The 72089-nt window shown below is 41.2% G+C and overlaps 2 protein-coding genes and 1 non-coding gene across 3 annotated transcripts; 2 read left to right on the plus strand and 1 right to left on the minus strand.

Annotated features, from left to right (window-relative positions):
- The first annotated feature begins 1049 nt into the window (after positions 1–1049).
- On the plus strand, positions 1050–29352 carry LOC131245866 (NADH dehydrogenase [ubiquinone] 1 alpha subcomplex subunit 13-B). The gene is made up of 3 exons (XM_058245606.1): positions 1050–1426; positions 28766–28837; positions 29027–29352. Exons 1-3 carry the CDS (start codon positions 1212–1214, stop codon positions 29169–29171), a joined length of 432 nt encoding a protein of 143 aa, XP_058101589.1. The 5' UTR covers positions 1050–1211; the 3' UTR covers positions 29172–29352.
- A 13653-nt stretch (positions 29353–43005) lies between these two features.
- LOC131247004 (inorganic pyrophosphatase 2-like) lies at positions 43006–46912 on the minus strand. Its single transcript, XM_058247451.1, has 5 exons — positions 46842–46912; positions 45533–45593; positions 44320–44327; positions 43460–43539; positions 43006–43332 (listed from the first exon to the last, which is right to left on the minus strand). The coding sequence occupies exons 1-5, from the start codon at positions 46910–46912 to the stop codon at positions 43094–43096; spliced, it is 459 nt and encodes a 152-aa protein (XP_058103434.1). The 3' UTR covers positions 43006–43093.
- Positions 46913–67473: 20561 nt separating this feature from the next.
- Positions 67474–67580, plus strand: LOC131247436 (small nucleolar RNA R71). Its single transcript, XR_009171733.1, has one exon. It is a non-coding gene; the product is annotated as a small nucleolar RNA R71 (small nucleolar RNA).
- The last annotated feature ends 4509 nt before the right edge of the window (positions 67581–72089 follow it).

The following is a 72089-nucleotide window of genomic DNA, read 5'->3' on the forward strand; positions in this document are numbered from 1 at the left end:
GACCCTCAACATGTTATTCACTTGTACACATATATAACTAAAATGTCACATGTAAATGGTATATATGGATGAACGACATAAATAAATGCACACATTAATGTGGGGCCCACATTTGTAATGGATTTCAAAATCCACAAAAATCCTACATGGACCAAATGCATGCATCAGTTTGCCCCGCTCAATTTCTAGTTTGTCCCACTCAATTTTCAGTCTGCCCCGCTCAATTTCTAGTTTGCCCTGCTTAATTTCTGATTTGCCCCACTCAATTTTCGGTTTGCCCCGCTCAATTTCTAGTTTGCCCTGCTCAATTTGTAGTGTCTCGCTCAATTTTCAGTTTGCCACGCTCAATTTCTAGTTTGCCCACTCAATTTCTAATTTGCCTCGCTAAATTTTCAGTTTGCCCTGCTTATTTTCTAGTACTTAATTTCTAGTTTGCCCCACTCAATTTCTAGTTTGCCTCGCTCAATTTATAGTTTGCCTTGCTCAATCTCTGGTTTACCCCGCTCAATTCCTGCAATGGGAACCCAGGTGGGGCCCACTGTAATGTTTGTGAGAAATCCTTACCTTCCATCCGTTTTTGCGAGTTAATTTCAAAACACGATGCGAAAAATGAACCATATCCAAAGCTCAGGTGGGCCGTACTAAAGGAAGATGTGGTTAGGGAAACTCCTACCGTTGCTACCTACCTGGTCAACAATGATGTTTACATGCCATCCATACTGTTAATAACTTCATTCCTATTAGGATGAACTGAAGTCACAAATATTAGCATGATTCAAAACACTTGTGGGCTATGAATATTTCAATTGTAGACATTCAATTATGACATTTTCAGCTCACTTGAGCTTTGGAAACGGTTCATTTTTAGCATCATGTCCTAAAATGAACTTACAAAATGGGTCCTCAAATGCTTTGGCCATACAGGCAAAGTCTAAGTGGGGAAGTTAAGGTTTGTATTCTTTGTAAAAGATGCTGGATAAAAGGTGGAGTCTACAGTAATAATTTTCTCTTTTCATCACGATTATTGCGCATAAAGCGTATGCTAGCAACGACCCTTCCACAGAGCGTATGTTCGTATTTTACTCCGCTGACAACCTCTGCTGCTGCTCAAGAGGCCATTACGGAAAGCCCCTCTCTGCCTTGGGAGCTCGATCCCGAACCGCCCCTGAAAAAGCAACGAACCGGACCGGTTTTCTTGAAAGCCGGAAAAGATGACGGAGGCCATGATCAGGAAGAAGCCCGGGATGGTGAGCGTGAAGGAGATGCCGGTTCTCCAAGACGGCCCCCCGCCCGGCGGTTTTCCTCCGGTCCGATACGCTCGCCGCATCCCAACGAAAGGCCCGAGCGCCGTTGCCATCTTCCTTACCGCATTCGGCGCCTTCTCATGGGGCATGTACCAGGTCGGCAAGGGGAACAAGATCCGACGGTCAGCATCTCATCTCTCTCTATTTCAGATTCCTTCTGTCATGCTTAAAGCTAGGGTTTTGATCCTTGTACGGATATGATTATGTTGTTTGAGGAGACATGGATTTGATTGATACTTGCATTATTGTCAAATGTAGAACCCGACTCTTGGCTCTTCTTGTAATGATCCGGTCACCGTGCGTTGCTGCCTCGTGGCACATGTGATTGCACGGTTGGTGATTCTGAACCGTCCACCTGGTGGGCCCAGCTTTGTATGAAACATGGTCATCAGACAATGCAGTCCTAGCTCTCAATTCATGACTTCAAATGGAGGGGTAAAAATAAATAATTGGTTCAAACCAAAAGGGAGAAGTCTACTAATCAGATACTAGTGTTATTCAATCAGAGTGCTTATTCAATTAGAGTGGTTTATGTATCATGGGCTGTCCACATACCATAGGAAGATCCACCAGTTAGACGGTCAGTACATACGGGCAGTGACTATGATAGATCATTGCATGGCAAACAGGAAAGGTCCTCTTGAGATTATATTCCCATTGTATTAAAAACTGGTTGTGTATGGGCCAATACATAAAGAAACCGGTCACCCCTGTCACGGGATATAGGGGTGAATCGGGTCGATACACACTTTGTCAGTATCATAAAGGGTACATTTTGAAAATTTCTTGCCTAAACTCTTGCTTTGGCAGGTTTGTTAATAAAATTTTGTTATCCTTCATTTTTTGTTGCTCTTGTTTTTCCACTTCTTTCTTCATTTCAACCGTGACGGAAGCTTAGAAACTAATTTTAAACTAGATCTAGGCCTATTCTGAGGATTAAAACACAATTTGAGTGGGATTTTGTGGATCAATCGAAGTATGGTGGAATAGTTTGAGAAATATCAGAAGAAAGGTTAAACTATTAACTTTTTTTTTTTTTTTCCCATTTTTTCTTCCTCCTGTTGTATTTATATGTTATGGGGCCTAATCCACCAAATCATGCTTGTTTTGTATTCAATTAGAGCCTATTTGGTCAACTTTGAGCAGGCCAAGTTGACACTACATGATAAACAACATTCTTACCAAAGAATGGCCGTTATTCCATCAAATACTTGTGTCAAAAATAAAAAATAAAAAAATTGGGATGCTTGCATTTTTTAGAATTTTACCAATAGCTTTTTATTTTTTGGGCGTTACATGGCAGGGGGACATGGTGCTGGAGTTGATAGTTGAGGATTTGTTTACAACATTGTTATTACCAGAAACTCCACTTTTATGTTGATCAGGCTTTGTGAATGATAGCTCTGTATGAAATCCCCATTTTCATGTTGTAGAATACAATATAGCGTAGAGATGAATCCAAAAAATGTTCATTGCCATTTCTGGTTTCAGATTCATTTCTGTGTTATCCTGATTCCCCACGAATACAATTTTATTTTATTTTGATAATGAACAATATTTGTTTTTGAATGGAAAAGAAATTTTTTGACGCAACCAAAGAAAAATGGCTATAGGGCAAAAGCTACAAAGAGAGGATGATGAGAGATCATCCAGCCCCATTCTACTCCTAGGCTACACCCCAAGAGGCATACTGCAAAGATTTCAATTCACAATGCCCAATCTATCATCCTATCCTCTGTGCTTGGAATACCTTGGCAAATCTTCATCTGTCTTACTTTTAAACGTTCTTTCCAGATTGATCAAATCCCCATAAGTAAAACCAACCTCTACAAGACTCCTTTTCTTTCTGCTCTCTCCCACCACCAAGCTTGCAACATTGTTGTAATCATTCCAGACATTGTCAAATCCATCTCAAATAATGTCAAAAACCTCCTCCATATCTATGTCACAAACACATTTAGAGTACAAAAATATTCCCTCCAAATGCCAAGTTTAGCCAATGTGTTGGCAGTATCATTCCCCTTTTTAAATACAGAGCCTGTCCCTGAGAGAACTTGGATAATTAATATTCAGAGAGAAAGAGGACTTTTGATAGATGATAATTTAGTATCCTTGGGATTGGCCCTGAGTTATTAACTTGGATAGTTTTTTTCAAATATCAATTATAATGCCTCAATAGTTTCACGATCTTCAGGGTTAACCTTCAAGCACAAGCTAAAGAAAAGAAAAGATTTCACTCATCCTTTCTTTGCACTTCATTTTTTCTCATTCTTGTTGGAAATCAGTTTACATCTGGAACTAGATAGAGAGTGGAGAGTGGGAATGGGTGCAAAATCAAAATTTGGGAGGAAACTCATTGACCGCCTGTTGTCTTTTGTTGTTTGAAGCGGTCTTGATTCCAACCGGTTGGACTATAATTTACAGTCCACCTAGTGGATAAGTTCCAATCATTCATGTTTGTGCAAACATCCAACCTGTCTAATAGGTTGGCCCATCATGAGGATCACCTTGTGCAAACATTTGCCATATCCACTCATATCGTGGACCACACTTGTATTTTTCTATTTATCTATGGCTGCACACTGTTTTCAAGGTGTGGCCCACTTGATGAGTAGATAGGGATGATTTTTACCCTAGATGATCCTCATGGTGGGGCCAACCTATTGGAAGGGTTGGATTTCACAAGCACTTAACAGGTTGGAAGTTACCGGCTGGTGGACTGTAACTTGTAGTCCAACCAATTGGACTTGAGAACTTTTTTTTGGACAGTATCAGCTTTTTATCAAAGGGAAAGATATATACAAATGCTCAACAAAACTAGCCACAGAAGCTAACTTAACACCAACTGAGATATGTCCCAATAGGGCCCAAACTGAACAGGAAAAATGCATTATGCATACCAATGATGAATTAGAGGAACTAAGAATATTAACGAAAATCAAAATACCAACTCTAGAGGTTCCCTCTTTCGCCAATCAATTTGCATCAGAATTAGTGTATCCAATTCCACTTCAATTGCTAGGGGTAACAACTGGGAATCCTGAGTAATTGCGACCTCTTGTAGAACTGCCACCGTTTTGGCCATATTAAAGTTACAATGACCCAGTGGACTTGCAAATTCCAACAGGCGTGCCCCTAAATGACCAGGTGGTTTCAACCTGCAGAAGCTGGTGGAGAGTGGCTGGGATGATTTGATAAGTGCTCCATCAGTGCATGAGTGTTCCTATCTCCTTTAAGCAGATAAGGACAGAAGCTAATGCCTACACTGACTGTCTAGTGAAGGAAGCAGTGTCTTGGAGTGCTTTAAGGGTTTGGGATAATGGACAATTGCAATAGGTAGGGGTCCCATCACGTGTTTCGCTCAGATAAGGTTGCCAGCTTTTGGTTTTTTGATCTATCATTCTTTTCGTTTCTGCTTTCTTAATAAAATCTTTATAACTTCAAAGATAGCCCCCCAACAGCCCCTTGCTCAGGTTGCAAATTGAGCTGCTATCAAAGTTTAGCTTAATCCATCTGACAACAGGCATCCCCCATCTTTCTCTGTGGACAATCGCCCAATAACTGCAACAAATTACCTCTCTCCAGCTATATCTGATGAATTGGAGTGGGATTCCAGGGTATTTTCTGTGTGCTTTTTCTCCAATCTAGAATTAAAATGCAAGCTTTATTGTAGACTTTTGCCTTATTACAAATTTTCCCTTTAAAAAAATCTCTAATTACGTTATAACCAAACAAATCACAAAACTGCTTGCACCACCATCTTCCAAAGAAAAGATCCAAACACTTGGTTTCCATTTGGTTTGTAGGTGTAACCAACCCGCAATTAAGGATATGGCAGAAAGAAGTAATAGAAAAAGAGCTCCAGTATAAAGATCTTCATTAGTGGGTAAGCTGATTGCATACCACCACTGATAAACACCGGAATAAGCGATATTCATTGGGCCGAGAGCACCTCCTCGAGTAAAGGCTTCTACAGCTGGTTGACCAAAATCCTTTCCCGGTAAAGAGGGAAGCAAGCTTGGGACGGATGGGTGTGACTACCCCCCTTCCCCCAAATGGAGGGACCCATGCCCAGCAGTTTGTTTCACTAGGCTGTAATTGCATCTCAATTGAACTTGGCATGATCCAAAGAATCCCAAACTTTTCAAGCATCTCTGACCAGACCTTCTGTGCAAAGTTGCAAAGCAATAAAAGTTGAGGATCTGCTGCTTCTTGCTTAACACATCCACCGATGATTCAGCGGGCCTTATTCCAGCAGAAACCGTTGATTTTTTTAGGCAACTGCCACAAACCAGATTAGGGATTTTGCCAAGGGAGATGCGACTACCGCCTCATGGAAAGATCGAACCAAGAAAATACCATCAGATGCTGCTTTCCCAGATCCTTTTTATCCTCACTAGATCTATTCCAGCAAACCCTTCAACAATTCTTCCATCAACAATAGTTCTTCCTGATGAAAATTTCTTCTAAACTGAGGAGAGGAGGCTTCTTCAGCAATCCAAGATAGAAAGTTTTGCATCACCTCTGTAAATTGAGTCGAGTTCCTCAAAAGACACTCAAACAGATTGGCTAAGTAGCTGGACCCACACCACTTATCTTCCTAAGATCGCTTTTTGTTCCCTTTTCCAACTGTGAATGTAATGAACTTCATAAACTGACTTTTGATTGACGATATGGCTCTCCATATTGAAGACCTCTTCCTTCCATTTCCACTATTCTCCTAGTCCAAATTGTTTGTTATCTTCTGCTTGCAAGTCTTTATAGGTAGGTACTTGGCCCTTACAAGGGAAACTTTGGTTAATCAATGCTTCACTCACATCATTGAGCTTGTTTTTTATTAGACTTTTTAAAGTAATTTAAGAGATGAAGGGGCTCTTTTCTGCAACCCTTGAATAACTTGGAGGGAGAGTTCATTTTGAGGGTGGGCATTAATGTATTCAATGATGGTAATGATGGCCGTAACGGTCACTGCCATTACCATTATGACACTGGCCAGCCTTTTTTTTTTTGGGATAAAGCTTGTATTGGACCTGTAATGGGCGCTACTCTTCATAACACGCCATTTTTTCCTTAATGGCCGTTACGGCCTTGTAATGCATAATGGTCCCCATCGTCACTATTATGTAAAGGTTGTTTACTAACTGCTTTTTAATACCTTAGTGGGTGTCAACAGAATGATTACAACTACAAAGTTGTGCCCATCACTTCCCCCAACACAAAAAAAAAAAAAAAAAGAAAAAAAAAGAAGAAAAAAGAGGAAAAAAGAAAAAAGAAGAAGAAGAAGATGCCACCTCTTGGTTGACATCAATAGCGGTATCCAGACCCTTCCTAGCCCCTTGCTTCTCCTTATCCCTACTCTTAACCAAAACTCCACTTCCTTTTTTCGGATTCTTGCGTAGCCTTATCCCTTCCCCCTTAAGGCTCTTTCCACTCCTTTGATTATAGCTTCCTTTTCCTTCATGAATCATCTCCCTGCCCTCTCAAATCTCCTTCCTCCCCGCTCCCCTCATTCTTTGGAGTGGGCCTTGGTGCCCATCTCTTCTTCTCCGTGAGTTGTTCTTTTCGTTGACTCCCCTTCGGTCATCCTCGATGTTTCCCCCATTCAAGATAAGTTGAATGGTTCCAAATAAATTATAAAAAAAAAATTGCAAGAACCCCCATTGGGTTGAGAATGCTTTCATTGAGTTTGGGAAAATGGTCAGGGTCTCTTTTAGTGAACAAGATGACGACTATTTAGCTCTCTTCCAATTTATTGAAGCCAAAGGGACATTGGTGATTTAGGAAGTCAAGAAACTCCAGAAATCCCCCAAAGGTTGGAGAGAGTCAACCAACCTTGAGTTATCCATTAACTATGAGTCTAGTTTTAGCTTAAGAAGTTTGAAGAAAGGCAGAAGGTTGTATTGTTTCCTCAATGAAGATTCTATCTAAGAACAATCGTGGCCTCGGCTGTGAGCAGAAAAGGGCTTAAGTCAAAGACATGTGCCGTAGGCATAAAGCACAGATCATCACCCTTCAGGAGGCCAAGCTACAGTTCGTCAATAGTCGATGTTAGACTCCCTCTAGGGTGTTCCTCATAAGGAGTGACTTTTCCTTGATGCAGTTGGTATCATGGTGTCTTGGGACTCCTTAGAGTGTGTCAAAGATGACGCTCGGAGCTTTCTCGGTCTCTGTGGTCCTTAAAAACCTCTCTTTTGGGTTTAAATGGGTTTTCTTGGTGGTTTATGATCTTTGTAAAGCCTCCTCTAAGCACCTATCTAGAACAACCTAAATACAATAAAAAATTCTTGGTCCCTTGGTGCCTCAGAGGTGTTTTACTATCGTTGGTTTCCTGATGGGGACATCACGTGCACACTCGCGCTCATGCTGCCCCCCCTACGCACGTACGTACGTAGAAGGAAGACCCCACCATCGATCTGGCTCGATGACGACGTCCAGAGAGGGCCTTCTAGCTAGAAGTCAAGTTTTGGTTCAGAAAAGTGGCCCGATAGTCAAGAAAAGCCCACCATGGGATCTCATGATCGTGGCCCACTCGTCGGATTGGTTTTATATTTTAGGTTTTACTTATTGTTATTATTTAGAACATCGTGAACGCTTTAGATTTTCTTGTTTGGTTTTTATTTTAGTTTACTTCATCGCCAAGTAATAGGTGTCGCACATGGTGCGAGTTTTTGGGTATAGGGTTCTCCCTATAAATAGGCACCCCTTGTAGTTCTTTTCATTCATTGAAGTTAATAAAAAATTCCTGCTTTATTTTTCTGCTCTCTTCGTGAGTTGTGGAAGAATTCAAAAGTGGGTGCGAAGCCCTCCCTTTTTGAAGGGCTAACTACCGTGGTGCGAAGCCACATCGATCCCAATTCACCCCCATCTTCCATCATCTTCTTTTTCCATCTTCCCCCATCATCCGTACTTCGAATTTGTCCTTTTGTTGCATCAGATTTCTTCATTCCAGATTTCGGCCCGTAGGCGAGCTGAAACTTCGGCGGAGCACCACGCACAAACCATACATTGGATCGAGCTGAGATTTGGATGTTTTGGAGTCCATCCCTGGCCGACCAGGGCCAAGGTGGCCTTTTTTCTGAATAGTGGGCCCCGCACATGTGCGGTCGGGATCACACACACGTCCGTCTGGGCCATTGTTGTTGTCCACAAGCGGGATTATCTTTTGGCTCAGGTTTTTATCCTCTTTTATCCTCTCATAGCCATTTTTTTATGAATCCTAACCCTATATTACATGATCCCTAATTGATTTGCCCCTTTTTAACACCTTAGGGTTCCTTGAATTGAAATTAGAGAATCCCTTGGATTAGGGACTGATTTTTATGCATGAGTAGTTGATTTTATTTCCCTTTGACATTGTTTGGCTTATAATTTTATTGGTCCAGTCCTAGCCTGTGTCGGCTTGGACCCGCATAGATTCCCCTTTAATTGAATGTTTGGATTTTCATGTGGGATGTGGAATTTGTGTGATTGTTTCTGAATTGGTGTGATCTAAGCCTGCAATCTTGCATATCATATTTAAGTTTCCACGTCCTGCGTCAAATTTGGTATCAGAGCCAGGTTCTTGTAGGGGAATTCATTACATGTTTAGGGTTTGGTTGTTTATGTCCATTACACATCAATTCTCATCATATATGGCTGTTTAGAAGTCCATAAACCCTGACATAAGCTGCTGAAATTTTTTTGTTATCCCCTTATTTGAATTATTTTAGAAATTAGCTTAGCTTTCTATTTCTAGATTTAGAAACTTTCCTTTTCTATTTTTAGAAACTAATTTTTTAAAAACTTTCTTAATCTGTTTTTAGAAACTATTTTCCTTTCCTTTTTCTTTTTTAGAAACTAGTTCACTTTCCTTTTTCTTTTTAGAAACTAGCTTACTTTCTATTTTTAGAAACTTTTTTTTTTCTTTTTTTAGAAACTAAGTTGCTTTTTAGAAACTTTCTTTTTTCGTTTTTAGAAACTAGGTTACTTTTTTTTAGAAATTTTCCTAATTTGTTTTTTAGAAACTTTTTTTTTTATTTACGTTTTTAAAAACTAGGTTGCTTTTTTTGAAACTTTTCTAATTTGTTTTCAGAAACTTTCCTTTTTCGTTTTTAGAAACTAGGTTGTTTCTTTAAAAAAAAAAAAAAAAAAAAAAAAAACTCTTATATTTTGACAACTATATTGCTGAATTTTGGTTAGCACCCTACACTAAACATGGAACAATTGCAAGAGTCACTAAACAAGTTGTCCCAGAAGTTGGAGTTTATGATTAAGCGCTTGGAAATGGACCAATGCTTTGAGCAGCTTGATGAACGCATTGCCCGACTAAAGACCATCACCAGGACAAACCCCACCATTGGGGTAGATGTCCAATCTCAGGCAGGTGGCCTAAAGGATAGACCAATGAATGGAGTTGGCCAAGGAATCAGTTATGGGCGTGCACCCGTGTACCCACCCCATGAGGGACATCAAGACCACTATTTTGAGGGGTTACAACATGTGCAGCCTTGTGACCGGAGAGAATGCACCAGATGTTAGTGTAGAGTTACCCACTGAGGTCATTCCGGTAATGGATGAGTTTCGTGATGTTTGTCCTGATGATCTACCGGATGAGTCCCCTAGGAGAGATATAGAGCACACCAGAACATGGGACACTATAATACCTACAACCGAGTTTATGTTGAATAATTTTGTCGATAGGTCCACAGGTCTAAGTCCTCATGAAGTCGTTACTGATTATAAACCTAGGAAACTTATTGATCTTGTCATTATGTCACTGTCCCATAGGCCGTCAGAGTCTGCAGAGTCTTTTGCGCATCACATTCATTCATGGCATCAAGAAATCAGGCAGAAGATCATGACTAATAATGAACATTGCACATTTTCTACAGACCAGTATAAATGTTTCAAAGGATTCAATATTGGGGACTCTGTGATGGTCTGCATCAGGCCCGAGCGGTATCCTTCGAGGGCCGTTCGTAAGTTACACGCGTGTAGCGCTGGACCCGTCAAAATTATAAAACGAAACGGTCTCAATGTGTATGAGGTAGATCTTCCACCTTCCATGGGAATTAGTTTCACATCCGATGTGGAGGATTTAGTTACTTTTCAGGGGACCACTGATACTTTGTCCGGCCCTTCGCCCACCCATCCTGATTCCCCATATTTATCCCTTGAACCATGGCCCCTTCCCAACCCATTTTTCCAGCCTCTACCTCCCATATCTACTTTTCCTAACCTTTCTTCCCAGCCTCTACCTCCCATACCTACCCTTCCCGACCCATTTTCCCAGCCTCTACGTCCCATACCTACCCGTCCCGACCCATTTTTTCAGCCTCTACCTCCCATATCTACCCTTCCCAACCCATTTTTCCAGCCTCTACGTCCCATACCTACCCGTCCCGACCCATGTTCCCAGCCTCTACCTCCCATACCTACCCGTCCCGACCCATCTTCCCAGCCTCTACCTCCCATACCTATCCTTCCCGACTCATTTTCCCAGCCTCTATCTCCCATACCTAACCTTCACACACCCAAAAAGGAAATAGAGGATATCCTGGACCATCAGATAGTTTCAACGTCGGACGGCGGGTTTCAGAAGTACGTGGTTAAATGGAAGTCACGCCCAGCTTCAGACAGCACGTGGCTCACTGAGGAGGAGCTTCAGAGACTTAATCCTGACATCCTGGAGTGGTTCAGGAGTTTTATTTCGCCAGTGGCGAAATCTTTTAAGCCGGGGAGAATTGATGGGGACATCACGTGCACACTCGCGCTCATGCCGCCCCCCCTACGCACGTACGTACGTAGAAGGAAGACCCCACCATCGATCTGGCTCGATGACGACGTCCAGGGAGGGCCTCCTAGCTAGAAGTCAAGTTTTGGTTCAGAAAAGTGGCCCGATAGTCAAGAAAAGCCCACCATGGGATCTCATGATCGTGGCCCACTCGTCGGATTGGTTTTATATTTTAGGTTTTACTTATTGTTATTATTTAGAACATCGTGAACGCTTTAGATTTTCTTGTTTGATTTTTATTTTAGTTTACTTCATCGCCAAGTAATAGGTGTCGCACATGATGCGAGTTTTTGGGTATAGGGTTCTCCCTATAAATAGACACCCTTTGTAGTTCTTTTCATTCATTGAAGTTAATAAAAAATTCCTGCTTTATTTTTCTGCTCTCTTCGTGAGTTGTGGAAGAATTCAAAAGTGGGTGCGAAGCCCTCCCTTTTCGAAGGGCTAACTACCGTGGTGCGAAGCCACATCGATCCCAATTCACCTCCATCTTCCATCATCTTCTTTTTCCATCTTCCCCCATCATCCGTACTTCGAATTTGTCCTTTTGTTGCATCAGATTTCTTCACTGAAGCAGGTTTCCAGATTTCGGCCCGTAGGCGAGCTGAAACTTCGGCGGAGCACCACGCACAAACCGTACATTGGATCGAGCTGAGATTTGGATGTTTTGGAGTCCATCCCTGGCCGACCAAGGCCAAGGTGGCCTTTTTTCTGAATAGTGGGCCCCGCACATGTGCGGCCGGGATCACACACACGTCCGTCTGGGCCATTGTTATTGTCCACAAGCGGGATTATCTTTTGGCTCAGGTTTTTATCCTCTTTTATCTTCTCATAGCCATTTTTTTATGAATCCTAACCCTATATTACATGATCCCTAATTGATTTGCCCCTTTTTAACACCTTAGGGTTCCTTGAATTGAAATTAGAGAATCCCTTGGATTAGGGACTGATTTTTATGCATGAGTAGTTGATTTTATTTCCCTTTGACATTGTTTGGCTTATAATTTTATTGGTCCAGTCCTAGCCTGTGTCGGCTTGGACCCGCATAGATTCCCCTTTAATTGAATGTTTGGATTTTCATGTGGGATGTGGAATTTGTGTGATTGTTTCTGAATTGGTGTGATCTAAGCCTGCAATCTTGCATATCATATTTAAGTTTCCACGTCCTGCGTCATTTCCCCTTTGAGAAGTCGAATGGTTGCCACCTCTCAAAAAGTATGAAGTTTTTTTTCGATTGGGTCAGTGGCCATGACATAGTGGATCTCCCTCTTTTGGACGTTAAATTCATTGGTCTAATGCTTAGAACCCCTTGATCCTCTCTTGCCTCGATAGATTCCTCATCTCTCTTGATTGGTTGGATGCCTTTCCCATGGTTTCACAGCACGGGCTCCCTCGGCCTATTTATACCATTGTTCGATCCTCCTAGACTCTGTCGAGGAGAGCTGAGGGCCTAAGCCCCTCATGTTCGAGCTCTCGTGGCTCGAACTGGAGGGCTTCTCTTCCCTTATTATAAATTAGTGGTTTTCCTTCTCTGTCTTGGGCGACCTTGGGTTTGTTCTTAGCCAAAAGCTAAAGCTCCTAAAAAATAAGCCGGTTAATTGGAGAATATAATCTTTGGATTCTATCGAGGTCAAAGCCTGATAACCTCCATTCAACCATTTAGCTTCTAGATTCTAAGGAAGAATCAGGTCTGCTTTCTGGCACTAATAGTGCTTTGAGACCGTCTCCAATTTTTCTCCTTTTTTTTTTTGCAAATATATTAAAAAAGGGAGTTGAGGCAACCCGAAACAGAAACAAGAGCAAAACAAACAAAACAAAAACAAGACAAAACAAGAAAAAAGAAAGCAGTTACACAACGAGAACCCTAGAAAAATAGGAAACTAGAGAAGAGCTACCCAACATATTCCAATATGTCATGTGAAGTCAAGTAAGAAGAGATTAAGTTGCATCAGAGATTGCGGGCTTTGAGCCTTTGTGGCTCAAAGAAGGTGACCGAAACACTCATTTCTTCCATTGCATCACTAGTGTGAGGCCTTGCAGTAACAAGGTATGTACCATTACCATTAATGGTTCTATTGTGGAGGATTGGCAGTAGGTATGTGATCATATCGTCTCCTTCAATAGCAACCTCCTAGCGTCTGAAGGTTGGAACCATCCTAAATTGGATAATTTGAACTTCCCCCAAATCTCTATGGAGGAGTTTGCCGCCCTGGAATCCCCCTTCAAGGAGGAAATCAAGGGCCCGGTATTTTCCCTCGGCAAAGATAAGGCCCTTAGTCCTGATGGGTTTTCTCTGACTTTCTTTCAAGTTTTTTGGGATGATATTAAAATTGATTTGTTAAATTTCATCTCTGATTTCTTCTCCCTCGGTTGGTTGCCTCAGGCCATGGAGCCTCTTTCATCACTCTTATCCTGAAAGTCGAAGGAGCGACCCTCCTCAAGGATTTCCGGCCTATCAGTTTGCTAGGGGAGGCCTTATAAAATCCTAGCCAAAGTTCTAGCCTCTTGGCTTCGGCTAGGTTTCTCCAATATTATCACTGAGGCTCAAGGAGCTTTCATGGCCAACCAGCAAATCATTGATTGTACCCTCATTGCCCATGAAAGCATTGATTCCTGACATTGTAATGGAAAAATCGGTGTCGTCTGTAAGTTGGACGTTAAGAAGGCCTTTGATGATGTGGATTGGGGCTATTTAGACTACATGTTGGGCGGTCTCGGCTTTGGTCGAGATGGCGCAGTTAGATTAAAGTTTGCATTTCTTTAGCTAGGATCTTCGTCCTAGTCAATGGGTCTCCTAAAGGTTTTTTCCCCTCTTCCCATGGCTTAAGGTAGGGCAACCCGCTTTTCCCCCTTCCTCTCCATTATTGTTGCTAAAAGCCTTAGTAAGAAGTTGGGGAAAAGCGTGTTGGCCAACCTCTTCAACGGCTTCGAGGTGCCTGTATTTGAGGCTTCAAAGGCCACTGCTGATAACCTTCGGAAAGTGGTTCGTTGCTTCGAGGCTGTTTCTGGCCTTTGAATCAACCTCTCCAAAAGTGAGATGCTGGGCATTAACCTCCATTCTCCTGCTCTCACTTGCCCTTATTACGTTTTTTGGATGCAAGGCCGACTCCTTTCCCTCGGCCTACCTTGGCTTGCCCTTTTGTATTGGGAAGTCGGCCAAGCACCTTTGGGATGTGGTTATTGAGCATGTTGAGCGGAAATTATCCTCCTGAAAATACCATTACTAATGTGGGGGCATTTTCGCACTGGGCTCGAGTGGGGTGGCTTGTGGGATGTAGGAGCACACTCAGGGTGGGTGGCCCGTAGAGCTCATGGATTTGGGGCCCAAGAGGAGGGTTTGGCCGAGGACCTAACCCATGGATTTAGGGCCTGGGCTATGAGATAAAGTGATTAATTCGCTATGCTCTATCAGTTCGAGCTTTTAGAGCAAGTGATTAATTGTCATGCATCAAATTGGTATCAGAATGGGAGGTCTCGTGTTCGAGACTCCTCACCGGGGGTGATTGATGTGGGGGCATTTTCACATCGAGCTCAAGTGGGGCGGCTTGTGGGATGCAGAGGCACACTAGAGGTGGGTGGCCCGCAAAACCCATGGATTTGAGGGTCGTGTGAGATGGAACCCATGGATTTGGAGCCCACGAGGAGGGTTCGGCCGAGGACATAACGTATGGATTTGGGGCCTGGGCTATGGGATAAAGGGATTAATTCGCCATGCTCTATCAGTTCGAGCTTTTAGAGTAGGTGGTTAATTGTCCTGCATCAGTTACCTTCCCTTGGGGGTTGTCTTACCCTAATAAAAGTTGTCCTTTCCAATCTTCCCACTTACTTTCTATCCCTTTTCCTTTGCCCCAATTTGGCTCTGCAGAAGATAAACGATATGATGCAGGACGTGAATTTAAATATGATATGCAAGATTTCAGACTTAGATCACACCAATTCAGAAACAATCACACAAATTCCACATCTCACATGAAAATCCAAACATTCAATTAAAGGGGAATCTATGCGGATCCAGGCCTACACACGTTAGGGTTGGATCAATGAAAATTATGAATCAAACAATACTCAAAGGGAAACAGAAATCAACCACACATGCATAAGAATCAGTCCCTAATCCAAGGGATTCCCCAATCTCAATTCAAGGAACCCTAGGATGAGAAAGGGGCAAATCAATTAGGGATAATGTAATCTAGGGTCAGGATTTATGAAATTATGTATAAAAGAGAGGAAAATAGGAAGAAACCTGAACCCGAGACAGTCCCTGCGTGTGGACAGCGAGCCAGGTGCGGGCGCACGTGCGCCTGAGGCTGGCCGCACGTGTGGTGGGGGACGGAATCCAGAAACGGATTCCTAGGCCTTGGTCGGCCAGGCTTGGGCTGTAAAACCCCCAAATCCGACGTCGATCCGAGCTTTGGTCTGAGTGTGGTGCTCCGCCGAAGTTTCAGCTCGCCTGCGGGCCGAAATCTGAAAACCTGCTGTAATGAAGAAATCTGATGCAACAAAAGGGACGAATTCAAAGTACGAATGGTGGGGGAAGATGGAAAAAAAAGATGATGGAGGATGGGGGTGAATCGGGATCGATGTGGCTTCGCACCACGGTAGTTAGCCCTTCGAAAAGGGAGGGCTTCGCACCCAACTTTGGAATTCTTCCGCAACTCACGAAGAGAGCAGAAAAATAAAGCAAGATTTTTTTTTATTAACTTCAATGAATCAAAAGAACTACAAGGGGTGTCTATTTATAGAGAAAATCCTATACCCCAAAACTCGCACCATGTGCGCAACCTATTACTCGTCGATGAAGTAAACTAAAATAAAAACCAAACAGAGAAATCTAAGGTGTTCACAATGTTCTAAATAATAACAATAAGCAAAACCTAAAATATGAAATCAATCCGACAAGTGGGTCACGATCATGAGATCCCATGATGCGCTTTTCTTGACTATTGGGCCCACTTTTTTTAACCAAAACTTGTCTTCTAACTAGGAGGCCCTCCCTGGACGTGGTCATCGAGCCAGATCGATAGTGGGGTCCTTCTGTGTACGTACGTGCGTAGGGGTGGTGGTGTGCGGGCGTGCGTGTGCACGATGTCCTCATCAACTCTCCCCGACTGCGAAGATTTCGCCACTGGCGAAATAAAACTCCTGAACCGCTCTAGGATGTTGGGATTAAGTCTCTGAAGCTCCTCCTCAGTGAGCCACGCGCTGTCTGAAGCTGGGCGTGACTTCCATTTAACTAGGTATTTTTGAAACTCGCCATCCGACGTGGAAATTATCTCATGGTCCAGGATATCCTCTATTTCCTCTCTAGGTGTGTGAAGCCTAAGTATGGGAGGCAGAGGCTGGGATGAAAGGTCGGGAAGAGGCCATGGATCAAAGGGTAAGGCTGGGGCATCAGGATGGGTGGGCAAAGGGCCGGACAAAGTATCAGTGGGTCCCTGAAAAGCAACTAGATCCTCCACATTGAATGTGGAACTAATTCCCATGGAAGGTGGAAGATCTACCTCATACGTATTGAGACCGTTTCACTTTATAATTTTGAAGGGCCCAGCGCTACGCATGTGTAACTTACGAACGGCCCCTGGAGGGTACTGCTCGGGCCTAATTCAGACCATCACAGAGTCCCCAATATTGAACTCTTTGAAACGTCTATGTAGGTCTGCAGAAAATTTGTAATGTTCATTACTAGTAGTGATTTTTCACCTGATTTCTTAATACAATAAATGTATGTGATGCGCAAAAGACTCTGCAGACTCTGATGGCCTATGGGACAATGACATGGGGATAAGATCAATAGGCTTCCTAGGCTTATAACCAGTAATGACTTCAAAAGGACGTAGACCTGTGGACCTATTGACAGAACTATTGTATGCAAACTCGGTTATGGGTAGTACGGCGTCCCATGTCCTCGTATGCTCCCCTACTAAACATCGAAGTAAACTCCCTAGGCTCCTATTAACCACCTCAGTCTGGCCATCGGTCTAAAGGTGGTAGCAGAAGAAAATTGGAGCCTAGTATTCATCATGTGCCATAGTGTCTTCTAAAAGTAACTCATGAATCTCACGTCACGGTCAGACACTATGATTTTTGGTAACCCATGCAGTTTGACGACCTCACTAAAGAACAGCTTGGCAACATGATAGGCGTCGGCGGTCTTAGAACAAGGAATGAAGTCGGCCATTTTAGAGAAACAGTCCACGACAACAAATATGGAGTCATGCTTTCGAATAATCTTGGGAAGTCCAAGCACGAAGTCCATACTGATGTCCTGCCAGGGGATGAATGGGACTGATAAAGGTGTATATAATCCTGTATTCTATTTCCTCTGCTTTGCCAGTTGACAAGTACGGCATTGCCCTATAATTTTGGCTACGTCCCGCTTGAGGCTTGGCCAATGAAATCTATCCTCTACTAGGGCAATGGTCTTGTCACAACCAAAATGACCCGCGACTCCCCTTGAATGTAGCTCCCAAACAAGAAAATCACGAAGGGAGGTGCGTGGTATGCACAAGCGGTCACTCCTAAACAAATATCCATCCAAAATCAAATACTCACTGTTAGCTCTTGACAGACTCTCTAATAAAGACGTATACACAACCCCAAAATCTGGACATTCAGAATACTCTTCTTTGATGCGCTCAAGGCCCGTAACTTCAACGCTCATGGAGTTGAGTAATGCGACTCGACGACTCAATGCGTCGGCAGGCTTATTCTCTACACTGGCCTTGTGTTTAAGCACAAAAGTGTACTCTTGAAGGAATTGAACCCACTTAGCGTGCCTGGGGCTTAATTTCTTCTAAGAGTTCAAGTATCTTAAGGCCTCGTGATCTGAGAACAAGACGAATTCTTGCGGTAACAGGTAATGTCGCCAATGGCGTAGTGATTGCACTACCGCGTAGAATTCCTTGTCATAGGTGGAATATCTTTGCTTCGCCTCATTCAGTTTCTCACTTAAAAAGGCGACAGGGTGCCCTTCCTGGCTAAGTACTCCTATGCCGACTCCTGACGCATCACATGCGACTTCAAAAGCTTTTGAAAAATCTGGAAGTCACGTGACTGAAGCTTCGGTCATCTGGACCTTTATCTCCTTGAAGGCCTTCGAGGCAGCCTTTGTCCATTGAAATTCTCCTTTTTTATATGCAGTCCGTGATGGGAGCCATAATGGAACTGAATCCTCGAATGAACCGCCTATAAAAAGTGGCTAAGCCATGAAAGCAGCTCACCTCATGAACATTGCGGGGTTCAAGCCAATTAATGATGGCCTTGACCTTCTCGGTCACACGCATGAAAGTTCTTGGGGCATTAGTTAACTCAAAGGCATAACTAGCCACTCATATAGCCCATCCTTCGTCTTGAAGGCCGTCTTCCACTCATCACCAGGGCGTATACGGATTTGGTGATACCCACTTTTGAGGTCGATTTTTGAGAAAATAGTAGCATTGGCCATCATATCTAACATGTCATCAAGACGCGGTATGGGAAACCGATACTTGATTGTGATTTTGTTGATGACCCTACTATCAACACACATCCTACATGTGCCATCCTTCTTAGGTGTAAGAAGGGAGGGCACGACACACGGACTCATGCTCTCTCGAATGAAACCCTTCTCCAGGAGTTCATCAATCTGCCTCTTCAACTCAGCATGCTCCTTCGGGTTCATTCTGTAATGCGGGAGGTTTGGTAGAGTTGCCCCAGGGATTAAATCAATAGCATGCTGTATATCCCTCATAGGGGGAAGCTCATTCGGTAAATCATCAGGAAAGACATCACGAAACTCATGTACTACCTAAATGGCCTCAGTGGGTAACTCTACGCTAGTCTCTGGTACACTCTCCCTAGCCATAAGGGCGTATATCATCGAGTCCGCCTCCGTCTCTCGCTCATAGTCTTTGGCATTCAAAATATGGAGCGGTTTGGACTCGGACTTCGACTCCTTCACTTCTTTTGGGCCGCTCACACCACTCTGTGTGGTGAACTCTTTTCCAGTTGTATTCTTGGGTGGCAAAGGATTTAGCTTGACCTTCTTGCCCTCAAACTGGAATGTACACATATATGAACGACCAAATATGCTAACATCCCTGTCATATAGCCATGGCCTACCCAGAATGATATGACTCACATCCATAGGAACAACATCACACCAAATTGTGTCTTTATAAGATCCGAATAGAATATGGACAAGACAGCGGTGCAAGACTGGAATGGATATTTCATCAACCCAGGAGACTATAAGGCTGAGGATGGGCTTCCAACTTCAAGGCCAAACGACTCACAGTGCTAGTCGACGCCACATTGGCACAACTACCACTATCCACGATCATCTTACAGTTCTTTTCCCCACATTTTGCATAAGTATAGAAGATCGTGTTGCGGCGTCAGTCATTAGTGCTCTTGGCTTGAGCCGGGGCATAACACACAATTGCGAGGGTCACAGACTCTTGTGCTCCCTCTTCCTCATCACCAGGGGTTCCGACTGGCTCATATTCCTCCTCAGTATCACTCTCTGGGGGCACTACTTCTACTTGCCCATCAATAAGGAGTACTTTGGTGCCCTCTCTCGTGCCGCACTGGTGAACAAAATGACCAAACCCCTGACACCTAAAACACCTAGTGGCCCCACTTCCACGTGCACTGGACCCGACAATCTCTTTACCCTTATCATCCTTAGGTCTGGGCTGAATATTAGGGGGAAGGTTTGTTTTGGAATCCCGTGTTAGGTCTAGCCCTAGAGGGGTTGGCTTTGGCATCGGATTCGCGAAAGTCAAACTGCCTTCCCACAGATGCTTTAAGGTATCGCTCGACATCTAACACTACTTGGTACAACTGTTCAATAGTGTCTATGTCTTTGGCGAGCAATTCTCTCCTAATGTTAGGATGGAGGCCTGTTTTAAAACAAGCAAGGGTGAATACGGGGTCCTCATCAACCTCACAGCGGGTCAAGTACTCTTCGAATTTCTCAATATAGTCAGCAACACTCATGGAACCCTGTCGAAGAGACTGCCACTCCTCAATCAACCGCATGCGATAAGAGAAAGTGAGGTACTTTTCTTTCAGCGTTTCTTTCATTTCTCCCCAATGGACTATTGGGAGTTCCCTCGCTCTTTCTTTTTTTCGCTCAACCGTCGCCCAAAACCTCTTTGCTTGACCCACAAGCTTCATTTTGGCGAATCGGATTCGTCGAGCATCCGACATATCATACCACTTAAAATAGTGGTCCATATCCGCCAACCAATATAAAAAAGCTTTAGGGTCTAAGTAGCTATCAAAAGTAGGGGCATCTACTCTAACTCCCTTGAGGAGTTGCGCATCTGGGTCATATTGGTAATGATGTCCCTCACGGGGTGGGTGCACAGGTGCTCGCCCATGACGAACTCCTTGGCCACCTCCATTCCTTGGTCTAATCTCCTGACCACCTGCCTGAGAATGGGCATCTTCCCCATTGGTGGGGTTTGCCTTAAGGGAGGCATCTATTTGAGTAACGCGATTATCAAATTGGTTAAGGCGTTGATGTATGCGTTGTTCCAAGTGCTTAGACATAGACTCAACCTGCTGGGCTAACTTGGCCATTGATTCTTTTAGTTGCTCCATGTTTAGAGTAGGGTGTAAACCAAAACTGCGACCCGTACGTGTGGGCATACACAGGCTAACTCAATCCTAAGGACCTGCTACGACAACTATTTGCATCTAAAAAGACTAAATGACCCTACGAGACTCTATTTGAAGGAGACTATACACCGTTACTAAAATTCAGCTACATATATCAGGGACTACGGTTTTCTAGCAGTTATATATGATGGATTGAATGCATGAAGGACTTAAATAAACTAAACCCTAAATATGTGGTGAATTCCCCTACAAGAACCCTAGGCTTTGATTCCAAATTTGATGCAGGACGTGAATTTAAATATGATATGCAAGATTTCAGACTTAGATCACACCAATTCAGAAACAATCACACAAATTCCACATCCCACATGAAAATCCAAACATTCAATTAAAGGGGAATCTATGCGGATCCAGGCCTACACACGTTAGGACTGGATCAATGAAAATTATGAACCAAACAATACTCAAAGGGAAACAAAAATCAACCACACATGCATAAGAATTGGTCCCTAATCCAAGGGATTCCCCAATCTTAATTCAAGGAACCCTAGGATGAGAAAAGGGGCAAATCAATTAGGAATAATGTAATCTAAGGTCAGGATTTATGAAATTATGTATAAAAGAGAGGAAAATAGGAAGAAACCTGAACCCGAGACAGTCCCTGCGTGTGGACAGGGAGCCAGGTGGGGGCGCACGTGCGCCTGAGGCTGGCCGCACGTGTGGTGGGGGACGGAATCCAGAAACGGATTCCTAGGCCTTGGTCGGTCAGGCTTGGGTTGCAAAACCTCCAAATCTGACGTCGATCCGAGCTCTGGTCTAAGTGTGGTGTTCCGCCGAATTTTCAGCTCACCTGCAGGTTGAAATCTGGAAACCTGCTGTAATGAAAAAATCTGATGCAACAAAAGGGACGATTCGAAGTATGGATGGTGGGAGAAGATGGAAAAAAAGATGATGGAGGATGGGGGTGAATCGAGATCGATGTGGCTTCGCACCACGGTAGTTAGCCCTTCGAAAAGGGAGGGCTTCACACCTACTTTTGAATTCTTCCACAACTCACGAAGAGAGAAGAAAAATAAAGCAGGAATTTTTTTTATTAACTTCAATTAATCAAAAGAACTACAAGGGGTGTCTATTTATAGAGAAAATCCTATACCCCAAAACTCGCACCATGTGCGCAACCTATTACTTGGCGATGAAGTAAACTAAAATAAAAACCAAACCGAAAAATCTAAAGCGTTCACAATGTTCAAAATAATAACAATAAGCAAAACCTAAAATATGAAATCAATCTGACGAGTGGGCCACGATCATGAGATCCCATGATGGGCTTTTCTTGACTATTGGGCCCACTTTTTTTGAATCAAAACTTGTCTTCTAACTAGGAGGTCCTCTCTAGACGTCGTCATCAAGCCAGATCGATGGTGGGGTCCTCCTGCGTACGTAAGTGCGTAGGGGTGGTAGTTTGCGGGCGTGCGTGTGCACGATGTCCTCATCAAGATAGTTCTTGAGGAAAGGGAACTCTTAAGGGGCATAAGTTCAACTTGCTCGGCTGGTCTAAAGTTTGCAAACAACTTTCGGAAGAAGGTGCTAGCATCCAAGATCTGGTTGTTTTCAACTCCACTCTTCTTGGAAAATGGATTTGGCCCTTCAGCTTAAGGGGAAGTGGGTGGAGAGAGAGAGAGAGAGAGAGAGAGAGAGAGAGAGAGAGAGAGAGTGGCTAGGAAGCATGGGCTTGAGGCTGAGGGGTCGTTCCCCAAACACCTCTCTATAGAGAGAGAGAGAGAGAGAGAGAGAGAGAGAGAGAGAGAGAGAGAGAGTGGCTAGGAAGCATGGGCTTGAGGCTGAGGGGTCGTTCCCCAAACACTCCTCTCTATAGAGCTTCTGTGTGGAAAGCCATCTCAGCCCTTAAGCCCCACATGTAGGAAGGCCTCTCTTTTGCCCTTGGTAATGGTCTCTGCATTAGGTTCTCGAAGGATTGTTGGACCTATGAAAATTCCCCTATTTGGCCCAAGTGGCTTCGAATTTAAATGCTCTTATAGCTTCTTGCTTCTCTGATGTGGGGTTTGGAGTATGGTGCCCTCCTTGCAGAAGACCATTATTGGACTGGGAGACAGATGAGTTTCTCAGTCTTCTAGAGCTGTTGCATGGAGTCTGTCATTCTCCCAAAATTGCCGATGTGCCTGCCTAGTCTCGAGAAAGTGCGGGCAAGTTCCCGATTTGCTAATTCTTTAAGCTCCTTGCATTCACTCTACAGCTACATGCATTACTTTTCCTTCATTTGGTTCTACGGTGCTTCGTTGAAAATTCTTGCTTTTGTTTGGCTTCTGACTAGGGGGGAAATTCTAACCGTTTTCAATCTTCAAAGGCGGGGAATGGCTCTCCCCAATGTTTGTTTGTTGTGTATGGAGGTGGAATCCATTGATCATTTATTCATTCTCTTCCTTTTTGCTCAAGGGATCTAGTCGACCATCCTTAAAAGCTTTCTCATTTCTTGGGTCTTGCCTTGCGCTACTCGGGATCTTTCGTTTGCTTGGCATGGTGGTGGAGAAGTGGGCAAAGATCATAGAGGAATGAGTATCATTAGGGTAGTGTAAGAATATACTCAGGACAAGTTCCCCCTCTGAAGTTGTGGGAACTTATTTTTTTTAATGGTATTTCATGGCGTAATGTGGGCCCAACTAGAATAGGGGGAATCATGCGGGACGAGGGAGGAGTTTGTGGGGTTATTATGAATCCCATTGGGGTGCTGGATTTCAACAGCACAAAATTGTAGGTGTTTCCCTCTATCATGTAAGACGATTCCTCCAATAGGAAAAGATGTGTGCCATTAGCGAGTGGGTGTGTGTAGAAATTGGCTGATTGGATGGAGGAAAGAGGGTGATTGGCATTTTATTTCTTTTCTTTTTCTTATATTCACTGGGAAGCTAATGAACAAGCTGATGCTTTGGCTACACAAAGGGTCAGCTCCATGCTCTCTCTTGTTTGCAAATTCTATCCCCTGTGGTAATTTCTTTTCTTATTCTAATAAAGTTTACTGTTATCACTAAAAAAAAATCTACCCTTCTCTTTAATATCTTTTAATCATAGAAGTAATGGTATTCTCTCACTCTTTGAATGGTATTGAAAATTTTATTAGAGCCAATCAAAAGAGCAATATGCCCAAGGCAAAACAAGAAAAAGGATGATGAGAAAATATCCAACCCCTAAGAGCCTCAACTTAACACCCCAAGGACCGACAAACTCTTCTCTACAATATCCAATCAAAGCATTTAGTACTTATGCCCGATTGATCACCTTCATGCTTGCTCTTTGCAAGATCTCTTCTAGCAGTTCCAACTTGTTGAAAGTTATATTTTTTTGTTCCTTCCAAACTGACCAGGGCCCCGCCAACAAAGAATCCACATATGGTTTTTGTCCTCTTTCAATGGATTCTCAATTCCATACGTGGAAAAATCTATAAATGACCTTGCCATCACCCAACCTTCTCAAATGAAGCAAAGAACCTCCATCATCTTTGTCACAAAGGAACAATGGATAAACAAGTGTCCATGGATTCTACATTTCTCAGGCATGTAATATAACTGTTTGTGATTATCATCTTTCTACTCCTTGGATGTTTGATGGTTAGGACCTTGCTTTACCAATAGCCAAGCAAACACAGTAACTCCCAAGGGAAAAAGGCCATGTAATAGACTATTACATTTAGTTATTTTTTGTGGGAACAATGACGAGATTTCATTGAAAAAAGACCGAAGCCAAAAAATACAATATATACAAATGTACAAGTGAACGCCCCCCATAGGGAAACTAAACTTACAGTCAAGCGCTATCCAATAGTCTATTACATAGGTAGATTACAATCATTGAGTTTCAAATGAACATTTATCCTAAAGAAATTTTAGATTTTTTTTTTTTAAAAATTATATGGATGAGTAGGGTCTCTACTCATGGCTCAATGGTAGACACCGTGTTTCTACTATGAGGTCATGGGTTCGAGAACCCATGTGGTGTGTGTGTATTCACCTTTCAAAAAAAATATATATATATATATATATATATATATATATATATATATAGTCCAATGCTCAGCTGCGCATTGGTTCTCACAAGTTCTAATGAGAACTTTTTGAGAATTCATCATACGTGATGTGATCCCAAAATCTAAATAGTCCATGTGATGTAGCACCCCATGAAACTCCTAGGGCCCAACTTTTACCTTGATCCAAAACTTTTACCCATGAACCCACATCACATGGGTTCCACCTCACATGAGCACCCACTTCAGACTAGTGGGGCCCGCCCACCCAGAGTGTGCCCCTGCATCCCACGGGCCACCCACTCGAGCTTGGTGTGAAAATGCCCTTACATTAATCATCCTCAATGAGGAGTCTTGAGCACAAGACGTCCTGCTCTGGTACCACTGATGCAGGACAACTAATCACTTGCTTTAAAAGCTCGAACTAATAGGCATGGCGAATCAATCCCTTTATCTCATAGCCCAGACCCCACATCCCATGGGTTAGGTCCTCGGCCGAACCCCCCTCGTGGGCCCACATCACATGGGGCCCACTTCACAGGAGCCACTTGCCTCACACAGGCCGCCTACCTCGAGTGTGCCCTTGCATCCTACGAGCCACCCCACCTGAGAAATTTGTGAAATCAACAACATACATCATACACCCTAACTGAACAAAAATCAAGCATGATAGGTATATTGGAGCTATTACATTCACATCTAACAAATACGAGAAGAAAAAAAAGATTATTTAGCTTTTTTCAAATTTCCCAGAAAATCCAAGGGCCTGTTTGATTACTACCTTAAAATGATTTTTTGCTTCCCATGTGACTGCTATTAGTGTGTTTGGTCTCTAGTTTGAAATGAACTCTCTTTTTTTTTCTTTTTCTTTTTCTTTCTTTTTTTTTCCAAGAATGAATCGGGACCTTAATCCCACCCTAAATAAAATAGCCAGTGACCTGCTTTTAGTTTTTACTTGAAAAGAAAATTTTCTCAGCCACATCTCTTTGTGATGGTATTCTCTTTAGATCATGTAAGTTGTGTCATCATAGAAAGGTGATATGAGATTATTCTGCTAATTAAACATCTACTGACTATAGTGTTAGCATGTGGGGCTCATTTTTTCAATGTCCATTGATGAAATGGATTTCTTTGTAGATGAGGGCTCCATATGATATCTCTTATATTGGTGGCAAATGAATGTAAGACCCAAGTACAATAATCCTCATAATAGAGAAAAGTCCAAATATCGGAGGTTAATAATCCTCCAATATAAGTTCAGGGTCATGCCTTATTTACAAATGAGATCCATAAAATCAACAGTCGGATCACAGAACAATGGGCCAATTTACTGAGGATCCTGTGTGCCATGTGTTCAGAATGACATGGAGACATGGAATCTGCTCCCCAAAACAAATAGCGTCAACCAAATGAAATGGTAATAATAAAAAAAAGTGTCAACCAAAATTATTTTAAGATGAAATAAAATTTCAAGAATTGATACTGCATAATATTAGTTCTGCAGTTTTGGTTTTTAAAGAAAACGTTTTCAGGAGTATCAACCAAAATGGCCCGAACTTCAAAGCTGTAAATCCCACTAAAATCAGTGTATTTGATGTTTTTTTTTTTTTTTGGAGCTTAGATTTGGTTGAAAACCTCTCCCAAGCTCCGTATACTAATTTTTAAAGAGATGAGGAGAAATGAGGGAGAAAAAGAGCAACAGTGAAAATAAAAAAACCGAATGTAAACTATAGAACTCTAATAACCTGTGGCAGATACGTTGTATGCATAACATTGTGGCCTTCTTTTCCTTGCATCTGACTGGTTCACCTACATATCGTGCATTGAGGTGGCCAATAAGGTCTTATCATAACAGATTTGCAAAACCATGATCTGAAATCTTGCAACTTTTTGCTCCTTTCTCGAGGATTGACACAAGGAAAGAACCCCCCCATCTCCCTAGATAACATCCTCCTGGCATTGAATACTACTGTACTGACCAATGCAATCTGTTACAAGCCTTTTTTTTGGGGGGTATCTGACCAGGTCACCCCAGTATCATATGTTGGGGGTGGTTGATACAGTAACGATATGCGTATGCCGTGGCCAAAATATTTAAAAACAGTTATGTAATGGCTGTAACAGCCATTATATAATAGTAGCACTGCCCGTTACACGACACGGGGCTGTAATGGCTGATTTAAAAAGAAAAAAGAACAAAAAGAGGCCCATAACGGGCTTTGATACTAGACCATAATGGACCAATATGGACCGGTAATGGGCCAATGCATTTTTTTTCCTTTAAAAGAAATTCGCCATTACAAGGCCATAATGTCTGTTACAGCTTGTATTGTAACGGCCGTACGGCTGGCTGTTGCAGCCACTGTTACTGTTATTGAATACCTTGGATATGGCCAATAAATAGATTTTCAAAAACATGGTGTAAAAGTCTTGCAAACTCTCCACTCCTTGGGATCGACACAATGAAAGAACCACCAATCTTCTTAGATAACTTTCCCATTTCATGGAATACTTCCTTATTAGCCAATATGGGCTGTTATGGCTGATAAGGTTATGATATGGTCGATAACCAATTTTTGAAACCATGGTTTAAAGTCTACAAATTTTCTGCTCCTTGGGGATTGAGACAATGAAAGAACACCCAATATCCTCACAGCCTGTTTGTTTAACCTATTACTACAGTAAAAGAAATGGGCAATGATTACAAATCACTTTACCTGTCTCCAGACAACAGTTGTATTGGACTGCTGATTCCCGTGTTCGGATTATCCGCAGGAAAATCACAATGATGACATTTTTATACTACTTCAATGTCAATCATCCAAAATAAACTGATGTTCCTGTTTGCATGGGAGATTTTCATGATAATACCATGAAAAAGTGCAATGATTACAAATTCCTTTTCCTGTTCCTAAACACATTTGCATTTGACCAACGATTCCGGGTAATTGTAGAAACAAACAGGCCCTTGGATAACCATCCACTTTCTTGGAAATTGTACTACTTCCTCCAAATTATACTTTACAGACTGCCAAAGGGAACCTGTCTGGTCTAGGAGCTTTATTTCACTCTAGTTCAGAGACTATGGTCTTGAACAATTCCGTCCTCCAATATGATGTTCCCAGTTCTCTTCCTCATTGATTAGGTTGCTGAGGCTTGACCTAATCCAGCCTAACCCTACGGAAGGTCTGAATAGAACTTAACAATTTATCTGCTTATTTCTTGCCTGCCTTCCTCTGTTCTACCATTCACCTTTAAACTCCAATTCTGTTATTTCTTATCTGGGCAAATGTTGTGTTGTTGTTCCCTTTAATCATGCCACTCTAGATTTCTTACCTAGGATGGACACCTGTTGTCTACACACATGCAAATAGTCACCACCTTCATGGGGATGTTAGTAACATCCACAAGCTTTTAAATGACACATGGCACGCCAAACCATTGACCTGGACAGTCCATTCATTCGTTCATACCACTAGAGCAAGCCAACCAAATGTTCTGATTGATGGCATGAAAAAAAAGCAGTCAGGATTGAGGAGAGACCTTTTCATGTGGCATTGGAACCTGACCCATAAAAAAAATTCATGAATCATTGTGTGCAAAAGATGCTTTGTCAGTGGTCACTGAAATCATGTCTCTCTCACCAAGTTTTTTTTTTTTCCCCTCAAGATTGTTCTCTCACCAAGCATCAGAATCTGACCAATACAAAATCTTTTCAGGTTCTCCAAATAGATGATTAGAAGCTTGGAACAGCTTGGGCCTCACATAGATTTTTTACTTGACCCACCATTATTCTAATCCACACATTTTCTTGGATTCTTTCCAGTTGCTTGTTGTTTCTTAACGCTTTATGTAGGTCTGCCATAGACCCAAAACATGCTTATTCTGTTTACTGTGCCCATGTCAGTTTAATGGTCAATAGTGTTGATGTCCCACTCTAGTAATTTGAAATGTGAGTCAAACTCTGTAAGCATGCTTTTCATATGGCTTTATGAATCAGAAGGGTGGTGATCATGATATTGATTTGATTATTTAATTTGAATTCGGCAGCGAGCTCAAAGAAGAGAAATATGCTGCTCGCAGAGCAATACTCCCCATGCTTCAAGCCGAAGAGGACGAACGGTAAAACTCTTTTATCTGCTTTACCATCAAAAGACCAACTGTTTATTTACCTTACCTGTGTACTATTTATTTGTGTTGGGAATGTCTTCCTTCCCACAGAACCACACCCACGCACACACATGCATGCACGCATTCCCTGCGTGGACCCACAAATAAATAATAAGTGTGGTGCATGTTTTTTTTCTTTAGATTTGTAAAAGAGTGGAAAAAGGTTCTGGAAGAAGAGGCTAGAATAATGAAAGACGTGCCTGGCTGGAAAGTAGGTGAAAGTGTCTACCATTCGGGAAGATGGATGCCCCCAGCAACTGGTGAGCTCCGACCCGATGTCTGGTGAGAGTATTTCAACCGCATTATTCTCCGGACATGCTTTGTGGTTGCTAGACATGTTTTCAGACTGTTGACATTGTTGAGAGCTGAACTGTTCTCTCCATGTGATTTCCTGTGCATCTTTTTGGTCTTCCCTTGTATGGAAGGAAAGATTCTCTGAATAATAATCTCTTGTCAAGGATTGTTTATATGTTTGTTTTTATAACACTTCTGCTGCTGCTTTGTTCTTTTAATCCTTTTTATTTGGTCCCAAGGTCGTAGTTTTAGAAAGAAGGGATTAACATACATGGAAATCAAACCTGGGCACATCATTCCAATTTCCTTTTCCGGTGTGTGGCCCACAAGTCAGATGTCTCTCAGCTGTCCATAACCTGAATTAATCATAAGGTGAGAGTCCTACAACTATCTGCAAAATGTGAATGTTGGACTATCCTAACCTTCCAAATAGTGGACCTTTTCTTGCTCGGTGGCAACTGTTGCCAATATTCTTTTCACTGACGTAATGGTTAAAGCTTGTTTGATGAGCACATTTTTGCAAAAACTGGTATATCTACAGTGGGACCCAACTGATGAGCAGTCCAGATCATGGTCTGTTTTACCACGTCCAATTTAAAGATGAGACGAGGAAATTGAAGCACTGTACTTAGTTTAAGGTCAAAATACATGGGCAAGATTACAACAATTCCAAGGGGAACCAAGATGTTGATATTCCCATTTGTACCTATTATGCAGTTGCACCAAAGATACAAGTTGATCAAAACATCATGGCAAAACCAAAAGTACTGTAGGAGTTAATGACAATATTATTTTTAAAAAGAAATAAAAAAAGAAAATAAAAAAAAAAGAACAAGAACAAGAACAAGGGTGAGAATGCAGGTGTTCGGTTTGTTTGTTCTGCAGAGTGATTCGTTATCAAGAGCTGAGACTGCAGAGAGCTCCTGCCCCACCATGGTTGTGGTGCTTGCTTGGTTAGTTGGCAGGAGAAAGGTTCTCATGGTGGATAGCCTTGTGAAAAGGCATATGATCATCCCCCACATCTGTCTCATGTATATGTGAGATCCGGAGATGGTAGACCACCTTCTTTTTTTTGTGCCTTTGCCAGAGCTGAGTCAATGTTACTGGGTGATTCCAAAGTCCAGAGACTGACCCCTTTAGCCGGATTATGGAATACTCAGTAGGCTATATTCTGTGGGGCCTACCATGATGTACTGTTTTACCAGATCATATTAGGGCATGAGCCGAAAATTGAAGCATATCCAAAGCTCAAGTGGACCACACCACTGGAAAATATGTGAATTGAAATCCTCCTGTTGATAACTTGTTCGGGGCAAAGAAGTTTTGAATGGAGCTTATATTTGTGTTTTCCCTTCATCTATGTCTTTGTGACCTAATCAACAGGTTGGATGACAAAGAAACATCATTATGGGCCTTAGGAAGGTTTCAACGGTGGACGTCATTATCACCACTGTTTCCTTTAGTGTGGTCCACTTGAGCTTTGGATATGCTTCAATTTTGGCCTCAGCCCATAAAATGATATGAAGAAATGGATGGACGGTGTCTTATACATCGATGGTTGGCCCCACAAGAGTTTATTCAGTACGCTACAGGGTACTGAGTTACTCAGTACGCAATCCGCTTCCCTGGATTATGGGCAATATAGATGATTTTGGAACCGTTAGGTTGGGTAGTTGTAGGTGGTTACTGGGCTAAGCTAGATGTCTCTCCTCAGGTTTCTTCATTAAAGTCCCTGTCTTCATCTTTTTTAGCCTCTTTCTCCGTCCAGCGTTTTGTAATTTTGGTACAGATAACTTTAATAAAAACCAGATTTTTCTTTGAAAAAATGGATGAGGTTACCCTCGCAAGGGTCCTAAACTTTGGGATTTAAAAGGACGTTAGAAGAGAATTGGAAAATAGACGTGGGTATTCAGGTAATCTGTACACCATGCGTTTATCTCCCGATGGCCTCCATAATGGATGTTCCACAAGATGGGCAGTGGATATTGAAGGTGAACTCTACCTGATATAATAACATTGTTGATGGCCCTACATGATGGATGACCAAAATCAAAGGTGGGCCCTATATAATGGACGCTGCACATGAAAGATCAGCCCGATGTGAGCCCTGCATGATGGATGGTCCATATCAAAGGTGGTGCCCGCACAATGGACAGTCCACATCAAAGTTTGGCCCCACATGATGGACAGTAAATATGAAGGTAGACCAAACAAACTTGAGGGATTTAAAAGGCGCTTATCACCGGACGGCTCAGATTTTACTTGCTTCACTTAACAATTTTATCTACTTATGGGCACTTTTTACTAAGTGGTGAGGCTCACCCATGTGAATCTGGTTCTCACGCATGTCACGCAATGGAAGTCGGTAGTTTGGATTTTCGGAAGGTAAAATAAACAAGTAAACAATTGGGTTTGGGGTAGAATATCTGGACGGTTAGGATGAAGTTCACGACGGTCCACGAAGCAGTCTAATGCAGCTATTGGAATTGTCCTGGTTAGTCCGACTGATGAGTGGCTTGGATCTTGGTCATCTTTTCCCTCTTCACACGTGCCTCAAGTAAGGTTAGGTAGAGAGATTAGTATTCGTGCCTCAAAACATCCTGACGCATTGAGATGGTTGCTGTTGCATATGGAATCATGCCAGCTGAGCCGAACCGAGTTTGATTCAAGTTTGGTTTGACTCGGATTGATTCAACTTTACACGAGCCGAGCTTCGAGCCTATCCATCCTCTTTGAGCTTAGTTTGGTCTAAATTATATGAGCTTGACCTTAGTTTGATTTGGTTCAAATATCTGACCTGAGCTGAGGCGAGCCCCACTACAAAAAAAAATAAAATAGTATTAATCCCAAACTTGTCTCCTAACAAGTTTGGATCTACTGGAGATTTAGATCTTTCTTCTTTTTTTTCTTTTTTTTTTGTCTCATGCTGTAAAATGAGTTGGAAATTTTGATGGATGGCTGGATAAAACACATATATCATGGTGGGGCCCACATAGCTTTGACACGAGCTACCTGGCAGGTGTTGAGGTCACCAGCCAATTTGAATCCTGCTTTAGCGAACTAACTACACTTTGTGGGCTCACTGTCTTGTATATGTATTATCCATGACATTCATTTGTTTTTACATTTCATCATCCAAAATTGAATCACATCCAAAGCTCAAGTTGACCCAGTCATATGAATCAGTGTGCATTCAAGTATTATCCTCACCGTCATGTATATGTATTATCCACACTATTCATCTGTTTTTAAATATCATTTTAGGACATAATCCCAAATTTGAATCATATCCAAAAGTCAAGTGGATCACACCACAAAAAATAATGTGCATACAATCTACGGGCTAAATCAAGCTGAATAAACTGAACTGAACAAGCCAAGCTTCGAGCCGAGCCAAGCCAGTATGACCTTGGTTTGAGCTTGGTTTGTTTTTTAAACGAGCTTGACTCGTGTTTGGTTTTATTTGATCTTGTGTTCGAACCCATCGAAGCTGAGCTTTTTCAAACCAATCCGAGCCGAGCTTTCAAGCCGGCTTGGTTTGTGTTCAGCTCTAGCTACAATTATCTAAATCACCTATAAGATGGGCCTCATTGATGATGGGGTACCCAGGAAAAAAAAAAAAAGGAAGAAGAAGAAAAGAAAGAAACAGAAAAAGAACTCTCAGATTGGAATAATTCTGTCGGGCATCAAAAGGGTCTTCCAGTCTCGAAAAGTTTGTTCTGTGGCCATCCAGTACAAGGCCCATCATATCAATGGTCTAGATCATTGCAACATGATCTCAGATCTAGCGGAGACCGTCTGGGATGTATGGTATCTACTGTGGCTACTCGAAAGTGGGTTCTCAATTCAACAATCACGTGTTTAGCACATGAGCAATCCAGGGATTTCTTAAGGTGGGCCCACCATATATGGTACCGGGACAAAATCGAGTGCTGTCTGGTCATCTGGTGGGGACCCACATTCATGTTTCGTATACCCACTCAATTATTCTATTGTCCTGATTTTTTGTGGCCATGGCCATGATAATGACGGCAGAGTGCACCTTTTGAACCGGATTAGGTGCGGCCCAGCCTCACCCAAGACAGTGTGGCCCTTACTGTGGGGCCCACCTTGATGTTTTTATTCTATATCTATGCCGTCTATCCATTTTCCAGATCATTTTAGGGCATGAGCCTAAACATGAAGAAGATCCAAATCTCAAGTGGACCATACAATAGAAAACAGTGGTGATTGAATGTTTTACCATTAAAAACTTCATCCGGCCCACCATAATCTTTATTTTTCATCCAACCTGTTGATTTGGCCACATAAACTTAGATTAAAGGAAAAAAAAAAAAAAAAACAAATATCAGCATGATCCAAAACTTATATGGCTTATTAATGGCCAATCATCACTTTTTTCTACCGCACAGTCCACCTGAGAATTAAATCTGCAGATGGGTGTCATGGATATAGAATACATACATCAAGGTGGGCTCCATGATAAGAACTGCACTGCCTTGGTGATGCCGGGGCCGCACCTAATCGGCTTCCCTTTTGAGGGTGCGGATTAGATACTGACAAGGTCAGTATCCAAATGGCTACTGAAGTGATGTCACCAAGCTTTGTGGACCTTACCATGATGTGTGTATTGTATCCATATTGTCCAACCATTTGTAGAGATGGTTATGTGGCATGAGAAAAAGAATAAGATAGATCTAAAGTTCAAGTGGACACACCATGGAAAACTGTAGGATCAGTTACACTCACCGTTGAAACATTTATAGGGCCTACCATTATATAAATTTTAGATACAGCCTATTCATAAGTTAACATAGAGATAGATAAAGTAAAGACAAAAATATAAGTTTGATTAGAAACTTCTGTGGCCCCTAAGAAGTTTTGAACGGTGGATGTCACTGACCCTACTGTTTTCTATGGTGGGGTCCACTTAAACTTTAGATCTTATATCATTATTTTTCTCATGCCATAAAACGATCTCTCCAAATGGATGGACGGTATGGATGGAACACATGCATCATAGTGGAGTCCACAAAGCTTGGTGACGTTACTTTTGTAGCCATTTGGATTGTCAGTATCTAATCCGCGCCTCCTTTTAAGCTGGTGGATGTCGGAAGCGGATTCGCTGTATGTATCTCGCTGTATGTATCTCACACGAGCTGTATAGCTGCTGTATTGACGTCATCAAGTTATGTGGGTTTGATTATGAGATATGTGTTATATCTAAACTGTCCATCAATTTGGCCAGCTCATCTTAAGGCTTGAGACTAAAAATAAGACAGATGTAACTATCAACTAGTCAACACCGCAAAAAGCAGTGGGGGATTGAACGTTTACCATTGAAACCCTTTTTAGGGTTACAGTAGTTTTGGATCAATATGAAATTTGTTTTTCCTCTTCATTTAGGTATTTGTGACCTTATGAATAGATTGGATGGAAAATAAATGTTATGGTAGGCCCTATGAATTTTTAACGGTGAAAATTATTATCTCCGCTGCTATTTGTAGTGTGGTCCAGATTATCTCTGGATACGATTCATTTTTCCATAATACTTTACAATGGTCTCTAAAAATAGATGAACGGTGTAGATATAATAAATACATCACTGTGGGGGCCATGTAACTTTGATCTCCTTTGAAGCATTTGTACAACTCGGAGCTCGAGGAGCGTCAGTGCTCGTCCTCACACGTACACGTACCTATAGCAGCTGTATAGCGGTGTGTGGTACACCAGCCAATCCGCTTCCGTGGATGTCATATACAAACAAGGTGGACCCCACGATGATAATTCCACCTTTCGGACATTTTGTAATTTCACATGGGAAAAGGCCTTTGGACTTTCTCACTCATCTAAAAAGAGAAATGATCATCAAGGAGGACGGGCCGCCTTGTAAAAATATCACAAGAGAAAAATAAGAACACGCCATCGAAATCTGATGGCCTGGCTTATATTTATTTGTGTGGCCCACCCCTACCTGATGATAAATCAGTTGACATGGTAGGGTGAATCTTTTTTCACATAAAAATAAATCATTTTCAAAATAAATAAATAAAATTACACCACTGTTGGGCATGCTTTTACCTTTTAATTTATAATTCGAACATAAATAAACTATCTGCGGAATGAACTGAGTACAGCTAGACAAGCATCTTGCGTGTGAAACTTTCATGATATCCAACCATCAATCAGTCCACTGCCTTGTCTTTGACCTTGGGACCCAAAAATTATAATGATCCAAAACTATAGCAGGCGGCACCATAGGAAATGGTTGGAATGGGAGATCCTCCAGATCCACCATGGTGGTGTTTATATGCAATCCAATCCATTCATCTGCCGCCTATTAAAGTATTCCAAAACTAGTGTTAGCCATACCGCAAGAATTCTAAGGTCAAACAAGGGGTAGTATAAGTAATGGAACGTGTGACTTTCATCCATGTACAATCATTTCCCATATTGAAGAAAGTCACGGCGCTGGTGACCTATGCAGGAGTTTTCTTGTTGTGATCCCAGTGGTTTGAAGAGCCTAACTTTACAATTTTAAGGCTTCTAGTATATTAATTAAGCTCTCGAGGAGTGATATCAGAGCCAACATCGTGTTCTATATTTAAATAGTAAAAGTGATAACATATGAAAATAGCAACATGTACTAAAGTGAAAGCCGCCTAGCGTTAAAAAGACTAACTAAATAATTAAAGTGCAGTCATCATGCATTGAAAAGGACAACCTCAGGTAGAGCCAGAGTGATTGCCGCCACAGAGTGGGCTGCTGTGGTTGTCGGCTATGAAGTATGGTGGAACGGTATAATCCCAATGGTTTAGAAAACCTAGTGTGACGCGTTCTACCAGTCTTAGGGCTTTTGGCACATTGGCTAGGTTCTTAACGTTTCCCTACCAAATCATTCTCCTGAGTTGCATGACGACTGACCCTCAAAGATTCTTTACGATTGGAGACCTTGCAAATTGGATCAATGGCCCACAAAGCTACTTCAACGGTTCATATTAAAAAGAAATGATTAATTCAGAGGTAGTTCAGATTCAATTGACTGGATGCGAGAGGGGGAAGCATATCTCTGAAATCGTGTTGATCAAGCAATACTAAAAATCTCAACCGTCCCATTCAATGGATGGTTAAAAGTAAAACAGAAAAGTGAGCTATGTTTAGAGGAAACGTCAAATGGTTACTCTTTTAAGTACAATATATAAGGCTTACACCGGTGGCTAATGGTGGCAACTGGTTGTTGTGGGGCCCAGGTGATATACGCATGACATCCAACCCATTAATCAGATGCGTGGCCCATGGTTGGCCAAGGGTTCAAAAATTAACTGAGCACTGATTTCTGTTGGGGCCCACTCGAGTTTCAGAATGGTCTGATTTTTTACTTATCCTTCCTTAGTCGATTGCCCCTTGCAAATCAATGGCGATCATCCCCTCAGAAAGTTTCCCTGTGGTGTGACCCTCTGGTGTAACCCAATTGAGTTTTGGGTTGGGATGAATTTTGGGCCTAAGGTCAAACGTGTGGATATGTATATGATGGACGGGTTGGATGTCATATCATGGCCCACAACATCCTAATGGCGGCACATGCATCACTAGAGCACAACTCTTTCTGAATTATATACTCTATGCACTGTGACCTCATCATGTGTGTCTAAAACACATACCGCGATTGGCTATGTTAAATTTTCCCCGTGCAACTGGTCACAGGAATCTAATTTATTAGAAGGGACATGGAATACCAGGTGTTGGGAAACTTTGATTTAAAAGTATAAGAAAAACCTTTGTAATTTTTGTTTTTCTATGGGAGTGTCGTTTTTCCCATGTTAAAAAGAAAGAGGCCTAGAAAGGCCTTTATATTAAGTATTTCATCCTTAGTATCATAATAAATTGAGCTCAGCTCTGATACAACTTTATTGTAATTTTGAAACCCAACAAATTTGGATCAACCTTGTGTATTAAAAATTCAGATCTAATAGTATTATTAATCTTTGTGCTTTGCAAAAGCATGTTTAATGAATATAGAACAATAAGAATAATTACAATAACCAAAACAATCAAGCAAGCAAACACAAAATATACTAATTTTATGTGAAAAACCCTTGCGGGAAAAAATCATGGCACAAAGCGACAAAAATCTCTATTATAATCGAAAGCATTAGAGTTTACACCACTCACCTTTTCGGATTATAGGATCACCCAATCTTCCCTTGTGATGCATACCTAGAAAAATCTTAGCCTCTTGACAAAATCCCTTCCCAAGCCCTTATAAGTGCAGAGAACCATTTCACCTTACGAAATTATCACCCTCAGAGAACACATAATTATTAAGCCCTAATAACAATTGAACGTAAATACCCTAACTTACGATAAACTGCATAACACCATCAGTCGGACTGACAAATAACCGTCACATGTTGTCGGTCACACCGACCCACTGTTGGTCGGACTAATAGTGTCTTGCTTCCCACCCCATTCGAGAGAACCCATACTTTGTCGGTCGTACCGACAAAGTCCTGTTACTACTCCTGGACTGAGTAGAACCCAAGGCATTTGTATAACAATCTCCACGTTGACATACATTCTACCAACTCACACTGAAGATCTTCCATGCTAGCCTCCACCTTAAACGTAAACCACTCCCTGCATTCTCCACCTTAGAGCTAGGCATAGGATGAGTCGACTCAACAGACTCAACTCATTCAACTCGTTCAGACCCAACTCGACCTGAATCGAGTGGGTGAGTCGTTCCAAATTGAGCAGACTTTGCCCAATCTGAACTCAAATCGAGTCAAGTCCGGATCACCCAGTAACTTGACTCAACCCGAAATCCTACTCGGTACTGACTCGACTCAGGTTCGGGTGTGTGTGTGTGCGCGCGCGCGCGCACTTCAATCTAATCTAACCTACCTGCCACACTCGACCCGACCTCTCTCCCTCCCTCCCTCCTTTCCCGAGTCCGACAACCACCCTCCACCTCTCTCTGCTCCACTCCCTCCCTCATCTCTCACACCTGACGGTCCCAACCTGACAGCCACTAGCTTGACTACTTGTCTCGACTGAGCAGCTCGTCCGCACCCACCCGGCCTACTTGTTTGCCTCTAACTCTCGACAACCACCAGCTCTCCAAATCAACTAATCAAGATAATTTTGTGTTCGAAAAAACTTCTATTTTATGATTTTCATTTATTCTTGTGAAATACATCATGCGAGGGTATTCTAATTTATGGTTTTGTGAAATTGGGGTCGGATAGGGTTGAATGGATAAATTGAAATGGGTTAGGTGCTTATATTTGTTCCAAGCTGTCTTGGGTACGTCCAGGCTGGCTGTGGTGCATCTAGACTAGCTCGAGTGGGGTTAGGCCGGCTTAAGTTGAGTCATTTCTAAACCTTAAACCTTAAACCCTAACCTTAAACCTAAACCCTAAAGTTCAATATGGAAAAAAAGGGTCAACTCGACCCGACTCGGTCCTCATGACCGGGTTAAACTTGGTCCGGGTTAGTCCAGGTCAGACTTGGACTCGGATCAAGCATGCTGGACTTGGTACCGAGTCAGGTCGAGTTCGGGTCAAGTCTATTTCAAAACTGTGTCGAGTCGGGTCAACCCTAACTCGGTCTTTATCAGCACCCCTGTACTCGAGTGCCCAATCTCATTAATGATTAGTAAGATCAAGCCCAAGCAATGCTTGAACTTCTCTGACGTCATTGGCTTCGTCAACATATCTATGACATTCTCGTCCATGTGAACCTATTGAAACTGAATCTCTCTGGGAGTAATGAGTTCGCTTATCTTGTGAAACCTTATGTCGATGTACTTGGTTATTACATGATACACTTGATTAACTCTAGATGGATAGCACTTTGACTATCGCAATACAATCAAATTGCCTAATGCTTCAACCCGAGTTCTCCTATCAGAGCCTTCAACTATAATGCCTTCTTTGACACCTGATGTGAAGACCAAAATACCTCTTTAGGAACGGTTTTCAACCGTGGCTAAATAGGGCGTCGCAAAAGCTTAAGGACGGTTGACAACCGTTCCTAAATTTTCAATTTTGGAAAAACCATGCAACTACAAGCAAAAGCCAATAAAATTATAGCAGTATATTATACAATTGTAAGTACATGAGAAAAGCTTGCATCAATAGTAAACATCTTGAAAATACCTTGCAACATGTATCTTGGAGCTGAGAAGCTACAAACATAGACATTGAATAGTCTGAAAAGTAAAAGAACAGATATGAAAACCATCATCCTAAATAAAACCATAGTGAAGGTAAAGGACAAATTCTCTCTTCTGATTCAAATTCCCAACGCAAAACCAAACCAGTAATTAGTGAAAAGGTATTCCGGGTAACCTGAATAGCAGATTCATTCTTACAAGCGTCATTGTCAATTACAACCCTGAAAAAACAGAAAAGAAATTAGATAAATCAAAAGAAAAAATCCAATACCAAAAGAAAAGCCAAAACAAAAGAAAATACAGAACCACAAAACCCAAGCTGATTTCGGGGGAAAAAACCAGGCATGCTTAAAAGATTAAATTCCCAAATATTACAAAAAACACTGAAAAAATCATTAAAAAGACAAGAAAGAAAAACAGAAACAGAGAAGATACAAAATACCCTTTGTTAGTAATCTATACAACACTTCTATTCCTTGATTAAAGACAAAAATAACCAAATTTAGGCCTCCTTCAAAAGCTAAGATATCTATAATTAACAACATCATGCAGCAAAAAAATACCCAAAATAGAAAAAGAAAAGGGGTGTGAGGAATTCTTGGAGCTGTTTTCTACAGAAGACGCCGAATGCCCAAGCTCTGCAATTTCTGAATTGACTGAGATATCAGACATGAGCCTGCAGAAACAAGAGAAGGGATTGATGGGATATGGCTTTGTCCATCATCAACCTGAGCTTACTGATTGCTCCATGGATAGCTGTTTAACATATTCCAAAAACTCGGAAAGAATGAAATATGATTCTATCAATGGATATAAATCCAACAAGCATAGCAGAACTGTTACATTTCCATCAGCAGAATTGGATGGCTACATGTCAACTTCCACACATTGGGCCTTGGATTGGTGGCTACATGTTCATTTCTCACCAACAGCTCCATATCTCTTTCTACTGCATCACTCATAGCACATATGGACAGCAGGGTTAAAACATCATTTTTATGCAACTCCTATTTTCTTGAACCTGTCAATCTAATGTGGTGACAGTAAAAGTTGTAATATATATGGGTAAGACTGCTATGTGCATTTCCTACCACTTAAAAAATAGTAGCCTGCATGCACCCATATCCACATGCCGCAGATCATGGGCCCCATTGTGAACGGAGTTTTTTCCAAAAATCACAATAGCCAGATGATCTTAACCATTCAGTTTGTAGCATTGCATGGACACTTAAAAGAAAATGCCTGGTACTTTATCACAATGGCCCACATATGTCTAATCAGCATGCTTTCCAGTATGTGTTCCATCCACAATAAAGTAAAAAATATCTATACTACAAATTCTAGGACCCTGCTGAAAGCTTTTCAAACTAATCCTACAGCACTGAATTTCTTCATAAAGTAAAAAATATCTATACTGCAACCATAATACAAGCATATTTAGTAAAAGAAAGAAACAGCAAATCTGTAGCAGTTAACTCACAACTTTAACTGTTTCCAATTGGGGTTCAGCTCATTTATAGGCTTGTGCTGATTTTTCTGATGCCTGAAACAATATTATGAATTAAACTGATATTCCTATATTGGTACCAGCAGTTCAGAAAAACAACCAGAGAAATTATAACACTTACCCCATATTCCGATATTGGAATTCCTGGTTGAGCACATAGTAAATGTGCTTCCTCCATGTCGTGGCCCACCCCATGAGCTTCCCCCACCTTTTAAATTATTTGCCCTTCATTTCCAAGAACAGTTTAATTTATCAACTCAGCCCATTAAAAAATATTCCCACCCCCGAATATTTTCATCGAGAATTAAATGGTGGGAGAAATGGAAAGAAAGCTTGCCTGCTAAAACTTCAAGTGATTGTGCAGAAAACAAAAAAGAGAAGGAAAAAAAACACACCTTGTAGAGATGTTGGTTCCCTGTAGGAGAAATCAGGCCTTCAACCCTTTCACCACAAAGCACCAACAAGCATGCATATATTTTATCCATATGTTCAACTATATGCACACTGTACACGTGACAATCTAGTTGCATATGCATGCAAGTGACTAACATGTTAAATTTGGTCTGGTGATTATAATTCATGGTCCATCAGGCAAGTTTCACATAATACATAGCTTTTCCTAAATGAAGAATTTAAGAAATATCCACTTTTATGACCATGAGAAACCTATGAGATACAGAAAAAGCTACATCTGGTCATGCCCTATGTCTGAATCTGCACCATTTTTTTTAATGTATTGGGCGCCATTCCCGATTACAAGAAGACAACTCCAATAACACAACCTATTCTGAGCGGTTCGTACCCCATCTATGACTGCCAATCCATATAGTAATATCTAAATGCACTGAGTACTCTTAAAAAACCAACCATAAATCATTCAATCATGAAATACACAGCTCAAGCGTATCTTTTCATCAATGAAATTGGAAAACCAATTGTATTGCAGTAGGTACATCCATACCAAAGATGAGCCTACTCAATTTTTATAATAGGAATCATTCACCAAGGGGGGCACTGATGAGGAAACATGGTCCTGTGTTATACGATCAGAAAACCATGTTTCTTTTGTAACAGAAGTATACACAACATACATGGAAAATAACAGAAACTTGGTTATTGGATTGGAGAAATTTGTGAGAAATCCATGTTGCTTTTGATAGGTAAGCTGGGCCCAAACCCAAGAGGTCTTGGAACAATCGAGAGAAAAAAATAAAAGTCAACGCACCTTTGCATGATGAGGATGTTGCAACATGCCCAACAGATCATGGTAAACCAGCACCTGCATCGACGTTCTCATGTTGTCAGTCAGCAATGACAAGAACCATAATAGGAGAAAGTCTAATTTGCATAACAGAGCTAGCAGCATAAATCCCAGCTGTCCATAGAAACCTAAGATGTCAAAAACATAAGTGTCAGAGCAAACTTTCTTCTAAATTAGGTGGCAAACTGGTAGTAGGAGAGTTACGCTCTGCTAACTTTCTTGTAAACAACCCTTCAAAATCCTACCTATACCCTGCAATCAACTAAAATGGACACTTCAGCTAAATGAACGAAAGAAACTGACATCACTGCTATAGATCATAAACAATGTGGCTCGGGAAAAGAAAAAAAAAAAAAGAAAGAAATTAAGAAAATACATTCAGGCTGATACCATCAATGACTAATTTGGATTTGTACCCAAAAAGCAGCAGGGCTGTTTGGGCAGCTAATTCTTGAATGGAAAAAATTTAGCTTCTAGATAGAGTTAGTTTAAGAATTCAATTAAATGGCCTCATCTCAAAATAAGAAAATTCTGGTTTGTAGGCAGTTAAACTCATGTACATTACTAAAGCTGAGGAAAATTCAATAAACATTTTCCAAGGCAATTGTTTTCTTGACCCATTTGTTTGGCCCAATGAGCACTCCCAGCCAATCAATCAAGCTATTCTCTCATTTAACCCAAAATAAATAAATTCAACAAATAAAAAAAAAATTAAAAAAAAAAAATCCAGATTCAATGAAAAGAATCTGAAAAGCAACATTCCATTCATTAATGCAAGAAAAAATAAAAATCATAATAAAATTAAAACATAAAAAACCATTTCAGATTCAATCAAGTGAATGTAAAAAATCACGACTATTGCATTCAAAAAAAAAAAAAAGGATGTGACTTTTGCAATGCTTCAAAATAGCATAGTTGTACATATGCTATCCACTGTTTCTTAAATGGTGCATTTAGCATTCATGTCAGTCAAGACCATCCAGATGTTTGGAGGGTGGCACATACCTTGCACATGATTGGAGGGCAGAGATCGCATCCATGAGGAGAAGATGCACAATCATGGTAAGGCAAGATCCTAAACTTCCCATCCTCATCGATGAAGGTGGGATTAGTGTTGATCTCTGAGAAATAATCAAAGAGCCCATGCTGTTTGAGGATTGTCTCAATGAAACAGACATTGGCATCACTCACAATCCTCAAATCACACCTGACATTTCAAAATGAGAATTTCCAAAAATGCTTGGGACACATGTTAAGTTTCACACCCACCATTAAAATCACATAATTCCAAAATAAGAAAAAAAAAATAGAAAAGATGAGAATTAGGAAATATACCCAAGAGCATAGCTGATTTAATGGCTGTGATGATCTGGGGATGCAAAGGGACCCTTTTCAAGCACTCTGCAATTTCTTTCCTGCTCTAGTTGATAGCTGTGATGATTGATTTACTTTCCATGTATACTGGTCTCATCAATCAACCATGTGATCTTATTTGACATGGTTCCCACATTTCGAGTGTGACATGCAGATGAGGTATTAGACATGTTTGTCTTTTAAAAATCAGTTTTGGAGAAAAGTTGGTATAATTATTTTATATAACTAAAATATGTTATTTTGTAGTATATTGCAATTATTTTTATGGGTATCTTCCATCCATGGTGAATCCCATCATATCAATGGTCCAGATCATCATTGAAATATAGTCCCATTTTGCACAAAATAGTACATAGGGACATTATTCTTGTTTTGATGTGTTATACTTCATAGTTCTCTTTATAATCGGTTAACAGGTGTAAGCCATGGTAAAAAAAATTATAAACAATTAGTCATTCAAAACAATTAAACCATAAAATATGAAAGGAGAATAAAAGATTTCAGAAGCAATGAAAGGGGGTTTAGGTAATTAGTATGAAGTTGTATCATGGTCCTTTCTACGCTAATGGAGACTTTTCTACAACCACTTGTTCCATCTCAAGTCTGGGATCTATCGAATTGAATGGTCCAATTCATTTGGGCAAAATTAGATGGTCTCAAATGATCGTCATTGTTGGGCAATGATCCACTCATGACAGGGATCACAGCAAATGGACAACCATAAATGCATGCCACCAAATGCGCATTGAATGAATTGTAACCATTTTAAAAAATGTTATTGTTAGTGTAGCATAGGCCAAATATAAATTAACAACTCCTACATTGCGCCCTGCACATTGAAAATAAGAGAAAATCATCACATACAGCAACTGTAGATGAACTTTCACATTCTGCATTTTTTCCCACCAGAGTTGCATTCGCAAAATATTCAATACATGCAAAAGGTGAGTCACATACCATGAAACCTGTTATAGAAATTGGGCCAATCTACTCATTGGGTAGGTTACAAGTCAAAATCAATGGCCAGCTAATGGACATCTAGCTAATCACATGACTAAATGTAATTGTCCCGCCCACATGGTAAGTGGATTGGCCTAAAGTTCAAACCAAGTAATCATCATTTTGTCCCAGATAGTTATATTCTACACATGAAAAGTTGGCTAGTAAGAAATGGTTGTCTGAGATAGTTCACATACAGCCGCTGCGTGACCATTTCTCCTGAAGAAATGAAAAAGGTAAAAAAAAAAAAAAACCCCAAAACCTCCAAACTTGAAACAAAACAAAACTAGTTATAACTTGTGTAGATACAAGGACAGGAAACTTTCAATAAATAAGCACTGCCCTGGACTCCAACGTTAGTTTTAAACCATTGTAAAATGATGATGAATTCAAATCATACACATCGCACGGTTGTTCAGCAACCAAACCGTCCAAATCTCTATCTGCGGAATGTTAGCACTAATTAGATGGTTTTTATAGCGGAATGTTAGCACCACATGTGGGAGGATGAGTCACCACCATCTTTTCACCGGTGCAAGACTAACATAAGAGTCTGCCCCTTCTCCATAAGTCATCCCTTCCACCCGGCGTTCTACCTCCACATCCCCACACCATTAGGCCAGCACAGTCCAAAAACAAAACCAGAAGAGCAATTCCATCCACACCATGATACAAGGAAAACACCCAAATCTCCACAAATCCTATTAACTATAATCATCACAGCCACATTTAAATGCCAAAATGGCACAAACCATGAAGAGCTACAGTCAACAGAAAGACTAGTCCAAGTTCACAGTACTACTAGCAACCATCAACAACATTTCTATACAGAAAACACATCATCACTTACAAATGACTATATGTTGATTATTCTCCTAAAGCTGCTGGTAATTGAGGGGCCTCTTGAAAAGCATTATGTGGGGCTCAGGCCGATGGATTGCACAGTGGACCCAACCACAGCTCTGTTCACAGCTCAAGGAAAGAAAGCAGAGGTGCATATTGAAAGTTTGAAATCCAAATTGGATCAAAATTTACCTCAAAGAGGAGCCAATTCTTCGGCAACAGTTTCATAACCTCCAGCAGAAGAATGACATGCCTATAAAAAAATTCAGAAAAAAAATTACTGAGATTTCTTAAAAGTTTGGAAAAATAAAGGATAATGAAAGAGGCGTGTGCAGTGTACGGACCTATATTTAGGTATCATCCATGTATTTCTCGGAGTATTGAATCTGACCCATTTCTTACTTTCCTCAGTTGGGGATTTTTAGCTTTCACCGAATCTCTGAGAGAGAGAATCAGGAACCTGAGGTCTAAAGTGTCATCTACGAATGAAAAATTGATGCAGAATCTGAAAAAATATATATATATATATATATATATATAGTAAATAAATCAATGAGAAAAGAAAGAGATAGTAGTGATCATCGCACTTCTTTCTCTCTAAATGCCTCGATTCTTCTAGTCATTTAATCAAACAACTGTCCTGTAGATCAACCCTTAATAACTGAAAGGGTCAATTAGAAGATTAGAATATGTAATTCATATAGAAGTGCAATCACGATAATCTAGAATAAAGAGATCGAGAGATGGTGGTAGCCAACTCTTGTCATGTATTTTCTATTCAGAGTTAAAATGCACAGATCTACAAGTTGTATACTGAAGCCAGCAGAATCTTAACATAACAGCTACAATCAAATAAACACATCCAAAAGAAACAAAACATGTCATTAAAAACCCAGTTCTGATTCTACAGATATAGAAAGGATCTAATTGAGTCCAAAAGCATGAAAACTAGATTAGACATCAATCGATCACTAAAAACATTCAGAATTACATTATCTAGGTAAAAAAAAAAAAAAAAACCATCTAGCATCCAAGATTCAGACAGAAAGGGTGAGATCTGATACCAATAGTGGGGATGGTGGTGATGATCTCTCTTAGCTTGAGCTTGTAAAGGATGGTTGTTTTACGGGCAGCATCAAGAGAGCCTGAGAGAGAATTTAAGAGAGAGAATCAGAGAGAGGGAGAGGATGTGGGTTGGGTTGGAGCAAGGGCAGAGAGAATCACACATACACACACCAACCATGTTGAAAGCTTCTGAAGATCGATCAGAAACATGTTCTTCCAAACTGATAGAAGGAACCGATTGAATTAAAGGATTTCTACCAAGATGAATTGATATTTTAGGGCAGAAAATCTCACCTTCTTTTGCTGTCTTGATTCTTTCTGTTTCCTTCTAGAAGAAGAGAGATACTGCGAATGCCTCTCTCCCCAAAGAGAAACCGAGAAAAATGAAATTAAAAGAAGCTGTTATTCCCCACCCCCCACCCCCTTTTTTGTATACCTGCGGATCTGAAGCTGGCGGAGGTGTGCAGGACAAGCATGCAAGGGAAATACTCTGAGGAGAAGGTTCATGAAAGAATGAGAGAGAGAGAGAGAGGGGTATTGGAGGATAAGATTCGTGAGAGAGGCCCCGCACACGATGGACGCGGATTTCCTCCTAAAGCCTTTCGCAGGAGGTCCCGGCGCAAGGATGCTGGGTGGGGCCCACTAAGATGTTTGTTAGAAATCTACCCCGTTCATCCGCTTTGAGAGCTCATTTTAAGACCAGTGACCAAAAAATGATTTGTATCCAAAACTTAAATGGGTCACACGAGAGGAAACAGTGGGATTATGTGTGAATCGTTGAAACATTCTTAGGGACAATTCTTAGGTTAGGCATTTTTCTTTTTTGGTATTTACACTTCATCCCAAGGGTAATGATTTTATAAACGGTTTGGATGGCAAACAAACATCAAGGTGGAGCCCATGAAGGTTTCAATGGTTGAAATTTGTTTTCCCAATTTTTCCTCTCATGTGACTTACTTGAATTTTGTATCCACCTCATTTTTTGCTGCATTTTTTAAAAAGAGCTCTCAAAACGGATGAACAAAGTGGATTTCTCATAAACATTTCAGTGGGCCCCACATAATATCTTTGCGTACAAAGGTTTATGTAGGAAATTTGGAACGGCTGCAGGAGCTTTTGAAACGAATTAGAACCGTATCAAATTTGGAACGGAATTTAGCCCATTCCGAAACCAAATACATGGCCGTTCCAAAATTACAATTTTGGTGTAGTGCGCAGTCATGTATTCCACTTCAGTTACAAATAACAATATAGTAGAATGTAGCATAGATCTTCAATATATCGGTCTGCCTACTAATGCGAAAACATATCTCATAGTGGACATCTTGTTGTCTAGATCTCCTGTATAATCCAAATCTACGTAACTTACAACACCTGAGGCTCGATGTCCTCCAAACATGATCCCAATGTTGATTGTGCCCCCAAGATACATGAGAATCCACTTAATAATATTTCAATGCTCATTTCCTAGATTCTCCATATATCTGTTAACCATAGTAATTGCCTTTGAGATATCTAGCCTCATGCAAACCATCACATAGATGAGACTCCTCACTGCACCCGCGTACGACATCCATGACATGTCTGAAATCTCCTCTTTTGTGCTTGGACATGACCTAACTTACAACTTAAAGCGACTTATTAGAGGCATGCTAATTGGCTTAACACCTTCCATGTGGAACCTCTCTAGCACCTTATGCACATCTCTTTCAAAAAAGCTACAACTTCCTAGGTTCTTAGTCTCTGTGTATCTCCATGCCCCGGGTCTTCCTCGCAATGTACAAATCCTTCATGTCAAACTCTTTGCTTAATAAATACTTTAAGTAGGAATATCTCTTCTTGTGCCTTCGCAGCAATTAGCATATTTTTGAACACCCACTTGCACCCTATATCCCTCTGGCCTTTTGGAAGTTCTACCAACTCTCTTGCCTTATTTTTATGTAAAGATTCAATATCCTCTGTCATAGTTGACATCCACTTGTAGCCGTCTTTTCTAAACTTAGCCTCTTAAATGGTGGAGGGATCTCCATTCTCTGTGAACAATGCAATAGAAACCTTGTCGCCAAACCCATATCAATTGCCAATGGAGAATGTGACTGTAAGCAGCCCTAGATCGAACATTTGGGATGATCTAAAGAGTCGCAATGCAGCAACTCGGATCGTGTCAGCGCTTAACCACTTGAAGTAGGAAGATTCCTTCCACCTTTCTGCAAGCGATGGAAAAGACCCGAACGCGGGACTGTAAGAAGGGCCAAGATACATGCAAACGAAGGGCTGAGATCTAAAGGGACTCCCTCACTTAGATCGCCAGTGATGCAGACGAAGTGGATCTAAAGGGGCTCCCTCACTTAGATCGCCAGCGATGCAGACGAAGTGGAGCTCATGACTTCGGAAAAATGTCTTGCACGCTCTTGCTTCTGCCCATCCTCGTGCTCACATGCAACTTTTGTTTTAATCGGGAACCACCAGATTTCGTTGGAATCGTTTTCCAAACCAGATGAACGGCTCAGATTTTCCCTGGGTCCTATGATGGTGGGGTGTTGCTTGATGGAAACGGACATTGTCTGTTTAAACCTCCCTTGCACAGGAAAAGAGGGAGAATGCCCATCCTAATCGGGCGACATCCAGTCAAACTAGTCCTGTAAGTGACTCTAGTGTTCTTATTATTCTACACACTGTAATAAGGTGATGATGAAGTGACACTACTTTGTTGTGCATTCTCAAGTCAATGTACCTATATTAGGTTAGGATAAAAGCATGAAGGGAACGAAACCAAATCAAGATAACTAGGTCATGCAGATGCTTAGAGGAAGATGATAGATGCTCATATAGTGGTGATGATGAGTATGAGTTTTAAATATTTAAGGAGTCAGATCAAATGGACAGTCGGATTTTATTATGAATGATGCTTTTGCTTTCACACAATAAAGCTCTATGCTTTGAACTATTTAATCAAAGGAAGGTGAGTTCAACATTTACATGTGTTGGATCAACTGAACACACACTAAAAGCATCACACGTTTTCCTCTTGCCATTACACGATTTTTCATAGTTTTCTTGATTTGGTCAAATCATCCTAACTCGGTTGTTCAAGTCGAGCCATGAGATGGCCGAGTTAGGCGATGAATGGGAGAGGGTGAGTTATTGTACAAACTTTCATTGATCTGGACCGAATTCCACATCCATGAAACTCAAACCAGTTTAGCAATCCAAGCAACACTCTTTTTGTGCTGCACCATTTGAATTTTCAATCCGTCAAAGTGAGCTCATTCGATAGTCATAGCCCTTTCTTGAATTAAGAATATTTCCAAAGATTTTAAGATTTGGAAGTTTTTCTGAGGACATCCTCGCAAGGAAAGTCTCACTAAACTATAAAAATATTTATTATAATAAATTATTTAAAAGTTTTAAATATGCATATACAATGCTAGATAGGCTGAATTATAAATCACGTATGTCAAACTACTGGGGCCTAATAAAAATCAAACCTATTGGACAACCCGTCTATCACTTTTCCTTCTACCATTAATTATATTATTTACAATTGACTAACTAGCCACCGATTAGACGGATAAGAAAGTCTAATAGGTGTGAGCTTTTATACTTATACTATCCACGGTAAGGCCCAAAAACATTACAAACATACTGAAAGCCCCTGCAACATTCAAGCTAATCTCCATGGGGTCCACCTAATTGAATATACTGTTGAGAGCTATTGCACAAAACCTTAGGATCTAGCCTTTCAAAAACATCAGAATTACGGGATGATAAAGTAATGAAATAAATCAAAGCACAAACCACACGACACAAGAGATTTTTACGTGAAAAACCCTCAAAGAGGTAAAAACCACGGGACCTCGTCCAGATCAACAATTCACTATAAAGTACAACGTTACAACCGATCACAAGCACACACCGCTTGGATCAAACCTTTTTCACTCACGCAGGAGTGGATGAATAATAAGAAAATAAAGAAAAATGGAGAGATTTCACCGATCGCGAGGACGTAGAAGCGCTGAGACGTAGATTACGAAGTAAATCACCTCTACGAACAGAATCTCCCTTCCACAAGCTGATATATAATGAATACATAACTGTGGGGCCCATGTAACTTTGATCTCTTTTTGAACCGTTCGTACAACTCGGAGTTCGAGGAGCGTCAGTGCTCGTCTTCGAGCACTAACCAATCCACTTAAAGGAAAAAGCAGGAGCATTTTCGACCTTTGGCCAATCATTCATACAGCTAGGGCTTATTCTGGTAAGGTAAAAAGGAGTGGGCTTAAGCGGGCAAATGGGCAATAAATGAGTTGTATAATGGTAAATTTCTCAAAAAAACAAAACAAAAAAAAAAAATTATTTTCTATGTAGTACAAAATACCAAAGGGTGAAGGAGTACATAATGCTCTAGCGTGCCCATGACCATGAGCTTCCTTAGGGCCTGTTTGGCCGGCTGGATTAGATGGGCTTAGGTGGGATGGAATTGCATCTGGTCCTGTGCCAATTCCACTTCATGTTTGGGAAGAGTGGAAAAGCTTGGAAGTAGGCTAGATGGAATCGTATTGGGTCCGTGCTAATATCACTCAATGTTAGCAACTTGTGTAGGTCCCACCATGATGTGTGGGCTATATCCACACCATCCACCCATTTTTCGAGATCATTTTAGAGCATGGGCCAAAAAATCAGTTAGATCTAAAGCTCAAGTGGACCCACCATAGAAAGCAATGGGGATTGAATACTTACTATTGAGAACTTCTTTGGGGCCACATAAGTTTTGGATCTGCCTCATTTTTAGGCCCATGCCATAAATTGAGGTTACAAAACAAATGAACGGTTTAGATATAACACATGTGTGTTATTGTCAATAGTTTCAAATGATGGTGGTATATCCTTTCAATGTACCACCGTATTACAAACAAAAAAGGAATTAAGCTCAACCCATGGCAACAGGAAACAGTCCCAGACATGGGTAATAATGATGTTTTTTGAATCCCATCCCACCTAATACCGTGGGATCGGTCCGGCCAAACAGGCCCTTAGTTTCACTTTACATCCCGGTTTTACATATTGGGTAGCAACATGGGCCCACCACGATGTATGTATTTTATATCCATATTGTTTTTCTGTTTAGCCAGCTTATAATAGGGCACGGGACTAAAAATGAAGTAGATAAGAAATTCAATTGGATCACACCACAGGAAAAAACAGTGAGGACGATGACGCTCACCGTTGAAACCTTTTTAGGACTAACAGTAACCTTTATTTGCCATCTAACCTATTGATAAGGTCACAAATACTGGGGTGAGGGGAATGTATTATTACTAATAGCAACCTGATTCAAAACTTTCATGGCCCCAAAAAAATGTTTTATTCTTCACGGTGGACATTTAATCATTTCATGTGATGTGGTCGGCTTGAATTTTTGATCTGTTTTAATTTTAGTTTATGCCATAAAATGAACTGGCTAAATAAAAAGAGGATATGGATAAAATACATATATCATGGTGAGCCCACAACACCCCATACCACCTAGTTTGGTGGTGTCAGGGTCGCCACCCAATTTACTTGGGAGGTAGATTACATAGGACGCGGATTGGATAGGTTGAGCAGCGAGACTTGCTACTAAAGTGACGTCTCCAACTTCTGTGGGCCCCATCATGATGTACGTTTTGTATCCACACCGTCCATTCATTTAGAGAGATCATATTAGGGCATAATCCAATGAATGAGTCAGATCCAAAGCTCCAGTGAACCCTAGCACAGAAAACAGTGGGGAGAGTGACTCCCACCATTAAAAAATTTTAAGGGCAATAGAAGTTTTCAATCAAGCTGATATTTGTGTTTTCCCTTCTTTCATGTCTTCTTTAATACATGAACAGGTTGGATCTCAAATAAACATCATGGTGACCCTTCGGAAGGTGTCAATGGTGGGCGTCACTCTCTCCATTGTTTTGTGGTATGGTCCACTCCAGCCTTGGATCTTCCTCATTCTTTGTATCATAACCTAAAATGATATCTCAAAATGTATGGACAGTGTGGATACAAAACATACATCATGGTGGGGCCCACATAACTTGGTGACGTCACTTTAGTGGCCAGTCTCACTGCTCAACCGGTCATAGCTAGGGGTGTACACGAATGGAGCTAGCTCGATTAGCTCGCTCGACTCGACTCGAAAAAGCTCGATTCAACTCAGTTTGAAGCTAAGTTCGAGCCGAGTCGAGCTGATTTTTTGAGCTCGAAAATGAGTTCGAGCAGCCCCAGCTTGACTTGACTCGAATCGAATCCAACTCGAATTGAATTCGAATCGAACTAGTTCGGTGACTCGATTACTTTGCCATTGATGTTACTCACCAAGTTTTTGATAAAATGACTCAACGAAGTGTGGCTGGTGGCAAGGAAGGTATGTACATGAAACAAATATAATTTTTTTCTTGGGTTTTTTTTTAAATTTTTTTTTATATATATTATTATTATGTTGCTTAGAAGGTATTTGATAAAATACCTGTAAAACCATTACTTCTATTTCACATTTAGAGAGATTTTAAAGGTAGAGTCCAAGTGTTTGTGGAAATGTTGCATTGGCGAACTCGACTTGATCTTAGCTCGAACTCGACTCGAATTGGCCCGAGTTGCCAGTTAGTCAAGCTCGAGGACCGAGCCGAGTTCAAGCTGAAATCAACTAGTGGCCGAGCCGAGTCGAGCTGAGCCTCGGTTCTACTCGATGTACACCCCTAGTCATAGCTAATCTGTGTCCACATAACCTTGCCTTGGTGCTCCGTAGGATGCACCATTATGCATGCGTATTATCCACAGTCCATTTATTTTTCAACTTATTTTAGTGCACCAACCAAAAATAAGATAAATTTAAATCTTAGGTGGACCACACTATAGGAAAAAACAATGATCTAACGCTCATTATTAAAAACTTTAGAGAGCCATAAAAGTTTTGGATCAAAACTGATATTTGTATTTTCTCTTCAACCGGATTCGAATGATGTAATTAAGAAGTTGGACAGCAAGTAAACATTCCAGTGAGCCTTGGTAAGTTTTTAATGATGGGCTTATATCTGCCTCATTTTTAGGCGCATGCCCTGAAATCCGGTGAAAAATGACAGACGGTGTGGATAAAACACTTACATCATTATGGGCCCCACAGAGAACTGACCAGTAGAGATGTCAGTACTGGCAGCGTTCATCGGCTCCCCATTTTACCGTCCGCAATAGGTTCAACCATATGGATGGTCTGGAGTGGTGCATCGTCAGCGTGTACGGCTAAGGAACTCTAGCTAATTATCTCCTGCTGTAAAAAAATATATATATTTCGAGAGAAACTCTAAAGTGTCAATAAGCTGAAGTGAAATCATTTCCCTCGGAATCTCATGTCCTCGGAGTCAGGATGAGTATATACCATGCGGCCCGCATCTTTGCTGTATATACTTTTTTTCCAATTAATACAAGTAAGGCCTACATTAGTTAATCCGGACCGTTGGTTTGTTGGTTTCATATTTGATGAAGGGATGTGTATTAGGTGGTGTTGCGAACACTGTTGCAAAAAATAATAATTTTAATAAAATATATTTCAATAATAAAACAATATATAATATAAAAAGTTGTTTTGAAAAACACTTTTCTGTGAGTTTTTGGGAATAGTCCTACATAGAAAAGAGAAGAGAAAAAACTGTGGTTTATATGAAGGATGTGGAGTATTATAATATTTACCTACCTAGTCCGTGGACTATGGACCTAGCACTGGAACCCCCGCGACGCGCTCGCATTCGGGCTCGGGCATGGGCACAGGCTCGGGCTGGGGCTCAGTCTCGGTCTCGGACTCGGTCTCTGTAACGCCCTGAAATTCGGGGGTCGAGCACAACTCAGCTCTCAAGTTTCAAAACATCACTTATGCAACATATATAATGATGGATGTATGTTGTCTATATTAGCGCATGAAACATGAAGTAAATTAAGCCAAAACTGCAAACATAATCCAAGGATAGGTGAAATATGCAAGTGAAAGACTAAAGAAATATATATATATATATATATATATATATATAAGTCCCTGAGATATGTATGCTCTGCCGGGTCATAATTACAAGTGTTTGTTTCAAAATATAAGTATCAAAACGAAGTAAACCACTGCAATAATAACCTTGAATCCCCGTAGCTCAGGACACGGCTCACATGAACCTGCCTAAGAACTGCATAGAGGAGAACGCCTCCTTCTCATCCTCATACTCCTGCTCTACCTCATGGGTCGCATCATCATCTGCATCTAAGACAAAGTCTGGTTGGTGTTCAAACACCGTCCCAGAACGTGGGAGTGAGTGATCAACTCAGTGGAACTATACAGTAAAAGTTAACATGTTATTAATTCAATTAAGCAGTAATGATAAAGCAATACAATCAAACATGTTTCAATTGCTCTTGTTAATGCAAGGATATATGTAGAAATGATGCATGCCCTCGCCAACACTCCCTCGGCGTCTTCATCTTACGGTACGCATGACAACCTCCCGTAGTGCTCTACAACGCCAAGGCACATGCAATGCGGTGCATGAACGTGATTACCAAATTGTTATTAGTCCTTTTCATACAGCAGGATTAGGAAGCTAAGGTATATTCCCTATATCAATTCCCACACAGGGATCCATTCTAGGGTCGTCAGTCCTAGATAATCTCATATGATATTATGGTTCTAGGTTGCTGCAAAGGGTTTGTCACCAATCAATGCATACCTAGTCATACCTTAGTTGCTACACTAAGGCTCGTCGCCTCAATGCAGTATCAAAGTATGCTCGAGGTCACTACAAAGGGCTCGTCACCAATCAATGTAGGCCGACAGCATGAATAGAGTGTCTCATACCACCATAATCGGCTCACGAGTCTGTATTGCTCACTGGTCACTACGGGGAGGCTCGCCACCCCAGCGTAGGCGACAGCTCGACTACGGTGTCCCATACCATTATGCCCGGCTCATGAGTCTTAGCGGATCGAGGTACCATGGTTAACGAGATTGCACTGGTAAGTTTGGTACCCTAGATTCAAACAGTAGCGTCCATACATGGTGAACATCCATCGGGTCAATCGGGTTATTTGATGAGTTCGACTAGCACAAGCGCACTTTGAGTTAACGACATAAAGTGCGCGAATACTCCGTGTGGCTAAACCACTGCCGACAACCCTAATACGACTCGGGTTCGTCAAACACGTCCTACATTACGAATGAATCTCAATCACGATCTCAATGCCTGTTACCGATTGCCTAGACCATAACATGGCCCCATACACATTCAACCATACTAGCAAATATGTTATAAGATGTAAGATAACGAAAATCCATACACATGCATTTCATAAGTAAAGCGGTATAATTAACAACTTGCATGAAGGGAATCATACGCATAGTTAACATGGATAGTTAGATTAAGAAATTCATGGAGGAAATAGTACATATAAGGAGGTAGTTGGGATGTTATATCTCAACTCCCTCATAATTCACACCTTACTAAATACGAACTCATTCAGACATTTTTACAAACACTTAGACTACGCTTGGCAACATACATCACATATGTCAGCCATAGTACATATTAGGGCAAATCCTTTTGACAAGGAGTTGTCGCATAAATAACAATCATATTCCTACGACAATTAATCATGACAATCACAACACCAAATTCCAAATGCATACAAACATTTTAACAAACACATGAATCACACTACTTACAACATAAATTATCTATATACGTAAAACGAAACAGATATCACATTTGGCATGTAAAATGACACCCACGTCAGTAATAAATCATTAACTGACATTGAAAGCTTTGAAAACCATAACCTATACAAATATAGTCCGCACCTTAAACCAGAAAGTGCGCAGCAGATCTGATTTAGAATATAAGTCTTCGTCAGCGGCGACTAGATAACCTAAGGCATGAAGTAGATTAGCTACATCAATACTTAGACTATTCTATGCTTCAAAACAAGTTAGGGTTTGATTGACTTACCCAAAAATGAGATTAGAATTGCCGGAATAACGATTCAGATGCGATGAATTAGGTACGCAGAATAACTGGAAAGAATCTCAAGATGATTCACCAACTTTTCTCTCACTTTTTCTCTCTTTTCCTCTCTCTCTCTCTTAGCTAGGGTTTGGAAAATTCGTATAGAATTTGGGAGTGAGGGTTTAAGGTCTTTATATAGGCCTAAAATTGATGGAATTAGCCCCAGGGCCAAGGTATACTTAGGTTATAACCAAATCGGGTCTATTTCGATCCAATGGAGCGTTTCTGGAGGTCCTTTTTCTGAGTGCAGTCGGACTTAAGCTCACTAATATTGGATCTTAAGTGAGTTAAGTTTTCAGTCCGATCGGGTTTCCAGATCGCTCATGACGGACCAATTTCAATTCAATAGTCACCGAAACTTGATCAGGGCCACAAGCACTTTGACATGTGTGGGCCATCTTCCCTAATCCGATGGTGAATTTAGGTCAGAATCCAACGATCAGAATGCTTAAAATCGGCGTGCAAGCGACACGACTCAGATTTCTTAAATTCATATTTAATTTCTAAATAATTTCACCTTTCTCACACTTTTCACTCCGGACTCAAGCAAATCGTCTCAGGACATCATCTGGACTTGATTTTCGAGGTGATTGTCAAGCCCAATAAGATGGTCATACTTGTCTAAGTTTATCGCTACCGGATTTTCGACGCGAGGTCCAGGTCCGATACAAAGTTTCAAAGTACTCTCGAGAGCAACTGGGTTTAGCGTTGAATCCTAGATTTCAGGGTAACGTAGCACTAACGATTCTACAGATTTTGGATCTTACAGAACGAATTTAAAGTGATGGGTGCTAATTTCACAAGTAATCGAGTTTAGCGCTAGTTAATTCCCGTTTAATTTCTAAAGGATTGAGTCCTAAGAGAATTCTGGTTGAGGTGGTGCTCAGGTCTTTGCATGGAATTTTCTGGGATATTACAGTCTCGATCTCGGTCTCGGGCACGGGCACGAGCTCGATGCGAGGGCGTGGGCATGTGAGGCAGTGTGGCTGTAGAGGCGCTAGTGGCGCACTTCGCATGTCCGCATCGTGTCGCAAAGGGTCGTTCCTTCGCGACCTTGAGTGAACCGGAGCAAGACGTGTGCGAGTCGCGGTGCGACTAAGTGGCTATGACGGGTGGCTAGTTAGTAGAGAGACTAAAGGACTGAGAGAGAAATCTCACAGTATAAATTGAGAGACTAAAAAGAGTTGTTGCAGCAGAAACTATAACAGCTGAGCCATTAGTGCAGGGTCCAGCTGTAACTGCTGCATGGCTAGCTGTTGTCTCACAACAGTCAGCATGCAGCAACTTAATGGCCCATGCACAACAGTCAGAAAACAACCATAAAACGGCTAGTTTTCTAACAGCCAGAAATGGCTTAATAGAATTTAAGTCTCTGGACCATAACCCCCTAGCCACCATAACCTATAAAAGGAGGACCTGGATGGGTTTCCAATCCATCTCAACTCACTCCAACAAACCCATACGAACTAAGACAGCCAGCCTCTCTCCACTCATATATTCTAGTGTTTCCAACAACGTAGCAAGGCTTAAACTTTAGCTTGAAGAACAGACCAGCGGTGTGGTCTAGGACGGTTCAACTGAACTAGTGGCTGAAGATTTGAACTGACCTGTGCAGAAATCAAAACTACTTTTCCTCTTCTTTTCTTCTTCTCTTGAGATTTTTTCCTTTATACTGTAATACTGTCAGAAAGTGTGTAATTGAGTTCTATTTGGTGGGCCTTCGTGTTTGCTGAACGCAGACCCACTCCAGGCTCGTCGTATCCTAGAAGCTGTTTGCCTGTAACCTATCAGCATACTCAATTCACTTGAGTAGGGGCAAATAACGCTTTAAGGACAGCGTTTCAGACGTGCTTCAGCCTGTCCTGATTTCTGATTATTTTACAATTTTCGATTTCCACATTATACAGAAATACATAAATCTGTAAAATTTCCAATAATCTTAAAGCATTATTTTTTATGGAAGTCGACAGTGTTTCATCCATCAAGTTGATGAATCAAGACTTGATACGTCTTGATCGGTTCGATAGAACTAATTTTACAAGATGGCAAGACAAGCTGAAATTTTTCCTGACGGCGCTGAAGATCTATTACATATTAGATCCAAATTTGCAAGCACTACTTGAAGCATCTGATAAAGACACACCTGAACAAGTAGTTGCCCGCACCAAAAGAGCTGAAGAAGAACTCTTGTATCGAGGACACATTCTGAACGCTCTCTCCGACCCCCTGTACGATCTATACCAACAGACATCATCAGCAAAGGAGATCTGGGCCGCTCTGGAATTCAAATACAAGGCTGAAGAAGAAGGTACAACAACAAGTTTCTCATCGCCAGGTATTTTGACTTCAGCATGGTAGATAATAAACCGTTGCTGCCCCAAATCCAAGAACTACAGCTAATAGTAAACAAAATAAAAGTGATAAAAATCAATCTTCCTGAATCATTCCAAGTCGGGGCCATAATCGTCAAATTGCCACCAATGTGAAAAGACTATAGAAAGAAGTTGCTGCATAAAACCGAGGACTACACGCTAGAACAAATTCAGAAACACCTCAGGATTGAGGAAGAATCCCGTAACCGTGATAGAAAAAATAATAACGGGAATACCTCGTCCAAGGTACAAACTGTAGAAAATACTAATAACAAACATCCCGAGAAGGACGATTCCTTGAAACCTAATAAAGGAAAATTCAAGAAGAACACCCAAAAGAAGAACGAAAGGTTCAAGGGCACATGCCATGTCTGTGGAAAAATCGGACACTATGTGTTCACTCCCCAAGTATAGGGTTGTGATGTAGTAATAAACTCGGTAAGACCGAGGTCGAATCCACAGGGACTGATACCTGTACGTTATCTGTAACCAAGTAGAACTAGAACTAGACTAAGATGTGATCTAAACCAAATAGAGTTTAAGGAATAATTGTGGAATAATTATCTAAAACTTTAAGGAATTCAGAGGAAGGAAACTAGGGATTCAGAGGATCCACTTGTAGGGATCAAGGAGATCTTATGCCTGCATTAAGATTCATGGAAATCAAACTGAACCTACTTGATTTAGTCTTCATGTGATGAAAGGAATATGAATTAGAATGGATTCTATCATCAAACCATGCCCAAGAGACAGAGCAAACAACAAAATTAAACCAATTACCAACCAATCAGATGATTGTGAAGGTTAGGAAGGATACCGCCATCCAGCCATGCTTAGGAGACGATGGCGAACAACAGGGCGTCCTGACGTTACAATCAAAATACGGAAAAAGAAATACTCAAAGCCATTGCAAACCCATTGTAATGTCAGTCACAACAGGCCATTAAAGACTACAAATATTCTCATAATTAAATCAAAATTCAATTCAGTCTAAATAAAAGGCATAATAACAGTCTCCCATCACGCTACAGGCTTCACCTCTTAGCCCTAGCTAAGAGGTTCAGCCAGACATGAATGGCTTGAACTCAAAGCAAATAAAAAGAAAAAAGAAAACGAAAAATAAAAGAAAAATAAGAAAAACTTCTTATCTTTTCTCTCTCATCTTTTCTCTCTCTCTCATTTTCAGCAGAAAGCCAAGCTCCCTGTCTTCTCCTTGTGCAGCCGTCCAAGCCGTAGCTGCTCCTGTCGCTCAAGTCCTCAGCTTTTCCTCTGCCTTTCCAACCACGCCCGCTCCAACAGCCGATCCGTTTTCCTTCCCACGTTCAAAACCTTCTCCACCACCAACCGAGAGCCACCGATCTCCCTCCTTATAGAGCTGTCCTCCAAGAGCTGCTGTAGAGTCCCACCAGAAATAGGTTGCAGAAACAGTCCTTACGCAGCCAGGAACGCACGTCCCTGTTTTTCGCAGCAAAACAGCCTCCGTTTGATTTGATTTTGCGGTGCGAAATCAACATATTTGTTGATTCTGACACCTTGGCTAGAGCTATGACCATCTGTTGAAGCATGTGGATGGTCTGGATAATCAATCCGACGGTGATCAGGAGCGTCCGAGCGCTGTACTGCTGGTGGGGCCCACTTCACTGCTGGTTCGAGGAATCCATGACGTCCACTGTATTCTACTCACAAAACCGTTCGGGTATGGTCGGTTTTGGATCGACGCTGAAGCGGCCCACCTGATTTTCCATATCACCGTTCAACCTGTGTTTGAACGGTATTATCCTGTGTATGCAAGCATCGATTTGGAAAAGCCTTATGTGTACGGTCGGTTTGACCTTCTGAAACAAATGGACGGTCCGGATGAGGCTTATCTGCGATGATGATGGCCCACCTGAAGTCACCCGCAACTCCCTGTTGCGAACAGAGACGGTGATTTCCATTTTCTTTTGAATAAGGTCGGTCAAAACCGACTTTGACCACTCTTGTTGGTCCGGTGCACAGCGGGTGTACACTGGCTATGCACATTCGCCTCTTGAAGTGGGGTCTACCTTGATGTTTGTGGGAAATCGGATCCACTCGTCCCTTTTCTCATCTCATTTAATGGATAGAGTCCAAGTTTGAAGCATATCTGAATATCAGGTGGGCCTTAGATCAGTAATTCATGGGCTGATCTGACCATTGGACCACTTCCACAGCGATCCAATGGATGAAATTTTACGTGTACGGTTCATTTATGGTCCTCAGGCCACATATGGAGTTTCGAACTGATCGGATGGTGGAAACCCTATGATCTTGCATTCTGGACACTTTTCAAGCCACTTGAGCTTCAATTCCTCGATTTTCTTGGATCCCTAGCATGCACATCCGTCGATCTTGGTCTCCTGGGGTCTGTCCCTTGCCTTGGTGCATTCCGAATGTTAATTCCATACTTTTAGCATCCCGATCTAGTCCCAGCTCGCAATTCCACCTTGCAACAGAAACATGATTAAAATGAGCTATTAAACGGTGCCATGTTCATAAATCTAGGCAACAATTGGGTCTGATATGCAATATTTGACCCTCAACACAACCCCCAACCAGCATTTTGCTAGTCCCGAGCAAAAATATGCGAAAAATCAATTGAGAATTAAAGGACAATTTCTACAAACTCAAGAAATTTATGAAAAACAAGTCAGATACTCGAATTTTAAGATTCATGAATGTTGGCATTGCTTTCTCCTGAAATCAGGTTCACGGTAAACTTCATAATCAAGCTCAAATATTAATCCATTAATTAGAACGATTCTAAATATTGAGTTCCATGAATGTATAGTCTAATCTCGACTTGTCAACGTTAAGATTCACCTCGATATTTTAAGGATATCATTAGTAACAAATAAGAGAATTCACGATAACCCAACTTGGCTTACACATTATCTTTTTATTCTTTTAATTTTTGATTTTTTTCATTAGAAGTAACGCCAAGAAGAGGGATCAAATCCTCACCTATAGGGAGCAAACCTAAGGTAAAGACTGTACACCCAACTTTTTCACATATCATTCATGGGGAATCGAATCCTCACCTATAGGGAGCAAACCTATGGTAAAGACTGTTCACCCAATCCATTCAATTTCTCAAGTTGGTTCCTTTCAAGCTTAGTGATCACCAAATTAATCCTTCAATATCGGATGAAACCTTAATGTGTAAGCGAGATGTGACATGTAGAATTATGATTCACTCAATGTTTAAAACTTCTAATCATGGATTAATAGTTCTAACTTAACTGTGAGATCTAACAAATAGTTGAATCCAAGAGTCATCAACTTCAACATCACTTATCTTGTAATTCTCAATCCAAGATGGCCGTCAAAATCACTTCGAATTCATACGAAATTCTAGAAAAATTTAAAAAATTATCACAATTTCTGCTCAAGACTAAGAAAATACTGATTAGGAAACGTAATCTCCCACCCCCAACCTAAAATCTAAATTGTCCTCAATGTAAAAGAAATAAGCATGCAATGCACATGGGACAAAATAAGTAAATGAGAAGTGATGGGAAGATAATACCTGAAAGAATCAAGAGGCTTTCCATAGCTATTTCCGTAAAAGGGGGTCAGTACAAGAGAGAAACCAACAAAAATAAAGACAAAATCCTACCTATACCACTTTCGCAGGTGCTCTCGATTGCATTTAGCATATGCAACAAGCCTTTAAACCCCTAGGTTGCCCCTAGTGGACGAGTTTGAGTCTCGTGAGGGTTTGCAGTAATGTTACCCACAAACATTGAACTAACTAATGATAAAAATGACATGAAATGAAGAACTGGGTTGCCTCCCAGGAGCGCTAAGTTTACCATCTTCAGCCAGACAAATAAAGCAACTACCCTAGTCCTAAGAAAACAAGAAACCTACCTATACCTCCATCAGACTAGGAGATCAATCCTGGTAAACAGGATCAGTCAGAGGCATGGACATGTCCTCTGAATCAAATTTCTCGACAAATGGTTTCAATCTATGTCCATTGACTTTAAACTCCTTGTCATTGTCGGGATCTCTTATCTCAACGGCCCCATAAGGAAAAACAGTATCAACAATGTAAGGGCCGGTCCAACGAGATCGAAGCTTATCCGGAAAGAGATGTAATCGAGAATTGTACAAAAGGACCTTCTGACCAGGCGTGAATGATTTTCGCACAATGTGTTAGTCATGAAATGCTTTCATCTTATCCTTGTAAATTCTCGAATTATCATATGCATCATTCTGGATTTCCTCAAGTTCATTCAATTGAAGTTTGCGTAGCGAGCCAGCGTTGTCCAGATTGAAATTAAGATTTTTGATCGCCCAGTACGCTTTATGTTCCAGCTCCACAGGCAAGTGACAAGCTTTCCCATAGACAAGTCTAAAGGGAGACATTCCAATAGGGGTTTTAAAGGCAGTACGGTATGCCCATAAGGCATCGGTCAATCGGATTGACCAATCCTTACGATCAGGGTTAACCGTTTTCTCCAAAATGTGTTTAATTTTCCTATTAGAAATCTCAGCTTGCCCACTTGTCTGTGGGTGGTACGGGGTGCTCACCTTATGAGAGATACCGTATTTCTTCATTAAGCTCTCAAATGGTTTATTACAAAAGTGTGAGCCCCCATCACTAATGATGGCTCGAGGTGTTCCGAATCGAGAAAGGATGTTTTCTTTTAGGAATTTAATGACTGTACGATGGTCATTAGTTTGACACGGAATCGCTTCAACCCATTTAGTGACATAATCCACGGCGAGCAAAATATACAGATTTCCAAACGATTGGGGGAATGGTCCCATGAAATCGATGCCCCAGCAATCAAATGCTTCAATGATAAGGATGGGATTCAAAGGCATCATATTTCGACGGGACAATGCTCCCAATTTCTGACAACGCTCACAAGCTTTGCAAAACTCATGAGTGTCCCTAAACATAGTGGGCCAGTAAAAGCCACACTGCAGAATCTTGGCCGTGGTCTTTTTAGCAGAAAAGTGACCACCACAGGCCTGTGAGTGACAGAAGGAGATGACGCTCTGATGCTCATCGTCTGGTACACATCTTCTTAGAATTTGGTCTGGGCAATATTTAAATAAATAAAGATCATCCCAGAAGAAGTTGCGCACCTCGGTGAAAAATTTCTTCTTATCTTGTGCAGTCCACTGTGTCGGTATGGCTCCTGTAGCAAGATAATTAGCAATATCAGCAAACCAAGGTGAGTGGGAGACTCTGAACAGTTATTCATCAGGGAACATGTCGTTGATATGGGTCGTCTCAAGGGGATCAGAGGTATTAAGGCGAGAAAGGTGATCGGCCACAACGTTTTCTACTCCCTTTTTATCTTTAATCTCCAAATCAAATTCTTGGAGTAGAAAAATCCATCGTATCAAGCGGGGCTTAGAATCATTCTTAGAAAGAAGATACTTAAGTGCCGCATGATCTGTGTAAATAATGATCTTGGATCCAATCAAGTAGGACCTAAATTTGTCCAAGGCGAACACTACAGCTAAGAGTTCCTTTTCCGTAGTCGAGTAGTTCACCTGGGCAGAATTTAAAGTTCTACTTGTGTAATGAATGATGTATGGCCTCTTATCTTTTCTCTGACCTAGGACCGCCCCAAGAGCATAATCAGAAGCGTCGCACATAAGCTCAAAAGGAAGGCTCCAGTCGGGTGGCTGCATGATAGGTGCAGTGGTTAACGTGCCCTTAAGCTTGGTGAAAGCTTCCTGGCATTGCTCAGTCCACTCATACGGAGCATCCTTTTGAAGAAGAGTGCATAAAGGACGAGAGAGGAGACTAAAGTCCTTTATGAATCGCTTATAAAATCCTACGTGTCCTAAGAAGGATCGCACGTCTCTGATGTTCTTGGGTGGAGGTAGGTTAGAGATAAGATCGATTTTTGCTTTATCTACCTCGATTCCCTTGGACGAGATGATATGCCCAAGGACAATTCCCTTCTGAACCATGAAATGACACTTCTCCCAATTAAGTACCAAGTTCTTTTCTTCACATCTTTTCAGCACACATTTAAGACTTTCCAAGCACTTGCTGAAAGATGGACCGTAAACAGAGAAATCATCCATGAAGACCTCTAGATATTGCCCTACCATATCAGAAAAGATACTAAGCATACATCGTTGAAAGGTGGCATGGGCATTACATAGTCCGAATGGCATCCTTCGATAGGCAAAGGTGCCGTAGGGACATGTAAATATGGTCTTTTCCTGGTCTTCAGGGGCTATCTCTATCTGGTTGTAGCCCGAATACCCGTCAAGGAAACTGTAATAGGAATGACCAGCTAACCTTTCCAAGATTTGATCAATGAATGGTAAAGGAAAGTGGTCTTTCCTCGTGACGGTATTCAACTTCCTGTAGTCAATGCACATTCTCCAACCAGTAGTGACTCTAGTCGGCACGAGTTCATTATTAGCATTGGCTATGATGGTGATTCCGGACTTCTTAGGGACCACTTGAGTTGGGCTCACCCATTGACTATCAGATATAGGGTATATGATACCCACGTCCAATAGTTTAAGAACCTCGGCCTTAACCACTTCCTTCATGTTTGGATTTAGTCTACGTTGTGGTTGCCAAGCGGTTTTTGCATTATCCTCAAGATATATGCGGTGAGTACAAATCAAGGGATCGATTCCCTTGAGGTCCGCTATCGTCCATCCCAGGGCTCCTTTATGCTCAATGAGAGTAGATATGAACATACTCTCCTGTTCTTTCTCCAGGTGGGCAGAGATCACCACCGGGTATGTCTCATCTTGACCTAAATAGGCATATTTCAAATCAGAGGGTAAAGGTTTTAGGTTAAGCTTCGGCGGCTTGAGGTTAGACAGTAGAGGCATTACATCGGTTTGTGGCAATTCTTCAAATTGTGGCCTCCACCGGTTAACTTCAAGTACCGGCGCAGTATCAAGCAAGGCACACGTCTCCCTAATCATGTCATCATCAAAATCATGGGAGTGGGCCAGGCACGTCTCCAGATGGTCGGAGGATAAGGTCAGCGGTGTCATATCTTCCACAAAAGAGTCAATCATGTTAATGTCGTGGAAATCGTCATCATCCTCTGAGTTGTTGCCGTTATTGAAAAAAATGCTTGACTCCAATGTCAAATTTCCAAAAGACATAGTCATGACACCATTCCTGCAATTGATAATTGCATTTGACGTGGCAAGGAATGGGCGACCAAGAATGACGGGAATCTGAGTGCTCATGTTATTGATGGGTTCAGTGTCCAGGATGATAAAATCTACAGGGTAGTAAAATCTATCGACCTGGACTAACACATCCTCAATTATCCCTCTTGGTACACGAACAGAGCAATCAGCAAGTTGTAGTGTGGTTAGGGTGGGTTTTAATTCACCCAAACCTAACTGTTTGTATACCGAGTAGGGAATCAGATTGACGCTCGCTCCTAAGTCAAGAAGTGCGTGATCAATTCGATGGTTCCCGATTACACATGATATGGTTGGGCTATCGGGATCCTTGAATTTCTGCGGTACGTCTTGCTTCAGGATGGCACTCACTTTCTCAATCAAGAAGATCTTCTTTTGAATAATTTTCTGTCTTTTGGTCATGCATAAGTCTTTCAGAAATTTGGCATATGAAGAAATCTGTTTCACGACATCAAGTAGAGGAATGTTGACTTTCACTTGTTTCAACACCTCTAGGATATCCTGAGAGTTAGAGAGAGGTTTTGGTGAGACCAACCGTTGGGGGAACGGAGCAACTGGCTTCTCTAGAAGTTCCGGTTCTAATTTTTGTGGGGCATCACTAGATCCATCATTGTTGTCCTCTTCTGGTTCTTGAGGCTTTTTGGGCCTAACCGGAAGAGTTTTATCAATGATCTTTCCACTCCTAAGAGTGGTGATGGATTTAGAGTGCCCCATCTGATTTGAAGAGCTGGGATCATTAATCTCGTACTGCGGTTTAGGATTGGGGAGAGGTTGTGCAGGAAGCATCCCCTTTTCTATAACCGTCATACGAGAATCTATCTTTTGCATAAAATCTGTAATTCCCCGCATAGCTTGAGCCAGCTCTTGTATGGAATTTTGAACCGGTTCCTCTTGAGGTTTCATTTGATTTGGATTTTGATTGAAGAAACCTAGAGGAGTAGCCGTTTATCCGTTCCTCCAACTAAAGTTTGGATGATTTTTCCAGCCAGGATTGTACATATTGGAGTTAGGTCCAGTAAAAGGTCTTTGATAGTTGTTTACGGCATTAGCTTGTTCGTTCAACACTCCTCGAAAGGTGGGTATTGTAGGACAGTTTTCAGTTGTGTGAATGTTGCAATCACAGATGCCGCAAACAATTTCATTGACCTTATCCTTCTTTCCTTCCATGGCCTCAACTTTCCTTATGAGCGTAGTCACTTTACACTTGAGATCATCTTCTTCTTTCAAGAGATATAATCCACCTTTCTCCTTTAATTGAGTCGGCCTGGACGTGGTTTTCACCATTGGGTAATAGTCCCATGATTGTGTTTTTTCAGCAAGACTATCGAGGTAATCCCATACCTCATCAACATCTTTATTAATGAACTCTCCATTACACATTGTCTCGACCATTTGGCGCATGGAAGATGTCAGTCCATCATAGAAAAAATTTGTAATGCGCCACGTTTCAAATCCGTGTTGTGGGCATGAACTGACCAAATCTTTGAATCTTTCCCAACATTGGAAGAATGTTTCATCTTCCTTTTGGGCAAAGTTCATGATTGCTTTTCTGAGGGTAATCGTTTTATGATGTGGGAAGAATTTTTTTATGAATTCCCTCTGCATGTCGTTTCATGTGCCAATGGATCTAGGACGCAGTGAATGTAACCACGTCTTAGCTTTCTCTTTTAAGGAAAAAGGAAAGAGTTTCAGCCTAATTGTATCCTCAGATACATTAGGAAAACATAATATAGCCATAATCTCATCGAACTCTTTCAAGTGTAAATATGGACTTTCTGATTCAAGTCCATTGAATTTGGGAAGGAGTTGAATAACTCCTGGCTTGATGTCCATTTGTCCTGTATTTTCAGGAAAAATCATGCATGAGGGCGTACTTACTCCCGCCGGTTGTAGATAATCTCGTAAAGTACGAGGCGGGGGTGCCTGTTGCACCTCATTTTCATCTTGGGTATCCTCCACCCTAGGTGGAAGTAGAGGAGGTTGGTCTTCAGCCATAACTTCAGTTAACTCAGGGAATTTCGAGCGGTGTCTAGTCCTGCGATGGATAGTCAACCCCTCAACCAATCCTCCTTCAGTCAAGAGACGTCGAGTGTTGTCACGGGCCCACTTGGGCATGAAACACTCGCAGCCCGCAATCAACTTCAAAGCCTAATCCTAAGAAAGGAAAAGAAAATCTAAAAAGAAAGAGAGATGGAGAGTTGGAAAGAGATTACCAAATTAAAGCCCCTAAGTTAAGGACCTGCAAAATAAAAACAAAATAAGTTAGATTCTAAAAGAAGAGGATCAATCCTTTAAAAGAAAGGTAGCAGTAAACTGATTTCTAAAAGAAAGTGGAAACTTCTAAAATAAATTAGGAAAGTCCTAAACTAGAAAGTAAATTACTAAAAGAGAACTGAAAAATAGAAAGTAGGGAAGGAGCTTACCGAATTAGAAACTTCTATCTTAAAGGCCTACAAAATAGGAAGGTTAGTTTCTAAACAAAAATTCTAAAAATAAATTAGGAAACAAATTAGATTCTAAGAGAGTTAGAATTAGAAAGTTACTAGAGAACAAGAATAGAAGGTTAATCTCTAAAAAAGGAAATAACTAACCTAGTTTCTAAAAACAAAAGAGGAAAGTTTCTAAAAATAAACTATTTCCTACAAACAGAGAAATACTAGAGTTAGAAAATTTCTAAGATTTAAACCTTAATTCTAAAAAACAGAAAAAGTAGAGAAATTAGGAAGGAATTACCAATTTAAGAACTTATGTCAGGATCCTACAAAACAGGAAAACAGGTTAAGTTCTAAGAACAATAGAATAAAATAAAATAAAAAACTTTTATCCTAAAGTAAGTAAAATCTTAATCCTAACCTAATTCTAAAACTAATTAATTTCAGAAAAACGTAACTTTCAGTCCCCAGCAATGGCGCCAAAAACTTGTTCACTCCCCAAGTATAGGGTTGTGATGTAGTAATAAACTCGGTAAGACCGAGGTCGAATCCACAGGGACTGATACCTATACGTTATCTGTAACCAAGTAGAACTAGAACTAGACTAAGATGTGATCTAAACCAAATAGAGTTTAAGGAATAATTGTGGAATAATTATCTAAAACTTTAAGGAATTCAGAGGAAGGAAACTAGGGATTCAGAGGATCCACTTGTAGGGATCAGGGAGATCTTATGCCTGCATTAAGATTCATGGAAATCAAACTGAACCTACTTGATTTAGTCTTCATGTGATGAAAGGAATATGAATCAGAATGGATTCTATCATCAAACCATGCCCAGGAGACAGAGCAAACAATAAAATTAAACCAATTACCAACCAATCAGATGATTGTGAAGGTTAGGAAGGATACCGCCATCCAGCTATGCTTAGGAGATGATGGCGAACAACAGGGCTTCCTGACGTCACAATCAAAATACGGAAAAGGAAATACTCAAAGCCATTGCAAACCCATTGTAATGTCAGTCACAACAGGCCATTAAAGACTACAAATATTCTCATAATTAAATCAAAATTCAATTCAGTCTAAATAAAAGGCATAATAACAGTCTCTCATCACGCTACAGGCTTCACCTCTTAGCCCTAGCTAAGAGGTTCAGCCAGACATGAATGGCTTGAACTCAAAGCAAATAAAAAGAAAAAAGAAAATGAAAAATAAAAGAAAAATAAGAAAAACTTCTTTTCTTTTCTCTCTCTCTCGTTTTCAGCAGAAAGCCAAGCTCCCTGTCTTCTCCTTGTGCAGCCGTCCAAGTCGTAGCTGCTCCTGTCGTTCAAGTCCTCAGCTTTTCCTCTGCCTTTCCAACCACGCCCGCTCCAGCAGCCGATCCGTTTTCCTTCCCACGTTCAAAACCTTCTCCACCACCCAACCGAGAGCCACTGATCTCCCTCCTTATAGAGCTGTCCTCCAAGAGCTGCTGTAGAGTCCCACCAGAAAAAGGTTGCGGAAACAGTCCTTACGCAGCCAGGAACGCACGTCCCTGTTTTTCGTAGCAAAACAGCCTCCGTTTGATTTGATTTTGCGGTGCGAAATCAACATATTTGTTGATTCTGACACCTTAGCTAGAGCTATGACCATCTGTTGAAGCATGTGGATGGTCTGGATAATCAATCCGACGGTGATCAGGAGCGTCCGAGCGCTGTACTGCTGGTGGGGCCCACTTCACTGCTGGTTCGAGGAATCCACGACGTCCACTGTATTCTACTCACAAAACCGTTCGGGTATGGTCGGTTTTGGATCGACGCTGAAGCGGCCCACCTGATTTTCCATATCACCGTTCAACCTGCGTTTGAACAGTATTATCCTATGTATGCAAGCATCGATTTGGAAAAGCCTCATGTGTACGGTCGGTTTGACCTTCTGAAACAAATGGACGGTCCGGATGAGGCTTATCTGCGATGATGATGGCCCACCTGAAGTCACCCGTAACTCCCTGTTGCGAACAAAGACGGTGATTTCCGTTTTCTTTTGAATAAGGTCGGTCAAAACCGACTTTGACCACTCTTGTTGGTCCGGTGCACAGCGGGTGTACACTGGCTGTGCACATTCGCCTCTTGAAGTGGGGTCTACCTTGATGTTTGTGGGAAATCGGATCCACTCGTCCCTTTTCTCATCTCATTTAATGGATAGAGTCCAAGTTTGAAGCATATCTGAATATCAGGTGGGCCTCAGATCAGTAATTCATGGGCTGATCTGACCATTGGACCACTTCCATAGCAATCCAATGGATGAAATTTTATGTGTACGGTTCATTTATGGTCCTCAGGCCACATATGGAGTTTCGAACTGATCGGATGGTGGGAACCCTATGATCTTGCATTCTGGACACTTTTCAAGCCACTTGAGCTTCAATTCCTCGATTTTCTTGGATCCCTAGCATGCACATCCGTCGATCTTGGTCTCCTGGGGTCTGTCCCTTGCCTTGGTTAATTCCGAACGTTAATTCCATGCTTTTATCATCCTGATCCAGTCCCAGCTTGTAATTCCACCTTGCAACAGAAACATGATTAAAATGAGCTATTAAACGGTGCCATGTTCATAAATCTAGGCAACAACTGGGTCTGATATGCAATATTTGACCCTCAACACTATGCTCGAGTATGCCGCTATCGCAAATCTAAAAAAGAGGCAAGTGCAGTAGAAAAAGGCGATATCGTGGCTATGATAACTGAGGTGAATACCATCCAAGGCAAAGTTCCAAGTTGGTGGTATGATACTACCGCTACTGTACATGTGTGCTACGACAAATCAGCCTTCAAAACCTATGAGGAATTGACCGATGGTCAAGAAGTCCAAATGGGTAATGAAGTCCGATCGAAGGTCGTCGACAAAGGAATTGTCAAACTGATATTCACCTCTGGAAAGAAAGTGATTCTAACTAATGCACTGCACGTCCCAGATATGAGGCGAAACTTAGTTTCTGGAGATCTTCTGGAAAAACCAGGCATACGGGTGGTGTATGAGTCAGGTAAACTGATTCTGTCCAAAAAATGAGAATTTTGTCAGAAAGGGATATGCTTGTAATGGAATGATTAAGTTTTCTCTGAATGAAAGTAGCACTTCTGCGTATATGGTTGAATTCGCTGGACTGTGGCATGATAGACTAGTACATATAGGGTATAGTACCTTGAAGTTCATGGCTAAGAATGGTTTAATCTCATACACAGATAATGAAACCGGAAAATGTGAAGTGTGCATGAGATCCAAAATGACAAAGAAACATTTTCCAAGTATTGAAAGATCGTTTCAAGTATTGGATCTTGTGCACAGTGATATCTGTGAGTTAAACGACATTCTTACTCGTGGAGGTAAACGGTACTTCATAATCTTTATAAATGATTGCTCTAGGTACGTGTATGTGTACCTATTAAAGAGCAAAGATAAAGCATTAAACATGTTTAAAATATATAAAGCAGAAGTAGAGAATCAACTAAATAAGAAAATGAAAATTGTCCGTAGCGATAGAGGAGGAGAATACTTCTCCAATGAATTCGATAACTTCTGTGAAGAATATGGACTGATACATCAATGTACAGCGCCATACACACCTCAACAAAACGGAATAGCTGAAAGGAAGA

Source organism: Magnolia sinica, chromosome 5, assembly GCF_029962835.1.
Source record: "Magnolia sinica isolate HGM2019 chromosome 5, MsV1, whole genome shotgun sequence".
Taxonomy (NCBI): Eukaryota; Viridiplantae; Streptophyta; class Magnoliopsida; order Magnoliales; family Magnoliaceae; genus Magnolia; species Magnolia sinica.

Bases quoted from the DNA above. Each gene is read 5' to 3' on its own strand.
- LOC131245866 (XM_058245606.1), top strand. From the start codon at position 1,212: ATGACGGAGGCCATGATCAGGAAGAAGCCCGGGATGGTGAGCGTGAAG. The intron at 1,427-28,765 runs GTCAGCATCTCA...TGAATTCGGCAG, and splicing joins AAGGGGAACAAGATCCGACG to CGAGCTCAAAGAAGAGAAAT. The intron at 28,838-29,026 runs GTAAAACTCTTT...TTTTTTCTTTAG, and splicing joins CAAGCCGAAGAGGACGAACG to ATTTGTAAAAGAGTGGAAAA.
- LOC131247004 (XM_058247451.1), bottom strand. From the start codon at position 46,912: ATGAACCTTCTCCTCAGAGTATTTCCCTTGCATGCTTGTCCTGCACAC. The intron at 45,594-46,841 runs GTATACAAAAAA...ATTTTTTTATAG, and splicing joins CGCCAGCTTCAGATCCGCAG to GCATGTCATTCTTCTGCTGG. The intron at 43,333-43,459 runs GTATATTTCCTA...TTTGAAATGTCA, and splicing joins TAAATCAGCTATGCTCTTGG to GGTGTGATTTGAGGATTGTG.